At 49.7% G+C, this 56,074-nt stretch overlaps 1 protein-coding gene across 2 annotated transcripts; it reads left to right on the forward strand.

The window, feature by feature from the left end:
* Window positions 1–275: 275 nt before the first annotated feature.
* Window positions 276–51,549, forward strand: LOC147096272 (butyrophilin subfamily 3 member A3-like). 2 transcript variants are annotated; one of them, XM_085973863.1, is made up of 12 exons: window positions 276–605; window positions 28,600–28,695; window positions 29,945–30,298; window positions 31,090–31,374; window positions 34,135–34,254; window positions 34,807–34,833; window positions 35,966–35,992; window positions 38,169–38,189; window positions 38,930–38,950; window positions 41,275–41,301; window positions 41,964–41,990; window positions 49,142–51,549. In XM_085973863.1, exons 2-12 carry the CDS (start codon window positions 28,638–28,640, stop codon window positions 49,654–49,656), a joined length of 1,482 nt encoding a protein of 493 aa, XP_085829989.1. In that variant the 5' UTR covers window positions 276–605; window positions 28,600–28,637; the 3' UTR covers window positions 49,657–51,549. The 2 variants fall into 2 exon arrangements, with proteins under 2 accessions (XP_085829989.1, XP_085829988.1); XM_085973862.1 differs by having other exon boundaries at window positions 278–659.
* Window positions 51,550–56,074: the final 4,525 nt, after the last annotated feature.

The following is a 56,074-nucleotide window of genomic DNA, read 5'->3' on the forward strand; positions in this document are numbered from 1 at the left end:
CCATTGGCGGAGGGGTGGAGAACCAGAGGACACAGATTTAAGGTGATTGGTAGAAGAACCAAAGGCGACATGAGGAGAAACATTTTTACGCAGCGATTGGTTAGGATCTGGAATGCACTGCCTGAGTGGGTGGTGGAGGCAGATTCAATTGTAGCTTTCAAAAGGGAATTGGATAAGTACCTGAAGGAAAAAAAATTCAGGGCTAAGGGGGAAAGGGAGTGTGACTAGCTGAAGTGCTCTTGCAGAGGGCCGGCACGGGCTCGACGGATCGAATGGCCTCCTTCTGTGCTGTAACCATTCTATGGTACTAACATACAGCCGGGGAATCGAATGCAATAAACACAGAAAAGTCCATCAATTTCCCAATTTTATTTTTGGGCGGGGGAGGAGACAAAAAATAAGCAGAGTTGGGAGAGGTGAGGGATTGAAATGATTTACTGCCTGGGACTCTGCCCCCAATATAAAATCTCCGGGAGGCCGGGGAGTCGCCGCCCCTTTTTGATATTTCCGACGGAAATAGGTTTAAAAGTGAAACTAGAGAAAGGCTCAGCTCGAACCGCCATGTTGGCCTGTCCTGCTTCGGATCCATTGAAAAGAGAATAAAGGTGTTTAAAAAGCAGCAGCGAGAGAGGGAGCGAAGGTGTTTGATGTCCCGGCAGGTGCGTGTTGCCTGAATGTAGCGAATACAAGTCGCTACATCGGGACCATTGTGTCGGTTTCCGGGTTCGGCGTGGCCCAGGGCGAGGTCTCTCTCTCTCTCTGGTCGGGTACAAGGCGCAGGATCTGGGCAGTGGCGCCTCCACTTTAATGGGTGTGTGTGAGATGGCGAAAAAAGAGAGATCAAAACCTCTGGGGCTCAGGACCATCTCTGAACCAGCTCTCCCCGCCCCCCTGAAACTGACACACTGAGTCTATAATCAAAACACAAGGCAATTCAAGTTCCCCAATCACTGAATCAGCTCAATTCCGGTTGATTTTTGCTGAGTTCAATCAGAAGGTCACATTCACCAAATCCACTGGTCCCAGCCTCCAGGCGAACACCATGAAAGGAAGGACCTGCATTTCTATAGCGCCTTTTACATCCTCAGCACTTTACGGCCAATGAAAAACTTTTTTTTTGATGTGAAGTCACTGTTGGAAAACAGCCAAAACTGCGCACAGCAAGCTCCCACGTACAGCAGTGTGAGCATGACCAGTTAATCTGTGTTTTTTGTGATGTCGCTTGAGGGATGAATGTTGCCCCAGGAGTCCGGGTACAACTCGGGCTCTGTCACCTCCCCCACTCTGATGGGCCTCAGCACCCAGTGTTATAGAGGCAGTCTTGGTGGGTGAGTTGCAAGCAGGAGAGGTCAGTGAAGCTTCCCCAATCTGGTGGGACTCCCTAACTCCTGTTCCGTCACCCCTGTGCTCGCTGACCTACGCTGGCTCCCGGTTTGGCAATGCCTCGATCATCCTTGTTTCCCAATCCCTCCATGGCTTCTCCCCTCCCTGTCTCTGATACCTCCTCCAGCCCTACAACCCTCCCAGCTCTCTGCGCTCCTCCAATTCTGGCCTTTTATGCATCCCTGATTTTAATCGCTCCACCATTGGTGGCCGTGCCCTCAGCTGCCTGAGCCCCAAGCTCTGGAATTCCATCTATAAACTTCTCCGCCTCACTACCTCGCTCTCCTCCTTTAAGTCACTCCTTAAAACCTACTTCTTTGACCAGCTTTTGGTCACTTGTCCGAATATTGCCTTATGTCTGATAACGCTCCTGTACAGCGCCTTGGGACATTTTACTAAGTTAAAGGCGCGCTATATAAGAAAGTTGTTGTCGGGAGAATTGGCCTCCCTCGTGCAAATGAGTGTGGAGTGGGAGACGGAGCCCAAGGTGGGAGGATTTCTAGGATAGTCTCTGGGAGTGTGTCAATATTTACAGGGCGTCTCTGGGAGTGTGTCAGTATTTACAGGGCGTCTCTGGGAGTGTGTCAGTATTTACAGGGCGTCTCTGGGAGTGTGTCAGTGTTTACGGGGGTCTCAGGGAGTGTGTCAGTATTTACGGGGGTCTCAGGGAGTCTGTCAGTATTTACAGGGTGGTCTCGGGGAGTGTGTCAGTATTTACAGGGAGTCTCTGGGAGTGTGTCAGTATTTACAGGGAGTCTCTGGGAGTGTGTCAGTATTTACAGGGAGTCTCTGGGAGTGTGTCAGTATTTACAGGGAGTCTCTGGGAGTGTGTCAGTATTAACGGAGGTTTCTGGGAGTGTGTCAGTATTTACATGGGGTCTCGGGGAGTGTGTCAGTATTTACAGGGGGGTGTCTGGGAGTGTGTCAGTATTTACAGGGGGTCTCGGGGAGTGTGTCAGTATTTACAGGGGGGTCTCGGGGAGTGTGTCAGTATTTACAGGGGGGTCTCGGGGAGTGTGTCAGTATTTCCTCAGGGCAGTGTCCTAGGTCCAACCATCTTCAGCTGTTTCATCAATGACCTTCCCTCCATCATAAGGTCAGAAGTGGGGATGTTCGCTGATGATTGCACACTGTTCAGCACCATTCGAGACTCGTCAGATACTGACGCAGTCCATGTCCATATGCAGCAAGACTTGGACAACATTCAGACTTGGGCTGACAAGTGGCAAGTAACATTCGCACCACACAAGTGCCAGGCAATGACCATCTCCAACAAGCGAGACTCTAACCATCTCCCCTTGACATTCAATGGCATTACCATCACTGAGGGTTACAGAGGGGTCTCTGGGAGTGTGTCAGTATTTACAGGGGAGTCGAAGAGTGTGTCAGTATTTACAGGGGGTCTCTGGGAGTGTGTCAGTATTTACACGGGAGTCTGAGAGTGTCAGTATTTAGAAACATAGAAGATAGGAGCAGGAGTAGGCCATTCGGCCCCTCGAGCCTGCTCCGCCATTCAATGAGATCATGGCTGATCATCCAAATTCAGTACCCTGTCCCTGCTTTCTCCCCATACCCCTTGATCCCTTTAGCCTTAAGAAATATATCTAACTCCTTCTTGAATATATTTAATGAATTGGCCTCTACTGCCTTCTGTGATAGAGAATTCCACAGGTTCACCACTCTCTGGGTGAAGAAATTCCTCCTCATCTCTGTCCTAAATGGCTTACCCCTTATCTTTAGACTGTGACCCCTGGTTCTGGACTCCCCTGCCATTGGGAACATCCTTCCTGCATCTAGTCTGTCTAGTCCTGTTAGAATTTTATAAGTTTCAATGAGATCCCCTCTCATTCTTCTAAACTCCAGCGAGTATAAGCCCAATCAAGCCAATCTCTCCTCACACGTCATTCCTGCCATCCCAGGTATCAGTCTGGTGAATCTTCACTGTACTCCCTCCATGGCAAGAACATCCTTCCTCAGATAAGGCGACCAAAACTGCACACAATACTCAAGGTGTGGTCTCACCAAGGCCCTGTACAACTGCAGCAAGACATCCTTGTTCCTGTACTCGAATCCTCTCGCTACGAAGGCCAACATACCATTTGCCTTCTTAACCGCCTGCTGCACCTGCATACTTACCTTCAGCGACTGGTGCACAAGGACACCCTGGTCTCGTTGCACTTCCCCCTTCTCCCAATCTATTGCCGTTCAGATAATAATCTGCCTTCCTGTTTTTGCCACCAAAGTGGATAACCTCACATTTATCCACATTATATTGCATCTGCCCTGCTTCTGCCCAATCACCCAACCTGCCCAAATCATACTGGAGTTTCTCGGCATCCTTCTCACAGCACACATGCCTACCCAGCTTTGTGTCGTCTGCAAATTTGGAGATATTACATCTAGTTCCCTCATCTAGTCATTAATATATATTGTGAATAACTGGGGTCCAAGGACCGATCCCTGCGGTACCCCACTAGTCACTGCCTGCCACTCGGAAAAAGAGCCGTTTACTCCAACTCTTTGCTTCCTGTCTACCAACCAGTTCTCTATCCAAGTCAATACCTTGCCCCAATCCCATGTGCCTTAACTTTACACGCTAATCTCTTATGTGGGACCTTATCGAAAGCCTTCTGAAAGTCCAAATACACCACATCCGCTGGTTCTCCCTTATCTATCCTACCAGTTACATCCTCAAAAAATTCCTGTAGATTAGTCCAGCACGATTTACCTTTTGTAAATCCATGTTGACTTTGTCCGATCCTGTCGCTGTTTTCCAAGTGCTCTGCTATTACATCTTTTATAATGGACTCTAGCATTTTCCCCACTACCGATGTCAGGCTTACCGGTCTATAATTCCCCGTTTTCTCTCTACCACCTTTTCTGAATAGTGGGGTAACATTAGCTACCCTCCAATCCATGGGAACTGTTCCCGAATCTATAGAATTTTGGAAGATGACCAGCAATGCATCTACTATTTCTAGGGCCACTTCCTTAAGTACCCTAGGATGTAGATTATCAGGCCCTGAGGATTTATCGGCCTTCAATTCTGTCAATTTCCTTAACACCATTTCCCTACAAATACTGATTTCATTCAGTTCCTCCCTCTCATTAGACCCTATGTTCCCCGACTGGACTGGACAGACGAGATGCAGGGAGGATGTTCCCGATGGTCGGGGAATCCAGAACCAGGGGTCACAGTTTAAGGATAAGGGGTAAGCCATTTAGGACAGAAATTAGGAGGAATTTCTTCACCCAGAGAGTGGTGAACCTGTGGAATTCTCTACCACAGAAGGCAGTAGAGGCCAATTCATTAAATATATTCAAGAAGGAGTTGGATATATTTCTTACGGCTAAAGGGATCAAGGGATATGGGGAGAAAGCAGGGACCGGGTACTGAACTTGGATGATCAGCCATGATTGCATTGAATGGCCTACTCCTGCTCCTATCTTCTATGTTTCTATGACATCTTGGAGAGGTTATTTGTGTCCTCCTTTGTGAAGACAGAACCAAAGTATGTATTTAATTGGTCTTCCATTTCTTTGTTCCCCATTATAAATTCCCCTGATTCTGACTGCAAGGGACCTACACTTGACTGCACCAATCTTTTTCTCTTCACATATATCTAGAAGCTTTTACTGTCAGTTTTTATGTTTCCTGCAAGCTTACTCTCATACTCTATTGTCCCCTTCTTAATTAATCCCTTTGTCCTCCTTTGCTGAATCCTAACCTGCTCCCAATCCTCAGGTTTGCTGCTTTTTCTGGCCAATTTATACGTCCTCTCCTTGGATCTTATGCTATCCCTAATTTCCCTTGTTAGCCACGGTTGAGTCACCTTTTTTGTTTTATTTTTATGCCAAACAGGGATGAACAAATTCTGTAGTTCATCCATGCGATCTTTAAATGTTTGCCATTGCCTATCCACCGTCAACCCTTTAAGTAACATTCCCCAATCCATCCTACCCAACTCGTGCCTCATACCATCGTAGTTTCCTTTATTTAAATTCAGGCCCCTAGTCTCTGAGTCAAATACTTCACTTTCCATCTTAATGAAGAATTCGATCATATTATGATCGCTCCGCCCCAAGGGTCCTCACACAACAAGATTGCTAATTAATCCTTTCTCATTACATAATACCCAGTCTAAGATGGCCTGATCTCTAGTTGGTTCCTTGACATATTGGTCCAGGAAACCAGCCCGTATATACTCCAGGAACAATTCCTCCACAATATTGTTACTAATTTGGTTAGCCCAATCTATATGTAGATTAAAGTCACCCATGATAATTGCTGTGCCCTTATTGCACGCGTCTGTAATTTCCCGTTTAATGCCATCCCCAACCTCTGCATTACTGTTTGGGGGTCTGTATACAGCTCCCACTAATGTTTTCTGCCCCTTGGTATTTCTCAGCTCTATCCATACAGATTCCACATCATCAGAGCTAATATGCTTCCTTACTATTGTGTTAATCTCCTCTTTAACCAGCAATGCTACCCCACCTCCTTTTCCTTTTTGCCTGTCTTTCCTGAATATTGAATACCCCTGGATGTTGAGTTCCCAGCCTTGGTCACCCTGGAGCCATGTTTCCATAATCCCAATTGTATCATATTCGTTTACATCTGTTTGCGTAGCTAATTCATCCACCTTATTACGAATGCTCCTCGCATTAAGACACAAAGGCCTAGAAATTCAGTGGGCTGCGCCACCAGTTAGCGCCCAAAGAGGGCACTTAGTGGCTTTAGCGCCACTGGCCACACCTCCCGCGATATTTAGCGGGGCGCTAATGGCGGCATTAGCCTGTAGCGCTGCGCCGCCACTGATGACGTCATCGGTGTGCGCAGCGCCCCGCTCCCGCCCCGATCACCATATTTGGTCGCGCCCGCCTCTTTAACACCGGTCGCAAATCGCGACCGGTTCACAGGGCCTACCTGTGGCGGTAGTGGCGCAAGTTAAGGTGGAGGTGCGGGCGGACGCTTTTTCGGCGACCGCCTGCCAGCACCTCCGTCCCCGGCCTCCTAAACCCACCCCGCCCCCCCGCGGCATTGCCGGCTGTTTCCCAAGAGCCCGGCACTTCTCCTTGGTGCCGGGCTCATTTGCCGGCACTCGCGAGCGGGGCTCGCGCTGTTGCAGGCACCTCCCCCTTAACAGTGGGAGGAAGGCCTGCAGTACCGCAGCGCGCCGTGCCTCAGCGTGTGGCGCTGTGGCCCTTAGCGCGCCGATATTCAGTGAGCGCCCCAAGCGGGGCGCGGGGAGCCTCGAGTAGCGGCCCGCTTCCGTTTGGGGCGCTGAAACTGAATATCGGGATGGCGCAAGTGGCTCCGCTCGCAGCGGTAATTCCGGCGCCCAGGCAAGCTTGGCGCCCCAAACGGGGCCCAACTGAATTTCTAGGCCAAAGCCTCCAGGCTTGTTTTTTTAACACACTTAGACCTTTTAGAACTATTATTTACTGTGGCCATGTTTGATTTTAAACGCTTGATTTGTCTGCCTACCATTTTTGCTTTTCTCCTTCCTGTCTTTTGCTTCTATCCTTGTTTCCCATTACTCTGTCTCCCTGCACAGGTTCCCAACCCCCTGCCATTTTAGTTTAAAACCTCCCCAACAGCACTAGCAAACATCGGACATCAGTCCCGGTCCTGTCACGTGCAAACCATCCAGTTTGTACTGGTCCCAACTCCCCCAAAACTGGTTCCAATGTCCTGGGCATTTGAATCCCTCCCCCTTGCACCATTCCTCTAGCCACGTATTCATCTGACATATCCTTTTATTTCTACTCTGACTAGAACGTGACACTGGTAGCAATCCTGCGATTATTACCTCCGGAGGTCCTATTTTTAAATTTACCTCCTTTCAGGACCTCTGGGAGTGTGTCAGTATTTACAGGAGGGTCTCTGGGAGTGTGTTAGTATTTACAGAGGAGTCTCTGGGAGTGTGTCAGTATTTACAGGGGGTCTCTGGGAGTGTGTCAGTATTTCCAGGGGGTCTCTGGGAGTGTGTCAGTATTTACAGAGGAGTCTCTGGGAGTGTGTCAGTATTTCCAGGGAGTCTCTGGGAGTGTGTCAGTATTTACAGTGGAGTCTCTGGGAGTGTGTCAGTATTTCCAGGGAGTCTCTGGGAGTGTGTCAGTATTTCCAGGGAGTCTCTGGGAGTGTGTCAGTATTTACAGGGGGTCTCTGGGAGTGTGTCAGTATTTACAGCGGGGCTTCGGGGAGTGTGTCACTATTTACAGGGGGTCCCCGGGAGTGTGTCAGTATTTACAGTGGAGTCTCTGGGAGTGTGTCAGTATTTCCAGGGAGTCTCTGGGAGTGTGTCAGTATTTCCAGGGAGTCTCTGGGAGTGTGTCAGTATTTCCAGGGAGTCTCTGGGAGTGTGTCAGTATTTACAGGGGGTCTCTGGGAGTGTGTCAGTATTTACAGAGGAGTCTCTGGGAGTGTGTCAGTATTTACAGGGGGTCTCTGGGAGTGTGTCAGTATTTACAGAGGAGTCTCTGGGAGTGTGTCAGTATTTCCAGGGAGTCTCTGGGAGTGTGTCAGTATTTCCAGGGAGTCTCTGGGAGTGTGTCAGTATTTCCAGGGAGTCTCTGGGAGTGTGTCAGTATTTCCAGGGAGTCTCTGGGAGTGTGTCAGTATTTACAGGGAGTCTCGGGGAGTGTGTCACTATTTACAGGGGGTTCCCGGGCGTGTGTCAGTGTTTACAGGGGGGTCTCTGGGAGTGTGTCAGTATTTACAGGGGGTCTCTGGGAGTGTCAGTATTTACAGGGGATGTCTCTGGGAGTGTGTCAGTATTTACAGGGGGGTCTCCTGGGAGTGTGTCATTATTTACAGGGGCATCCCTGGGAGTGTGTCAGTATTTACAGGGAGTCTCTGGGAGTGTTTCAGTATTCACAGGGAGGTCTCTGGTAGTGTGTCACTATTTACAGGGGGTCTCTGGGCGTGTGTCAGTATTTACATAGGGTCTCTGGGAGTGTGTCAATATTTACAAGGGGTCTCTGCGAGTGTCAGTATTTACAGGGGTTCTCGGAGTGTGTCAGTATTTACAATGGTTCTACGGGAGTGTGTCAGTTTTTACAGGGGGTTTCCGGGAGTGTCTCAGTATTTACAGGGTGTCTTGGGGAGTGTGTCAGTATTTACAGGGGTTCTCTGGGAGTGTGTCAGTATTAACAGGGGGGGTCTCCTGGGAGTGTGTCAGTATTTACAGGGGTTCTCTGGGAGTGTGTCAGTATTAACAGGGGGGGTCTCCTGGGAGTGTGTCAGTATTTACAGGGACATCCCCGGGAGTGTGTCAGTATTTACAGGGGGTCTCTGGGAGTGTGTCTGTATTTACAGGGGTGTCCCCGGAAATGAGTCAGTATTTACAGGGAGTCTCTGGGAGTGTGTCAGTATTTACAGCGGGGCTTCGGGGAGTGTGTCACTATTTACAGGTAGTTCCCGGGAGTGTGTCAGTATTAACAGGAGGGTCTCTGGGAGTGTGTCAGTATTTACAGGGAGTCTATGGGCGTGTGTCAGTGTTTACAGGAGGGTCTCTGGGAGTGTCAATATTTACAGGGAGCCTAGGAGTGTGTCAGTATTTACACGGGGTCCCCGGCAATGTGTCAGTATTTACAGGGGGTCTCTGGGAGTGTGTCATTATTTACAGGGGGGTCTCCTGGGAGTGTGTCAGTATTTACACGGGTTCTCTGGGAGTGTCAGTATTAACGGGGGTCTCTGGGAGTGTGTCGGTATTTACAGGGGGTCTCTGGGAGTGTGTCAGTAGGTACAGGGGGTCTCTGGGAGTGTGTCAGTATTTACACGGGTTCTCTGGGAGTGTCAGTATTAACGGGGGTCTCTGGGAGTGTGTCGGTATTTACAGGGGGTCTCTGGGCGTGTGTCAGTAGGTACAGGGGGTCTCTGGGAGTGTGTCAGTATTTACAGGGAGTCTTGGGGAGTGTGTCAGTATTTACAGGGGGGTCTCTGGGAGTGTGTCAGTATTTACAGGGGGTTCTCCTGGTGAGTATATCTCTTTTTTTAAGCTTAAACTCTGGTTTATAGTTTCTAAGGTGCGATATTCATCATCTAGAATCGGGGCAGAGGGTATTTAAGAATAATAAATTTAATCAATTGCATAGAATGGGAGATCAGGTGATGTGTTGCTGCTGCAATATGTGGGAGCTGGTGGACACCATTGATGCTCACGGTGATCACATTTGCAGTAAGTGTTGGCTGCTTGAGGAATTCCGGCTCCGTGTTGAAGAGCTGGAGTCTGAGCTTCAAACACTTAGACACATCAGGGAGGGGGAGTTTTACCTGGACTCTGTGTATCAGGAGGTAGTCACACCAATTAGATTAATTAATTCAGATGTAGTCCGTGGCCAGGGTCAGGATGGTGTGACTAGAAGTGAGGCAGGTACGGGGATCCAGGAGGTAGTGTTGGAGGAGCCGCAGCCCTTGCTCTTGTCCAACAGGTTTGAGGCTCTTACTCCCTGTGAGGATGGGAACGGGGACTGCGGGGAGGATGAGCAACCCGGCCACAGCACCGTGGAGCGGGGGGGGCCATTCAAGTGGGGGAGATAAAAGAAATGTTGTAGTGGTAGGGGATAGTATCGTTAGGGGCATAAAGTTCTTTGCAGCCGAGAGCGAGTGTCCCGAAGGCTGTGTTGCCTGCCTGGTGCCAGGGTTAAGGACATCTCCTCTGGGCTGGAGAGAAACTTGGAGTGGGAGGGGGAGGATCCAGTTGTCGTGGTCCATGTTGGTACCAATGACATAGATAGGACAAGGAAGGAGGTTCTGCTGAGGGAGTTTGAGCAGCTAGGGGCCAAATTAAAAAGCAGAACCACAAGGGTAATAATCTCTGGATTACTACCTGAGCCACGTGCAAATTTGGCTAGGGTAAATAAAATTAGAGAGTTAAATGCGTGGCTCAAAGACTGGTGTGGGAGAAATGGGTTTTGCTTCCTGGGACACTGGCATCAGTACTGGGACAGGAGAGAGCTGTTCCATTGGGACGGACTTCACTTGGCCAGTGCTGGGACTAGAGTCCTGGCGAATCGAATAACTAGGGCTGCAGAGAGGGCTTTAAACTAATTAGTGGGAGGGAGGTTTTAAGAGAGCTAAAAATGACAGCGGAGAAGGCAATAGAGCAAGGTAGCAGTGGGGGGATTAAAAACCAGAGCGTGTCAGGAAGGGACAGAATGTATATAATAAAGGTAAAGTAGTAAAAGGGGTAAAAGCACGAATAAATTGTCAGAAAACATATTTGAAAGTTCTTTATCTGAATGCACGCAGCATTCGTAACAAAATTGACGAGTTGACGGTACAAATAACTACACATGGGTATGATCTGGTGGCCATTACGGAAACATGGCTGCAAGATAATCATGACTGGGAACTAAACATACAAGGGTATTTGACAATTAGGAAAGACAGACAGGAAGGAAAGGGAGGTGGGGTTGCTAGGTTAATCAAGGATGGAATCACTGCAATAGTCAGAAATGATATTGGGTCAAAGGATCAGGATAGTGAAATAGTTTGGGTGGAGATAAGGAATAATAAGGGGAAAAAGTCACTAGTGGGCATAGTCTATAGGCCTCCTAACAGTTGCAACTCTGTTGGTCGGAGTATAAATCAGGAAATAGTTGGGGCTTGTAATAAGGGAACAGCTATAATCATGGGAGATTTTAACTTTCATATTGACTGGACTAATCAAATTGGGCATGGCAGCCTTGAGGAAGAGTTCATAGAGTGTATTAGGGACGGGTTCCTTGAACCAACCAGGGGGCAGGCAATCTTAGATTTGGTCCTGTGTAATGAGACAGGATTAATAAAAAATGTCTAGTAAAGGATCCCCTTGGAATGAGTGACCATAATATGGTTGAATTCCAAGTTCAGTTTGAGGATGAGAGAGTTGGATCTCAAACCAGCGTACTGAGCTTAAATAAAGGAGACCATGAAGGTATGAGAGTAGAATTGACTAAAGTGGACTGGGAAAACAGATTAAAGTGTAAGACGGTACAAGAGCAGTGGTCTACATTCAAGGACATATTTCACATCTTTCAAGATAAATATATTCCACTGAGGGAAAAGGGGAATAAAAGAAAAGACAGCCATCCGTGGCTTAGTAAAGTAATAAAGGATAGTATCCGACTGAAAACAAGGGCATATAAAGTAGCCAAATCTAGTGGGAGGATAGAAGATTGGGAAGCATTTAAAAGCCAGCAAACAATAACTAAACGATTAATTAAGAAAGGGAAGATAGATTATGAAAGTAAACTAGCAAAAAATATAAAAACAGATAGCAAGAGTTTCTACAGCTATATAAAAAGAAAAAGGGTGGCTAAAGTGAATGTTGGTCCCTTAGAGGATGGGACCGGGAAACTAGTGGTGGGGAACATGGAGATGGCAAAGACGCTGAACAAATATTTTGTATCAGTCTTTACAGCAGAGGACACTAAAAATATCCCAACACTGGACAAACAGGGGGCAATGGGGGGGTCGGGGAGCTAAACACGACTAAAATCACTAAGGAGGTGGTACTCAGTAAAATAATGGGACTTAAGGTGGATAAATCCCCCGGACCTGATGGCCTACATCCTCGGGTCTTGAGAGAAGTGGCGGTAGGGATTGTGGATGCATTGGTGATTATTTTCCAGAACTCCCTGGACTCAGGAAAGGTCTCGGCAGATTGGAAAACTGCTAATGTAACACCCTTATTTAAGAAGGGAAGTAGACAAAAAGCTGGAAACTATAGACCAGTTAGCCTAACATCTGTGGTTGGCAAAATGTCGGAGTCCATTATTAAGGAAACATAACAGAGCATTTGGATAAACATAATTTAATAGGACAGAGTCAGCATGGTTTTATGAAGGGGAAGTCATGTTTGACAAATTTGCTCGAATTCTTTGAGGACGTAACATACAGGGTGGATAAAGGGGAACCAGTGGATGTGGTGTATCTGGACTTCCAAAAGGCATTTGACAAGGTTCCACACAAGATTACTGATCAAGATAAGAAATCACGGGATTGGGGGTAATATACTGGCATGGGTGGAAGATTGGCTATCTAACAGAAAACAAAGAGTTGGGATAAATGGTTCATTCTCGGGCTGGCAATCAGTAACTAGTGGTGTTCCGCAGGGGTCAGTGCTGGGACCCCAACTCTTTACAATCTATATTAACGATTTGGAGGAAGGGACCGAGTGCAACATATCCAAGTTTGCCGACGATACAAAGATGGGAGGGAAAGCAGTGAGTGAGGAGGACATAAAAAAACCTGCAAAAGGACATAGACAGGCTAAGTGAGTGGGCAGAGATTTGGCAGGTGCAATATAATGTTGGAAAGTGTGAGGTTATGCACTTTGGCAGAAAAAATCAAAGAGCAAGTTATTATCTAAATGGAGAGAAACTGCAAAGTGCTACAGTACAAAGGGATCTGGGGGTCCTGGTGCATGAAACACACAAAGTTAGTATGCAGGTGCAGCAGGTGATCAGGAAGGCCAATGGAATCTTGGCTTTTATTGCAAGGGGGATGGAGTATAAAAACAGGGAAGTCTTGCTGCAGTTATACAGGGTATTGGTGAGACCACACCTGGAATACTGCGTGCAGTTTTGGTTTCCATATTTAAGAAAAGAGATACTTGCTCTTAAGGCGGTTCAGAGATGAGGGAGTTGACGTATGAGGAAAGGTTGAGTAGGTTGGGACTCTACTCATTGGAGTTCAGAAGAATGAGAGGCGATCTTATCGAAACATATAAGATTGTGAGGGGGCTTGATCGGGTGGATGCGGTGAGGATGTTTCCACTGATGGGTGAGACTAGAACTAGGGGGCATAATCTAAGAATAAGGGGCTGCCCTTTCAAAACTGAGATGAGGAGAAACTTCTTCACTCACAGGGTAGTAAATCTATGGAATTTGCTACCCCAGAGAGCTGTGGAAGCTGCAAAATTAAATAAATTTAAAATGGAGATAGACAGTTTCCTAGCAGATAAGGGAATTAGGGGTTACGGGGAGAGGGCAGGGAAGTGGACGTGAGTCTAGATTCGGATTAGCCATGATCCTATTGAATGGCGGAGCAGGCCCGAGGGGCCGTATGGCCTACTCCTGCTCCTACTTCTTATGTTCTTATATTTACAGGGGCGTCCCCGGGAGTTTGTCAGTATCTACAGGGGTCTCGGAGTGTGTCAGTATTTACAGGGGGGTCTCGGAGTGTGTTAGTATTTACAGGGGGGTCTCTGGGCGTCTCTCAGTATTTACAGGGGGTCCCCGGGAATGTGTCAGTATTTGCAGGGAGTCTCTAGGAGTGTGTGAGTATTTACAGGGGCTCTCCGGGAGTGTTGGTATTTACAGAGGGGTGTCTGGGAGTGTGTTAGTATTTACAGTGGAGTCTCTGGGAATGTGTCCGTAATTACATAGGGTCTCTGGGAGTGTGTCAGTATTTACTGGGGAGTCCCCGAGAGTGTGTCAGTATTTACAGGGGGTCTCTCGGTGTATTTCTGTATTTACAGGGGTTTCTCGGGACTGTCGGTATTTACAGGGGAGTCCCTGGCAAATTGTCAGTCTTTACAGGGGAGTCCCGGGGAGAGTGTCAGTATTTACAGGGGTTTCTCGGGAGTGTGTCAGTATTTACAGGGGGTCTCTGGGAGCGTGTCAGTATTTACAGGGGTTCCCGGGGAGTGTGTCAGTATTTACAGGGGTTTCCCGGGAGTGTGTCAGTATTTACAGGGGTTTCCCGGGAGTGTGTCAGTATTTGCACGGGTCTCATTATTTACAGGGAGTCTCGGAGTGTGTCAGTATTTACAGTGGAGTCTCTGGGAGTGTGTCAGTATTTACAGGGGGTCTCTGGGAGTGCGGTCTCTGGGTGTGTTTCAGTATTTACAGGGGTTTCTCAGGAGTGTGTTAGTATTTACAGGGGAGTCCCCGGCAATGTATCAGTATTTACAGGGGGTCTCTGGGAGGGTGTCAGTATTTACAGGGAGTCTCGGAGTGTGGCAGTACCTGTATTTACATGTGGTCTCTGGAAGTGTGTCGGTATTTACAGGGGTTTCTCGGGAGTGTGTCAGTATTTACAGGGAGTCTCTGGGAGTGTGTCAGTGTTTACAGGGAGTCGCGGAGTGTGTCAGTACCTGTATTTACAGGGGGTCTCTGGGAGTGTGTCAGTATTTACAGGGGAGTCCCCGGCAATGTGTCAGTATTTACAGAGGGGTCTCTGGGAGTGTGTCAGTATTTACAGGGATTTACTGGATTATTACCTGAGCCGCGAGCGAATTTGGCTAGGACAAATAAAATTAGAGTGTTAAATGCGTGGCTCAAAGACTGGTGTGGGAGAAATGGGTTTTGTTTCCTGGGACACTGGCACCAGTACTGGGGCAGGAGGGAGCTGTTCCGTTGGGACGGGCTTCACTTGGCCAGTGCTGGGACTAGAGTCCTGGCGGATCATATAACTAGGGCTGTAGAGAGGTCTTTAAACTAACTAATAGGGGGGGAGGTTCCTAGAGAGCAAATAATAAAAATGACAACAGAGAAGGTCATAGACTTTGGTAGCAGTGGGGAAATTGAAAACCAGAGCGTGTCAGGAAGGGGCAGAAGGTATGGAGTAAAAGGTAAAGTAATAAAAAGGGCAAAAGCAGGAACTAAGTGTCACAAAACATCTTTGAAAGTTCTCTATCTGAATGCACGTAGCATTCGTAACAAAATAGACGAGTTAATGGCACAAATAACTACATATGGGTATGATCTTGTGGCCATTACAGAAACATGGCTGCAGGGTGACAATGCCTGGGAATTAAACATACCAGGTTATTTAACGATCAGGAAGGACAGGCAGGAAGGAAGGGGAGGTGGGGTGGCTATGTTAATAAACTGTAATCACTAATACAGAGAAATGATATTGGGTCAAAAGATCAGGATAATGAAACCGCTTGGGTGGAGGTAAGGAATAATAAGGGGAAAAAAACACTAGTGGGCGTAGTCTATAGGCCTCCGAACAGTGGCAACTCTGTTGGACGGAGTATCAATCAGGAAATAGTTGAGGCTTGTAATAAGGGAACATCTATTATTATGGGGGATTTTAACTATCATATTAATTGGACAAATCAAATTGGGCAGGGCTGCCTTGAGGATGAGTTCATTGAGTGTATTAGGGATGGGTTTCTTGAGCAGTATGTAACTGAACCGACCAGGGGGCAAGCAACCTTAAATCTGGTCCTGTGTAACGAGACAGGATTAATTAAAAATGTCCTAGTAAAGGATCCCCTTGGAATGAGTGACCATAACATGGTTGAATTCCATATTCAATTAGAGGGTGAGAAGGTTGGATCTCAAACAAGCGTGCTAAGCTTGAATAAAGGAGACTATGAAGGTATGAGAGCGGAATTGAGTAGAGTGGATTGGGAAAATAGATTAAAGGGTAAGACGATACACGATCAGTGGTGTACATTTAAGGAGTTATTTTACAACTTCCAAAAAAAATATATTCCACTGAGAAGAAAAGGGTGTAAGAAAAGACAGCCATCCGTGGCTAAGTAAAGAAATTAAGGATAGTATTCAACTAAAAACAAGGGCATATAAGGTAGCCAAATCTAGTGGGAGGATAGAGGATTGGGAAAACTTTAAAAGAAAGCAAAAAATAACAAAAAGATTGATTAAGAAAGGGAAGATAGATTATGAAAGTAAATTAGCAAAAAATATAAAAACAGATAGTAAGTAAGAGTTTTTATAGTTATATAAAAATAAAAAGGGTGGCTAAAGTAAATGTTGGTCCCTTAGAGGATGAGACCGGGAAATTAATGGTGGGAAATATGGAGATGGCAAAAACACTGAATGAATATTTTGTATCAGTCTTGACAGTAGAAGACACTAAGAATATCCCAACACTGGACAAACAGGGGGCTAAAGGGGGGGAGGAGCTAAACACGATCAAAATCACTAAGGAAGTGGTACTCGGTAAAATAATGGGACTCGAGGCGGATAAATCACCTGGACCTGATGGCCTTGGGTCCTAGGGTCTTGAGGGAAGTGGCGGTAGGGATTGTGGATGCATTGGTAATAATTTTCCCAAACTCCCTGGACTTGGCAAAGGTCCTGGCAGACTGGAAAACTGCTAATGTAACACCCTTATTTAAAAAGGGCAGTAGACAGAAGGCTGGAAACTATAGACCGGTTAGCCTAACATCTGTGGTAGGTAAAATTTTGGAGTCCATTATTAAGGAGACAGTAACAGGACATTTGGATAATCATAATTTAATAGGACAAAGTCAGCATGGTTTTATGAAGGGGAAGTCATGTTTGACAAATTTGCTGGAGTTCTTTGAGGAAGTAACAGATAGGGTGGATAAAGGGGAACCAGTGGACGTAGTGTATTTAGACTTCCAAAAGGCATTTGACAAGGTGCCACACAGAAGGTTATTGCTTAAGATAAAAAATCACGGGATTGGGGGTAATATTCTGGCATGGATAGAGGATTGGCTATCTAACAGAAGGCAGAGAGTTGGGATAAATGGTTCATTCTCAGACTGGCAATCAGTAACTAGTGGTGTTCCACAGGGGTCAGTGCTGGGTCCCCAACTCTTTACAATCTAATATTAACGATTTGGAGGAGGGGACCAAGTGTAACATATCAAAGTTTGCAGATGATACCAAGATGGGAGGGAAAGTAGTGAGTGAGGAGGACATAAAAATCCTGCAAGGGGACATAGACAGGCTAAGTAAGTGGGCAGAGATTTGGCAGATGGAATACAATACTGGAAAGTGTGAGGTTATGCACTTTGGCAGGAAAAATCGTAGAGCAAGTTATTATCTTAATGGCAAGAAACTGGAAAGTACTGAAGTACAAAGGGATCTGGGGGTCCTGGTGCACGAAACTCAAAAGGTTAGTATGCAGGTGCAGCAAGTGATTAAGAAGGCCAATGGAATGTTGGCTTTCATTGCTAGGGGGATAGAATATAAAAATAGGGAGGTATTGCTTCAGTTGTACAAGGTATTGGTGAGACCGAACCTGGAATACTGCGTACAGTTTTGGTGTCCATACTTAAGAAAGGACATACTTGCTCTCGAGTCAGTACAAAGAAGGTTCACTCGGTTAATCCCGGGGATGAGGGGATGGACATACGAGGAGAGGTTGAGTAGATTGGGACTCTACTCATTGGAGTTCAGAAGAATGAGAGGCGATCTTATTGAAACATATAAGATTGTGAAGGGGTTGGATCGGGTGGATGCGGGGAGGATGTTCCTGATGATGGGTGAAACTAGAACTAGGGGGCATAGTCTTAGAATAAGGGGCTGCTCTTTCAAAGCTGAGATGAGGAGGAACTACTTCACTCAGAGGGTGGTAGGTCCATGGAATATGCTGCCCCAAAAAGCTGTAGAAGCTACATCATTACATAAATTTAAAACAGAAATAGACAGTTTCCTAGAAGTAAAGGGAATTAAGGGTTACGGGGAGCGGGCAGGAATTTGGACATGAGTCTAGGTTCGGATCAGTCATGGCCCTGTGGGTAGCGGAGCGGGCCCAGGGGCCGTGTAGCCTGATCCTGCTCCTATTTCGTGTGTCTAATTCCGTTAGATTCAGGAGATGGTTCTGTGATAGTGGATTGGCGGTTAGGATCAGATCAGCCATGATCTTATTGAATGGCGGAGCTGGCTCGAGGGGCCGATTGGCCTACTCCTGCTCCTATTTCTTATGTTCTTATGTCTCTGGGAGTGTGTTAGTATTTACAGTGGGGTCTCTGGGAGTGCGTCAGTATTTACAGTGGAGTCTCTGGGAGTGTGTCCGTAATTACATAGGGTCTCTGGGAGTGTGTCAGTATTTACAGGGGAGTCCCTGGCTATGTCAGTATTTACAGGGGGTCTCTGGGTGTATGTCAGTATTTACAGGGGAGTCCCCGAGAGTGTCCGTATTTACAGGGAGGTCTCTGGGAGTGTGTTCGTATTTACAAGGAGTCTTGGGGAGTCTGTCAGTATTTACCGGGGTTCTCTGGGAGTGTGTCAGTATTTACAGGTGGGTCCTCGTGAGTGTGTCAGTATTTACAGGGGGTCTCTCGGTGTATTTCTGTATTTACAGGGGTTTCTCGGGAGTGTGTCAGTATTTACAGGGGAGTCCCTGGCAAATTGTCAGTATTTACAGGGGGGTCCCGGGGAGAGTGTCAGTATTTACAGGGGGTCCCCGGGAGTGTGTCGGTATTTACAGGGGGTCTCGGGGAGTGTGTCAGTATTTACAGGGGGGTGTCTGGGTGTGTGTCAGTATTTACAGGGGGTCCCCGGGAGTGTGTCAGTATTTGCACGGGTCTCTGGGAGTGTGTCAGTATTTACAGTGGAGTCTCTGGGAGTGTGTCAGTATTTACAAGGGGTCTCTGGGAGTGTCTCAGTATTTACAGGGGTTTCTCGGGAGTGTCTCAGTATTTACAGGGGTTTCTCGGGAGTGTGTCAGTGTTTACAGGGAGTCTCGGAGTGTGTCAGTACCTGTATTTACAGGGGGTCTCTGGGAGTGTGTCAGTATTTACAGGGAGTCTCTGGGTGTGTGTCAGTATTTACAGGGGGTCTCTGGGCGTGCGGTCTCTGGGAGTGTGTCAGTATTTACAGGGGGGCCTCTGGGAGTGTCAGTATTTGGCAAAATGTTGGAGTCCATTATTAAGGAAACAGTAACAGAGCATTTGGATAAACATAATTTAATAGGACAAAGTCAGCATGGTTTTATGAAGGGGAAGTCATGTTTGACAAATTTGCTCGAATTCTTTGAGGATGTAACATACAGGGCGGATAAAGGGGAACCAGTGGATGTAGTGTATTTGGACTTCCAAAAGGCATTTGACAAGGTTCCACACACAAGATTACTGATCAAGATAAGAAATCACGGGATTGGGGGTAATATACTGGCATGGGTGGGAGATTGGCTATCTAACAGAAAACAAAGAGTTGGGATAAATGGTTCATTCTTGGGCTGGCAATCAGTAACTAGTGGTGTTCCGCAGGGGTCAGTGCTGGGACCCCAACTCTTTACAATCTATATTAACGATTTGGAGGAAGGGACCGAGTGCAACATATCCAAGTTTGCCGACGATACAAAGATGGGAGGGAAAGCAATGAGTGAGGATGACATAAAAAACCTGCAAAAGGACATAGACAGGCTAAGTGAGTGGGCAGAGATTTGGCAGATGCAATATAATGTTGGAAAGTGTGAGGTTATGCACTTTGGCTGAAAAAATCAAAGAGCAAGTTATTATCTAAATGGAGAGAAACTGCAAAGTGCTACAGTACAAAGGGATCTGGGGGTCCTGGTGCATGAAACACAAAAAGTTAGTATGCAGGTGCAGCAGGTGATCAGGAAGGCCAATGGAATCTTGGCTTTTATTGCAAGGGGGATGGAGTATAAAAACAGGGAAGTCTTGCTGCAGTTATACAGGGTATTGGTGAGACCACACCTGGAATACTGCGTGCAGTTTTGGTTTCCATATTTAAGAAAAGAGATACTTGCTCTTAAGGCGGTTCAGAGATGAGGGAGTTGACGTATGAGGAAAGGTTGAGTAGGTTGGGACTCTACTCATTGGAGTTCAGAAGAATGAGAGGCGATCTTATCGAAACATATGAGATTGTGAGGGGGCTTGATCGGGTGGATGCGGTGAGGATGTTTCCACTGATGGGTGAGACTAGAACTAGGGGGCATAATCTAAGAATAAGGGGCTGCCCTTTCAAAACTGAGATGAGGAGAAACTTCTTCACTCACAGGGTAGTAAATCTATGGAATTTGCTACCCCAGAGAGCTGTGGAAGCTGCAAAATTAAATAAATTTAAAATGGAGATAGACAGTTTCCTAGCAGATAAGGGAATTAGGGGTTACGGGGAGAGGGCAGGGAAGTGGACGTGAGTCTAGATTCGGATTAGCCATGATCCTATTGAATGGCGGAGCAGGCCCGAGGGGCCGTATGGCCTACTCCTGCTCCTACTTCTTATGTTCTTATATTTACAGGGGCGTCCCCGGGAGTTTGTCAGTATCTACAGGGGTCTCGGAGTGTGTCAGTATTTACAGGGGGGTCTCGGAGTGTGTTAGTATTTACAGGGGGGTCTCTGGGCGTCTCTCAGTATTTACAGGGGGTCCCCGGGAATGTGTCAGTATTTGCAGGGAGTCTCTAGGAGTGTGTGAGTATTTACAGGGGCTCTCCGGGAGTGTTGGTATTTACAGAGGGGTGTCTGGGAGTGTGTTAGTATTTACAGTGGAGTCTCTGGGAATGTGTCCGTAATTACATAGGGTCTCTGGGAGTGTGTCAGTATTTACTGGGGAGTCCCCGAGAGTGTGTCAGTATTTACAGGGGGTCTCTCGGTGTATTTCTGTATTTACAGGGGTTTCTCGGGACTGTCGGTATTTACAGGGGAGTCCCTGGCAAATTGTCAGTCTTTACAGGGGAGTCCCGGGGAGAGTGTCAGTATTTACAGGGGTTTCTCGGGAGTGTGTCAGTATTTACAGGGGGTCTCTGGGAGCGTGTCAGTATTTACAGGGGTTCCCGGGGAGTGTGTCAGTATTTACAGGGGTTTCCCGGGAGTGTGTCAGTATTTACAGGGGTTTCCCGGGAGTGTGTCAGTATTTGCACGGGTCTCATTATTTACAGGGAGTCTCGGAGTGTGTCAGTATTTACAGTGGAGTCTCTGGGAGTGTGTCAGTATTTACAGGGGGTCTCTGGGAGTGCGGTCTCTGGGTGTGTTTCAGTATTTACAGGGGTTTCTCAGGAGTGTGTTAGTATTTACAGGGGAGTCCCCGGCAATGTATCAGTATTTACAGGGGGTCTCTGGGAGGGTGTCAGTATTTACAGGGAGTCTCGGAGTGTGGCAGTACCTGTATTTACATGTGGTCTCTGGAAGTGTGTCGGTATTTACAGGGGTTTCTCGGGAGTGTGTCAGTATTTACAGGGAGTCTCTGGGAGTGTGTCAGTGTTTACAGGGAGTCGCGGAGTGTGTCAGTACCTGTATTTACAGGGGGTCTCTGGGAGTGTGTCAGTATTTACAGGGGAGTCCCCGGCAATGTGTCAGTATTTACAGAGGGGTCTCTGGGAGTGTGTCAGTATTTACAGGGGAGTCCCCGGCAATGTGTCAGTATTTACAGAGGGGTCTCTGGGAGTGTGTCAGTATTTACAGGGATTTACTGGATTATTACCTGAGCCGCGAGCGAATTTGGCTAGGACAAATAAAATTAGAGTGTTAAATGCGTGGCTCAAAGACTGGTGTGGGAGAAATGGGTTTTGTTTCCTGGGACACTGGCACCAGTACTGGGGCAGGAGGGAGCTGTTCCGTTGGGACGGGCTTCACTTGGCCAGTGCTGGGACTAGAGTCCTGGCGGATCATATAACTAGGGCTGTAGAGAGGTCTTTAAACTAACTAATAGGGGGGGAGGTTCCTAGAGAGCAAATAATAAAAATGACAACAGAGAAGGTCATAGACTTTGGTAGCAGTGGGGAAATTGAAAACCAGAGCGTGTCAGGAAGGGGCAGAAGGTATGGAGTAAAAGGTAAAGTAATAAAAAGGGCAAAAGCAGGAACTAAGTGTCACAAAACATCTTTGAAAGTTCTCTATCTGAATGCACGTAGCATTCGTAACAAAATAGACGAGTTAATGGCACAAATAACTACATATGGGTATGATCTTGTGGCCATTACAGAAACATGGCTGCAGGGTGACAATGCCTGGGAATTAAACATACCAGGTTATTTAACGATCAGGAAGGACAGGCAGGAAGGAAGGGGAGGTGGGGTGGCTATGTTAATAAACTGTAATCACTAATACAGAGAAATGATATTGGGTCAAAAGATCAGGATAATGAAACCGCTTGGGTGGAGGTAAGGAATAATAAGGGGAAAAAAACACTAGTGGGCGTAGTCTATAGGCCTCCGAACAGTGGCAACTCTGTTGGACGGAGTATCAATCAGGAAATAGTTGAGGCTTGTAATAAGGGAACATCTATTATTATGGGGGATTTTAACTATCATATTAATTGGACAAATCAAATTGGGCAGGGCTGCCTTGAGGATGAGTTCATTGAGTGTATTAGGGATGGGTTTCTTGAGCAGTATGTAACTGAACCGACCAGGGGGCAAGCAACCTTAAATCTGGTCCTGTGTAACGAGACAGGATTAATTAAAAATGTCCTAGTAAAGGATCCCCTTGGAATGAGTGACCATAACATGGTTGAATTCCATATTCAATTAGAGGGTGAGAAGGTTGGATCTCAAACAAGCGTGCTAAGCTTGAATAAAGGAGACTATGAAGGTATGAGAGCGGAATTGAGTAGAGTGGATTGGGAAAATAGATTAAAGGGTAAGACGATACACGATCAGTGGTGTACATTTAAGGAGTTATTTTACAACTTCCAAAAAAAATATATTCCACTGAGAAGAAAAGGGTGTAAGAAAAGACAGCCATCCGTGGCTAAGTAAAGAAATTAAGGATAGTATTCGACTAAAAACAAGGGCATATAAGGTAGCCAAATCTAGTGGGAGGATAGAGGATTGGGAAAACTTTAAAAGAAAGCAAAAAATAACAAAAAGATTGATTAAGAAAGGGAAGATAGATTATGAAAGTAAATTAGCAAAAAATATAAAAACAGATAGTAAGTAAGAGTTTTTATAGTTATATAAAAATAAAAAGGGTGGCTAAAGTAAATGTTGGTCCCTTAGAGGATGAGACCGGGAAATTAATGGTGGGAAATATGGAGATGGCAAAAACACTGAATGAATATTTTGTATCAGTCTTGACAGTAGAAGACACTAAGAATATCCCAACACTGGACAAACAGGGGGCTAAAGGGGGGGAGGAGCTAAACACGATCAAAATCACTAAGGAAGTGGTACTCGGTAAAATAATGGGACTCGAGGCGGATAAATCACCTGGACCTGATGGCCTTGGGTCCTAGGGTCTTGAGGGAAGTGGCGGTAGGGATTGTGGATGCATTGGTAATAATTTTCCCAAACTCCCTGGACTTGGCAAAGGTCCTGGCAGACTGGAAAACTGCTAATGTAACACCCTTATTTAAAAAGGGCAGTAGACAGAAGGCTGGAAACTATAGACCGGTTAGCCTAACATCTGTGGTAGGTAAAATTTTGGAGTCCATTATTAAGGAGACAGTAACAGGACATTTGGATAATCATAATTTAATAGGACAAAGTCAGCATGGTTTTATGAAGGGGAAGTCATGTTTGACAAATTTGCTGGAGTTCTTTGAGGAAGTAACAGATAGGGTGGATAAAGGGGAACCAGTGGACGTAGTGTATTTAGACTTCCAAAAGGCATTTGACAAGGTGCCACACAGAAGGTTATTGCTTAAGATAAAAAATCACGGGATTGGGGGTAATATTCTGGCATGGATAGAGGATTGGCTATCTAACAGAAGGCAGAGAGTTGGGATAAATGGTTCATTCTCAGACTGGCAATCAGTAACTAGTGGTGTTCCACAGGGGTCAGTGCTGGGTCCCCAACTCTTTACAATCTAATATTAACGATTTGGAGGAGGGGACCAAGTGTAACATATCAAAGTTTGCAGATGATACCAAGATGGGAGGGAAAGTAGTGAGTGAGGAGGACATAAAAATCCTGCAAGGGGACATAGACAGGCTAAGTAAGTGGGCAGAGATTTGGCAGATGGAATACAATACTGGAAAGTGTGAGGTTATGCACTTTGGCAGGAAAAATCGTAGAGCAAGTTATTATCTTAATGGCAAGAAACTGGAAAGTACTGAAGTACAAAGGGATCTGGGGGTCCTGGTGCACGAAACTCAAAAGGTTAGTATGCAGGTGCAGCAAGTGATTAAGAAGGCCAATGGAATGTTGGCTTTCATTGCTAGGGGGATAGAATATAAAAATAGGGAGGTATTGCTTCAGTTGTACAAGGTATTGGTGAGACCGAACCTGGAATACTGCGTACAGTTTTGGTGTCCATACTTAAGAAAGGACATACTTGCTCTCGAGTCAGTACAAAGAAGGTTCACTCGGTTAATCCCGGGGATGAGGGGATGGACATACGAGGAGAGGTTGAGTAGATTGGGACTCTACTCATTGGAGTTCAGAAGAATGAGAGGCGATCTTATTGAAACATATAAGATTGTGAAGGGGTTGGATCGGGTGGATGCGGGGAGGATGTTCCTGATGATGGGTGAAACTAGAACTAGGGGGCATAGTCTTAGAATAAGGGGCTGCTCTTTCAAAGCTGAGATGAGGAGGAACTACTTCACTCAGAGGGTGGTAGGTCCATGGAATATGCTGCCCCAAAAAGCTGTAGAAGCTACATCATTACATAAATTTAAAACAGAAATAGACAGTTTCCTAGAAGTAAAGGGAATTAAGGGTTACGGGGAGCGGGCAGGAATTTGGACATGAGTCTAGGTTCGGATCAGTCATGGCCCTGTGGGTAGCGGAGCGGGCCCAGGGGCCGTGTAGCCTGATCCTGCTCCTATTTCGTGTGTCTAATTCCGTTAGATTCAGGAGATGGTTCTGTGATAGTGGATTGGCGGTTAGGATCAGATCAGCCATGATCTTATTGAATGGCGGAGCTGGCTCGAGGGGCCGATTGGCCTACTCCTGCTCCTATTTCTTATGTTCTTATGTCTCTGGGAGTGTGTTAGTATTTACAGTGGGGTCTCTGGGAGTGCGTCAGTATTTACAGTGGAGTCTCTGGGAGTGTGTCCGTAATTACATAGGGTCTCTGGGAGTGTGTCAGTATTTACAGGGGAGTCCCTGGCTATGTCAGTATTTACAGGGGGTCTCTGGGTGTATGTCAGTATTTACAGGGGAGTCCCCGAGAGTGTCCGTATTTACAGGGAGGTCTCTGGGAGTGTGTTCGTATTTACAAGGAGTCTTGGGGAGTCTGTCAGTATTTACCGGGGTTCTCTGGGAGTGTGTCAGTATTTACAGGTGGGTCCTCGTGAGTGTGTCAGTATTTACAGGGGGTCTCTCGGTGTATTTCTGTATTTACAGGGGTTTCTCGGGAGTGTGTCAGTATTTACAGGGGAGTCCCTGGCAAATTGTCAGTATTTACAGGGGGGTCCCGGGGAGAGTGTCAGTATTTACAGGGGGTCCCCGGGAGTGTGTCGGTATTTACAGGGGGTCTCGGGGAGTGTGTCAGTATTTACAGGGGGGTGTCTGGGTGTGTGTCAGTATTTACAGGGGGTCCCCGGGAGTGTGTCAGTATTTGCACGGGTCTCTGGGAGTGTGTCAGTATTTACAGTGGAGTCTCTGGGAGTGTGTCAGTATTTACAAGGGGTCTCTGGGAGTGTCTCAGTATTTACAGGGGTTTCTCGGGAGTGTGTCAGTGTTTACAGGGAGTCTCGGAGTGTGTCAGTACCTGTATTTACAGGGGGTCTCTGGGAGTGTGTCAGTATTTACAGGGAGTCTCTGGGTGTGTGTCAGTATTTACAGGGGGTCTCTGGGTGTGCGGTCTCTGGGAGTGTGTCAGTATTTACAGGGGGGCCTCTGGGAGTGTCAGTATTTGGCAAAATGTTGGAGTCCATTATTAAGGAAACAGTAACAGAGCATTTGGATAAACATAATTTAATAGGACAAAGTCAGCATGGTTTTATGAAGGGGAAGTCATGTTTGACAAATTTGCTCGAATTCTTTGAGGATGTAACATACAGGGCGGATAAAGGGGAACCAGTGGATGTAGTGTATTTGGACTTCCAAAAGGCATTTGACAAGGTTCCACACACAAGATTACTGATCAAGATAAGAAATCACGGGATTGGGGGTAATATACTGGCATGGGTGGGAGATTGGCTATCTAACAGAAAACAAAGAGTTGGGATAAATGGTTCATTCTTGGGCTGGCAATCAGTAACTAGTGGTGTTCCGCAGGGGTCAGTGCTGGGACCCCAACTCTTTACAATCTATATTAACGATTTGGAGGAAGGGACCGAGTGCAACATATCCAAGTTTGCCGACGATACAAAGATGGGAGGGAAAGCAATGAGTGAGGATGACATAAAAAACCTGCAAAAGGACATAGACAGGCTAAGTGAGTGGGCAGAGATTTGGCAGATGCAATATAATGTTGGAAAGTGTGAGGTTATGCACTTTGGCTGAAAAAATCAAAGAGCAAGTTATTATCTAAATGGAGAGAAACTGCAAAGTGCTACAGTACAAAGGGATCTGGGGGTCCTGGTGCATGAAACACAAAAAGTTAGTATGCAGGTGCAGCAGGTGATCAGGAAGGCCAATGGAATCTTGGCTTTTATTGCAAGGGGGATGGAGTATAAAAACAGGGAAGTCTTGCTGCAGTTATACAGGGTATTGGTGAGACCACACCTGGAATACTGCGTGCAGCTTTGGTTTCCATATTTAAGAAAAGATATACTTGCTCTTAAGGCGGTTCAGAGAAGGTTCACTCGGTTGATTCCGGAGATGAGGGGGCTGACGTTTGAGGAAAGGCTGAGTGGATTGGGACTCTTCACATTGAAGTTCAGAAGAATGAGAGGCGATCTTATCGAAACATATAAGATTGTGAGGGGGCTTGATCGGGTGGAAGTGGTGAGGATGTTTCCACTGATGGGTGAGACTAGAATTAGGGGGCATAATCTAAGAATAAGGGGCTGCCCTTTCAAAACTGAGATGAGGAGAAACTTCTTCACTGAGGGTAGTAAATCTATGGAATTTGCTACCCCAGAGAGCTGCGGAAGCTGCAACATTAAATAAATTTAAAATGGAGATAGACAGTTTCCTAGCAGATAAGGGAATTAGGGGTTACGGGGAGAGGGCAGGGAAGTGGACGTGAGTCCAGATTCGGATCAGCCATGATCCTATTGAATGGCGGAGCAGGCCCGAGGGGCCGTATGGCCTACTCATGCTCCTCCTACTTATGTTTACAGGGGGGTCTCTGGGAGTGTGTCAGTATTTACAGGGGGGTCTCTGGCAGTGTCAGTATTTACAGGGGGTCTCTGGCAGTGTGTCAGTATTTACAGGGGGGTCTCTGGGAGTGTCAGTATTTACAGGGGGGTCTCTGGCAGTGTCAGTATTTACAGGGGGTCTCTGGCAGTGTGTCAGTATTTACAGGGGGGTCTCTGGGAGTGTGTCAGTATTTACAGGGGGGTCTCTGGCAGTGTCAGTATTTACAGGGGGGTCTCTGGCAGTGTCAGTATTTACAGGGGGTCTCTGGCAGTGTGTCAGTATTTGCAGGGGTCCCCGGGAGTGGGTCAGTATTTACATGGGGCCTCTGGGAGTGTGTCAGTATTTACAGGGGGGGTCGCTGGGTGTGTGCCAGTATTTGCACAGTCCGTATATAAGGGGGTGAGCGAGGAGGGGTCAGTATATAAACCTGGAGCGGATTATTCCATTTCATCAATTGTTGGCTGTGAAACCTGGAGTGGATCTGTACGTCACGTACAAAATCCAGTCTGCTGTTCGTGTTTGTCTGATTGCCGAGACAGATTCTCCGATGATTCCAGGGACCCAGAGACCCGCTCTCTCCTGCAAGAACCACTGAGCACAGGTTTGACCAGCTGTTCGAGGGACGACCTTCCAGTCCAGTCGACGTGTCACCAGTGAGGCCCCAGCAGCCTCGAGAGGGAGCAGTGTCCCACCCTCACCCCGGGCGATGCCCCACAGCGAGGGCCGTGTGACTGCCGACTCTCTGCCCGCGTTCAGTTTGGTGTGAGATTGTTAATCTGCCGCTGAGTGTATGAAGGATTCATGAAGAGGGCCGAGGTTGCCTGTTAGCAAGCAGGGGATCAGAGGGCAGAGGCTGCCGGTCGGAGGGCAGTGGGTTCCGGTCAGAGGGTGCCAGTGAGAGGGCAGAGGTTGCCAGTCAGTGGGCAGACGTCAGAGGTTGCCGGTCGGGAGGGCGGGGGTTGCCGGTCGGGAGGGCGGGGGTTGCCGGTCGGGAGGGCGGGGGTTGCCGGTCGGGAGGGCGGGGGTTGCCGGTCGGGAGGGCGGGGGTTGCCGGTCGGGAGGGCGGGGGTTGCCGGTCGGGAGGGCGGGGGTTGCCGGTCGGGAGGGCGGAGTCTCCAAGTCCAGTGTCGGACTTCGCCCTCCTGTTACAGCACAGCAATAAAGGGGTTTGGGGCAGGACCTGGCGCAAGCTCGCTGCGGCTCCAGCGAGTCAGGGCGAAGTGTGGCCTGAGGCGGGTTCCCAGATGGAAGCTAAGGGGACCCCTCCACCGCTGGCCAAGAACCGTGTCTCCCCCACCCTGTGCACCAAGGCCCCTCACGGTTCATCGCAACCTCTGGTGTGGCTCAAGAGTGAAGGCAGCGCATGTCGATTCCTAACGAAACCTCTTGTTTTTTCAGGGCCTTCATGGACAGGCTTCAGGTTCTTCGGTGAGAGGATGGAGCCCTGGGTCCTGCTTCTGATTCTCCTCCTTGGGATCCATTCTACACTGGCTGGTGAGAGACACCAATGCCCAAACTTCTCAACCCCTTGTTTAATATTGATGTGTGCAAGGGACTCGTATTTTGAACAAGTTCACTGTGTTATTGCATGTTCATTGCCTGCTCGCAGAGTATGAGGTCCCTGATTGTGAAGAGGCAGCATTGTAATTGACTGAGTCTCCCCCTCCCCCTTTATTGCTAACCTCCACTTACTGAAATGTGCAGAAAGAAACATCTATAGCGCCTTTCACGACCTCAGCACGTCCCAAAGCGCTTTACAGCTAATGAAGTACTTTTTGAAGTGCAGTCACTGTTGTAATGTGGGAAACGCAGCAGCCAAATTGCGCACAGCAAGCTCCCACAGACAGCAATGTGATGATGACCAGATAATCTGTTTTTAGGAGCTGGATGAGGGATAAATATTGTCCCCAGGACACCGGGGAGAAATCTTCTTCGAAATAGTGGCCATGGGATCTTTTACACCCACCCGAGAGGGCAGACGGGGCCTCGGTTTAACGTCATATCCGAAAGACAGCACCGCTGCACTGGGAGTGTCGGCCTGGATTATGGGCTCTCTGGAATCGTACTCGTACTCATGACCTTCTGATTGAAAGGCGAGAGCGCTACCCAATGATCTATTCCACCTTTTAACGTAGTAAAACGTCCCAAGGTGCTTCACAGGAGCGGTTATCAAACAAAACTTGACACCGAGCCACTTAAGATTATATTAGGACTGGTGACCAAAAGTATGGTCAAAGAGGTAGGTTTTACAGAGAGTCTGAAAGGCAGAGAGAGAGGCGGAGAGGATTAGGGAGGGAATTCCAGAGCTTAGGGCCCAGGCAGCTGAAGGCACGGCCACCAATGGTGGAGGGATTAAAATCGGGGGATGCGCAAGAGGCCGGAATTGGAGGAGCGCCGAGATCATAGAAACCTACAGCACTGAAGGAGGCCATTCGGCCCGTCGTGCCTGTGACGGCTCTTTGAAAGAGCTCACGTGCTCAGTCCCAGACTCCTTATTGTCCGTAACTCTGAGCTCCTTGTCCTCGAGGACCTGAGATTGCGGAGGGCTGCCGTGTTTCCAATGTTACAACAGTGACCGCACTTCATTGGCTGTAAAGCGTGTTGGGATGTCCGGAGATGGTGAAAGGCTGGATAGCAATGCAAATTCTTTCTTTAGATAAATGAAAGCCATTGTACTCCTGGTTTTTAATGAATGGATTAACGCTCGTGTCGTCTTCTCTCGCCCCTCCCCCCACTCCACCAGATGAGTTCGTGGTGACTGGGCCCGAAGCGCCAATCGTAGCCATGGTTGGCGGGGTCGCTGTGTTGGAATGCCAACTGATCCCGGAGAAGCCCTTGGCTGGCATGGAGGTGCGGTGGGTGCGGAGCGACTCAAAGCTGGACACCCCCATCCACCTGTACCGCTTCGGGCAGGACGTGGAGGAGGACCAGGGCGAGGCCTACAGGGGGCGGACCGCGCTCTTCAAGGACGAGTTCAAGCAGGGGAACATCTCTCTCCAGCTGAAGGACGTCCGGCTGCAGGACGAAGGCAACTACCTTTGCATGGTCGAGCACCACAGGTTCATTGAACAAGCGCCTGTTCAACTGAAGGTCGCCAGTAAGTCACGCCTGTCGCTAAAGGACCTTCTCTCCGCTTGATTGTCATCTCTCTCTCTCTCTCTCTCTCTCTCTCTCTCACCTCCCCACTCGCCTTCCCCGTTTCCCCCATCTCTCCCTGTCCGCTCTTCTCTCTCGCCTCCCCCCCCTCTCCCTGTCCGCACTTCTTTCTTGCCCGCTCGCTTGCTCCGCTTCTCCCTGTCCGCTCTTCTCTCTCACCGCTCCCCTCGCTTGCCCCCTCCATTCCCCCCTCTTTTAGCCCCTGCTCCCTTCTCTCCCCTCTCTTGCCTTCCCCCCTCTCTCCCTGTCCGCTCTTCTCGCTCCCTCCGTTTTTCCTTCTCTCTCTCCGGTCCCCCCACTCGCTCCCTCAGTGTCCCCCCTCTCTCCCTGTCCACTCTTCTCTCTTGCCCTCCCCCTCTCTCCCTGTCCTCTCTTTTCTCTCGCCCTCCCACCTCTCTCCCTGTCCGCTCTTCTCTCTCACCGGTCCCCTCGCTCCTCCCCTCTCATGCACCCGCACCCCCCCCCCCCCCCCGTCCGCTCCTCTTCTCTATCACCGATCCCCTCGCTCGCCCCCTCCGTTCCCCTCTCTCTTAGCCCCTGCACCCCTCTCTCCCCTCTCTCTCCCTGTCTGCTCTCCTCTCTCTCGCCGCTGCCCTCGCTCACTCCCTCCGTTACCCTCTCTCTTTCCCCCACCCCCCCGCTCCCCTCTCTTTTCCCCCCCCTGCTTATACCTAATATAACCGTAGCTCGATTGCACTCCCTCCCGGTGACTGACCACCCTTCTAACCGTAGGTTTGGGTCTCCGGCCCGCGATACGATTAGATGGATACCACAAGGCCGGAATCGGGATCCAGTGCGACACGTCCGGCTGGTACCCGGCTCCCATGATGCACTGGGCAGGCGAGAACGGCAAGAACATGACGGCCAAGGCCCAGACCACGACGACCAGGAGCGCAGACGGCTTCTACAGCATGTCCAGCGCTATCGAGGTGACGAGTATCTCCTCCAACACCTTCAAGTGTCTGGTTCACAGCCCCATCTTGAAACGTTCGGAGGAGTTTAGCATCCACATCCCAGGTCAGTAAAGCGACGGCACGCTAATCAACAGAAAGACAGAACGCCCATTTTACACAGCGCCTCCCGCGACCTCGGGACGTCCCAAAGCGCTTGACGGCCAATGAAATACTTTTTGACGTTTGTGTCCCTACTCCAGAGACTTGAGTCCGTAATCAAGGCTGACACTCCCAGTGCGGTACTGAGGGAGTGCTGCACTGTCGGAGGTGCCGTCTATCGGATGAGACATTAAACCAAGGCCCCGTCTGCCCTCTCACGTGGATGTGAAAGATCCCACGGCCACTATTGGAAGAAGAGCAGGGGGAAGTTCTCCCCCGGTGCCCTGGGGCCAATATTTATCCCTCAATCAACACCAAAAACACAGATGACCTGATCATTATCACATTGCTGTTTGTGGGAGCTTGCTGTGCGCAAATTGGCTGTTGCGTTTCCTACATTACAACAGCGACTCCACTTCAAAAAGTACTTCATTGGCTGTAAAGCGCTTTGAGACGTCCTGAGGTGGGGAAAGGTGCTGTAGAGATAGTCTTTCTTTCTATTCCCTTGTCAAGAAACACATGAGAAATGGTCTTTAAGGAGGGGGGACAAAGCAGGGGAGGGGGTGGGAAACACAGGAACAGGAGGAGGCCATTCAGCCCCTCGAGCCTGTTCCGCCATTCACTGAGATCATGGCTGATCTGTATCCTAACTCCATCCGCCTGCCTTGGCTCCGTATCCCTTAATCCCCTTGGCTCGCAAAAATAAATCTATCCAATCCAGATTTAAAATGATTAATTTGAGTTAGCATCCACTGCTTTCTGTGGGAGAATAACTATTGCAAAACTTTACCCCCCTCAATATTCTCGCCCTCTCATTATAACGGATAACATTCCATTCGCCTTTCTGATTAATCTTTGTACCTGACCACTGTATTTTAGTGATCTGTGTTCATGGACTCCTCAATCTCTATGGACCTTCACTGTTCCTAACTTCTCACCATTTTACAAATCTTTTTGTTTTGGTCTAATGGATGACCTAACACTTAACTGCATTGAAGTCCATCTGGCCCACAGTTCTGGCCCACTCGCTTAATCGATCAATGCCTCCCTGTGGTTCTGTGCTCCCGTCTACACTTCCTCTGGGTGGGGCTGGGAATGTCATTTCTCTTGGGTGCCCCTGGGTCACACGTTGGTGCAGAGAGGGTGTAAGAGGAGATCTGGTCGAGGTGGTCAAAGTTAGGAAGGGAGCAGCAGAAAAAAGAACTCTTTCTGCAGGGTCGGTGAGTCAGTTACTCCGATCGTTGGCAAAGGGACAGAGGGAGAGGTTCGGAGCAATATTTTACAGAGTGTTGTTGGGACATGGAAAGTCCAGCCAAAAACAGCAGGGGAAGCAGAACGCACAATCCCTTTCAAAAGGGAACTGGATAACTATTTAAAGAAATGCTTTTTAGAAGCTTTTTAAGTCAGGACGCTCACTCCTGCAACAGGACATAGAAAGGCTAGCAGAATGGGCAGACAAGTGGCAGATGGAATTTAATACAGAGAAGTGTGAGGTGATGCATTTTGGCAGAAGGAACAGGGAGAGGCAATATACACTTAACGGCACAGTTTTAAAGAGAGTGCAGGGACAGAGGGACCTGGGGGTTAATGTGCATAGATCCCTGGAGGTGGTGGGACATATTGAGAGACTGGTTAACAATATGGGATCTTGGGCTTCATAAATAGAGGTATTGAGTATAAAAGTAGAGAAGTTATGCTGAACCTTTATAAAGTGCTGGTTAGGCCACAACTGGAGTATTGCGTCCACTTCTGGTCACCACTCTTTAGGAAGGGTGCAGAGGAGATTTACCAGAATTATTCCTGGGATGGGGGATCTTAGCTACAAGGACAGGTTGGAGAAGCTGGATTTGTTTTCATTAGAGCAAAGGAGGTTGCGGGGTGATTTGATAGAGGTGTACAAGATTATGACGGGTTTGGATAGGCTAGACGGGGAAAGGCTGTTCCCACTAGTTGATGGTACAAGGACTAGGGGACACAGATTTAAGGTTTTGGGCAAGAGATACAGGGGGGATGTGAGGGAAAAACTTTTTTACGCAGCGAGTGGTGAGGACCTGGAACTCGCTGCCGACGGAAGTGGTGGAAGCAGAGACATGTTTTCAAGGGGAGACTGGATAGGCACTTGAGTGACATAAACTTGCAGGGCTACAGGGATAGAGCGAGGGAATGGGACTGACTGGATTGCTCCACAGAGAGCCGGCACAGACTCGATGGGCCGAATGGCCTCCTGTGCCGTTATGACTCCTGATCGCCATCTAATGACACCCCCCCCCCCCCCTCCAGATAGAAAGAGTATATTGAATGAGGACAGCATCAAGCTCGATTGTAAAAGTGCCCCCTCCCATAGTCAAATAGCCTGCTGGCACTCATTGTCTACGCTCATAAGTGGGCGGGGGACAAGGGTGCCAGTTACTTGGTCGATCAGTGCCCAGTTACAAATCAATGCCTCGGGAGAGGGAGGTTAAAAAATTGTGGGGGGGAGGTGAGAGCAGATGGGCTAATCTAAAAATGGATTCCCACCGTGATGACAATTGGTGGAAAATAAGCCGCTGAGCTCTCCGTGAATGCGAAAGCACAGCTGTGCGCTTCCATTTATCTCCCCGCTTTCTCGTGCGGGATGGGTTTTGTTGGCGGCACAACGAGCCTGTGTGGGAGCGACTCGCGGGCCTAGGTTCGGAGCCGGGGTCAGTTTAATAAATGGAGGCCTTCCTTCTGCTTCTACTTCCAGATGAATTCTTCCCCCGGACGTCAGGATTCCTCACCGCTTTCATCCTGTTTTTACTCTTGTTCCTCGGATTACTTGCGGCAGCAGGGTACTTTTATCGAAAAAAGTGGAAAGATACTAAAGGTACAACGCACTGGCCACTGATCATTCTCTTGTCACCATTTTGAGGGAAGGGGCGCCATTTTGAAGGAAAGGGGCGCCATTTTGAGGGAAGGAGCGCCATTTTGAGACTTGAAATGGAAAAGAATTGCCCCGGTTGAATTAAACAGAGTTAAATCGTGACAACTAAACTGTTTTCTGTAATGGGATCTTCAGTACTTGAGTTCTGAGGAGAACACCACACTTGGGGACAATTCTCGAGGGGGAGGGGTGGGCGATGGGGAAGAGTATGATCCAAGAACTGCTGACGGAGGAGCTGTGAATCCAGTCAGTGACGGGAGATTTTCACACTCAGTATTTTGGAATACACTCCTTGATTCCCTGATGCAGCTTTGCAACAGAATAGCACGTTGTGCGTTTATAGTGGCATAACGCTGCTGTCCTGATTAAACAGTGCGTCACCCACCTTTCCCAAGGGCAACTAACCAATGTACGTTCTATTATTTTGTGTGTGTGTGTGTGTGTGTATATATCGAACAGTCCACCATATGTACAAACCTTTCTGTTCTCTTCCAGTGCTCCGTAGCCGCCCCACAATCAGCGGTAAGTAATACTCGGCACAAACATTGCTCCTGCCACCTTTTACCTTTGACCTTTTGAGTTCTTCATCACACGTTTAACCAGTGGGGAAAAATAGTCAGTAAAATCATCTGTCGCTTTTCCTAAACGTTTGGACCGCGTGATTGAGCCAAACGCTGTTTTTATTCCACGGGATTCCAGGATCTTTGGCAATGTTTATCCACCACCCCGTTTTTCCGTGAAATATGCCAAACCAACGCCCTCGGTTCTCATTTGCGCAATCTTAATCGGAATTACCATTGAGGTTATCGGTCAGAGTTCTGCTGGTTATAATTCCGGGACTAGCAGCACACTAGGAGGCTGAGAGTTCGAATCCCAGCCAAAGGCAATTTTCGAAACTGAATTCGATAAATTTGTGGAACAGGAAAAAAATTGATTGTGAAAAGTTGTCGGGTCGTTGTAAAAAAAAAAAACACCCAGCCAACCGGACCGGTAATGCCGTTCCGGGGAAAGGGAGTCTAGACCCACCTAGCCAGTCTGGCCTACACATGGCTCTGGTACCACACTAGGGTAACTAGGGATGGGCAATAAATGCCGGCCTTGCCAGCGATGCCCACATCCCGCGAATGAATAAGATAAAAAAGTTATGAGCTGCCAAACTCCCGTTTACCCATCACCGTCTGTGCTCGCTTGACCAACATTGGCTCCCGGTCCGGCAACGCCTCGATTTCTCATCCTTGTTTTCAGATCCCTCCATTGCCTCACCCCCTCCCTATCTCTGTAATCTCCTCAAGCCCCACAACCCTCCGAGATCTCCGCGCTCCTCTAATTCTGGCCTCTTGCGCATCCCCGATTTTAATCACTCCACCATTGGCGGCCGTGCCTTCAGCTGCCTCGGCCCTAAGCTCTGGAATTTCCTCCCTAAACCTCTCTACCTCTCTCTCTCTCCTCCTTTAAGACACTCCTTAAAACCGACCTCTTTGACCAAGCTTTAGGTCTCCTGTCCTAATATCTCCTTAAGTGGCTCGCTGTCAAATTTTGTTTGATAACGCTCCTGTGAAGCGCCTTGGGATGTTTTACTACATTAAAGGCACGGTATACATGCACGATGTTGAGGACAGCCAACCATTGAACCTTGCCTTTCTTTTTATTGTAGAATTCGAAGATTTAATGGAAAGTGAAGGTAAGAGGAGTAACCCTGTCCCAGCTCGTGTCGAGAGTGGCCCTCGAGTCTGCCAGATGCTCGTGTCCGAGTATCCAGGAACCTAGAGCTTTCCAGAGTAGTGGTGTAATAAATCGGGCACTGTGTAGAAAGCTGCAGTTGTACAGGGCCTTGGTGAGACCACACCTTGAGTATTGTGTGCAGTTTTGGTCTCCTTATCTGAGGAAGGATGTTCTTGCCATGGAGGGAGTGCAGCGAAGATTCACCAGACTGATACCTGGGATGGCAGGAATGACGTATGAGGAGAGATTGGGTTGATTGGGCTTGTACTCGCTGGAGTTTGGAAGAATGAGAGGGGATCTCATTGAAACTTATAAAATTCTAACGGGACTAGACAGACTAGATGCAGGAAGGATGTTCCCGATGGTCGGGGAGTCCAGAACCAGGGGTCACAGTTTAAGGATAAGGGGTAAGCCTTTTAGGACAGAGATGAGGAGGAATTTCTTCACCCAGAGAGTGGTGAACCTGTGGAATTCTCTACCACAGAAGGCAGTTGAGGCCAATTCATTAAATATATTCAAGAAGGAGTTAGATATATTTCTTAAGGCTAAAGGGATCAAGGGATATGGGGAGAAAGCAGGGACAGGGTACTGAATTTGGATGATCAGCCATGATCTCATTGAATGGCGGAGCAGGCTCGAGGGGCCGAATGGCCTACTCCTGCTCCTATCTTCTATGTTTCTATGTTCCAGAGCGTGGAAAATAAAGGGGACACCAAAGCATTGCGTTCTAGGGTGTCCAGTAGTATGTAATAATCCGGAGACGTGAGTTCAAATCCCACCACGGCAGCTGGAGAATTTAAATTCAGTTAATTAAATAAATGTGGAATAAAAAGCTGGTATCAGTAATGGCGACCATGAAACTACTGAATTGTCGTAAAAACCCATCTGGTTCACTGACGTCCTTTAGGGAAGGAAATCTGCCGTCCTCCCCTGGTCTGGCCTATATGTGACTCCAGACCCACAGCAATGTGGTTGATTCTTAACTGCCCTCTGAAATGGCCTAGCAAGCCTCTCCGACAAAGTCAGCACTGTGGGAGTACCCTCACCACACGGACTGCAGTGGTTCAAGAAGGCAGCTCACCACCACCTGCTCAAAGGGCAATTAGGGGTGGCCCATAAATGTTGGCCTTGCCAGCGACGCCCACATCCCATAATCAAATAAATAAAAATTAAAAATATTCCCGCGACACTGGGTTCCAGGCTACCCCATGAAGTCAATGGGGTACTGGTTTCGAGTGTGCCCCCTGTGGAGGGTACTCACTGTGAATCTAACCCTGAAAGGGCCGTGCTTGCTGATGTGACTCAGTCCATTAAGTGGTGGTTGTTTCATTGCCCACCATTGCTATCCCTCATATGGAGGAGTCCAGAGGAGGGCATTTACAACTTCTAATTCTAATGTATCGGCAAGGCACAAGTCAGGAGTGTGATGGAATACTCTCCATTTGCCTGGATGAGTGCAGCTCCAACAACACTCAAGAAGCTCAACACCATCCAGGACAAAGCAGCCCGCTTGATTGGCACCCCATCTACCACCTTAAACATTCACTCCCTCCACCACCGGTGTACCGTGGCTGCAGTGTGTACCATCTAAAGATGCACTGCAGCAACTCGCCAAAGCTTCTTCAGCAGCACCTCCCGAACCCGCGACCTCTTCCACCTAGAAGGACAAGGGCAGCAGATGCATGGGAACACCACCACCTCCAAGTTCCCCTCCCAAGTCACACACCATCCTGACTTGGAAATATATCAGCTGATCCTTCATCGTCGCTGGGTCAAAATCCTGGAACTCCCTCCCTAACAGCACTGTGGGAGTACCTTCACCGCACGGACTGCAGCGGTTCAAGAAGGCGGCTCACCACCACCTTCTCGAGGGCAACTAGGGATGGGCAATAAATGCTGGCCTTGCCAGCGACGCAAATATCCCGAGAGTGAATTTTGAGGAAGTGTAGGTGGCAAACAAGGAAACAGTAACTGTGCTTGGCGCAAAGGCCTCTTCTGGGAATTCGAGGGGTTGGAGGAGTGGCTAATTATTTAATTAACTAACAGAAGGCTCAGTGCCAGCTCACGGGCACTAGGCCGAGACCTCGGCTCATTACTCTGCTCGTTCTTGACGCCTCTTTTCTTTAATTTTTCAGCTGAGATGGCGGCCGATGTTGGTGAGTTTCCAGATAGAAACACTTGACTGGACACTTGAGCTAACTTGTATCAATGTCACCAGGAGCAGATCTCTTCTGTTGCTTTCTCCTCTTTCCGCTCTGCTCCCCAAACCATGGAACAGCCCGTGGGTCAGCTGACTGTAACCGTGTGGGTCAGCGCCGTTGAACAGAGTATGGGCTAACGTACCACACTGGATGGGCGACGGAACGGCTGTGTGCTTCCTGTTCTCCACCTGCCGATCTCCCGAGCTCTTTGGGGGAGTGGGGAGAGGTTAAGCGGGAGATACGGGGCTGTCCTGTTAATCACACAGTTCAAATGGAACCCACGCACCCCGCCCCCCCCCCCCCGCCCCCGGACGTCTCCTAACATCCTCACCTCCCAGGCAGAGAACGGTTCACAGCAGCCTCTCTACAGGCCCTTGTGATGGCTGTAACCATGGTAGTGATCTAAGGGCTTATCCAGAGGATCGGGTACCATTGTTGGGTGCTGCTCGTCGCTGTGGGTCAGGCCCCAGCTCACATCTAGGCCGGAGGTCAGGCCAGAGGTCAGGTCCAGGCCCAGGTCCAAGGTCCGGCCTGAGGCCATGCAGGCCGGAGGTCAGTCAGGGTGAAAGATCATCCTGCCTCTCTGTGGGTAATGAAAACCCCAATCGATCCAGTTTCTGTAGATTTGTAAGCTCAAACATGAACATTGTTTCTCCACTATCACAAACTAATTTGCCTCTTTTGTTTTCCTTCAGGTAATGCCAAAGCTAATTTAAGTAAGTTGCTCTCGGTTTGGTGTGTGAGGGGAGCTGATTTGTTTTCTCACTCTGTCTCTCTCTCGGTTTCTCTCAGCCTCTCGCTCCCTCGCTATCTGTCTCACTCTGTCTCTGTTCCCATGGATTGGAGGGTAGCTAATGTAACCCCACTATTTAAAAAAGGTGGTAGAGAGAAAATGGGGAATTATAGGGCAGCACGGTGGCATAGTGATTAGCACTGTTGCCTCACAGCGCCAGAGACCCAGGTTCGAATCCGGCCTCGGGCGACTGTCTGTGTGGAGTTTGCACATTCTCCCCGTGTTTGCGTGGGTTTTCTCCGGGTGCTCCGGTTTCCTCCCACAGTCCAAAGATGTGCGGGTTAGGTTGATTGGCTATGATAAATTGACCCTTAGTGTTAGGGGGATTAAATACGTGGGGTTACAGGGATAGGGTGGGATATGTGTTGGTGTAGGGGTTACGGGGATCGGGTGGGATATGTGCCGGTGCAGGCTCGATGGGCCGAAATGGCCTCTATCTGCACTGTGGGGTTTCTGTGATTCTGTGATAGACCGGTAAGCCTGACATCGGTAGTGGGGAAAATGCTAGAGTCCATTTTAAAAGATGTAATAGCAGAGCACTTGGAAAACAGTGACAGGATCGGACAAAGTCAACATGGATTTACAAAAGGTAAATCGTGCTTGACTAATCTGGAATTTTTTGAGGATGTAGCTGATAGAATAGATAAGGGAGAACCAGTGGATGTGGTGTATTTGGACTTTCAGAAGGCTTTCGATAAGGTCCCGCATAAGAGATTAGCGTGTAAGTTAAGGCACATGGGATTGGGGGCAAGGTACTGACTTGGATAGAGAACTGGTTGGCAGACAGGAAGCAAAGAGTTGGAATAAACGGGTCTTTTTCCGAGTGGCAGGCAGTGACTAGCGGGGTACCGCAGGGATCGGTCCTAGGACCCCAGCTATTCATCACAATATATATAAATGATCTAGACGAGGAAATTAGATGTAATATCTCAAGTTTGCAGACGACACAAAGCTGGGTGGGCGTGTGTGCTGTAAGGAGGATGCCGAGAAACTCCAGGATGATTTGGACAGGTTGGGTGATTGGGCAGAAACATGGCAGATGCAGTATAATGTGGATAAATGCGAGGTTATCCACTTTGGTGGCAAAAACAGGAAGGCAGATTATTATCTGAACGGCAATAGATTGGGAGAAGGGGAAGTGCAACGAGACCTGGGTGTCCTTCTGCACCAGTCGCTGAAGGTAAGCATGCAGGTGCAGCAGGCAGTTAAGAAGGCAAATGGCATGTTGGCCTTCGTAGCGAGAGGGTTCGAGTACAGGAACAAGGATGTCTTGCTGCAGTTGTACAGGGCCTTGGTGAGACCACATCTTGAGTATTGTGTGCAGTTTTGGTCGCCTTATCTGAGGAAGGATGTTCTTGCCATGGAGGGAGTGCAGCGAAGATTCACCAGGCTGATACCTGGGGTGGCAGGAATGACGTATGAGGAGAGATTGGGTCGATTGGGCTTATACTCGCTGGAGTTTGGAAGAATGAGAGGGGATGTCATTGAAACTTATAAAATTCTAACGGGACTAGACAGACTAGATGTTGGAAGGATGTTCCCGATGGCTGGGGAGTCCAGAACCAGGGGTCACAGTCTAAGGATAAGGGGTAAGCCATTTAGGACAGAGATGAGGAGGAATTTCTTCACCCAGAGAGTGGTGAACCTGTGGAATTCTCTACCACAGAAGGCAGTGGAGGCCAATTAATTAAATATATTCAAGAAGGAGTTAGATATAAGGCTAAAGGGATCAAGGGATATGGGGAGAAGGCAGGGACAGGGTACTGAATTTGGATGATCAGCCATGATCGCATTGAATGGCGGAGCAGACTCGAGGGGCCGAATGGCCTACTCCTGCTCCTATCTTCTATGTTTCTCTCTGTCTCGCTGCCCACCTCTGTCTTGCTGCCCCCCCCCCCCCCCCGGCCTGGCGTCCCCGCCCCCCTCCCTCTCTCTCCCTTGCGTGCGCTCTCGCGCCCTTTCAATCTTGCGCGCTCAAGTTTGCAGAAGGAGCAAGGTGGAAGAGCGTTGGAATAGTCGAGTCTGGAGGTAACAAAGGGCATGGATGAGGGTTTCAGCAGCAGATGGGTGGAGTTGGGCGACGTAATGGAGGTGAAAGTAGGCGGTTTTGGTAGGTTCTTTCTGATTGGATGAGCTGTGATGGGAATGATAGGTTTGTTCTGATTGAACAGAATGTTGAACATGTCACAACAACCCCCCCCCCGCCCGCCCTGTTTTATTGACAAAAGTGTATTTTCTTCATTACAGCTCTGGAGAAGTTCCTCTCTAAAACAGGTAAGTCTCAGATCTTTCTGGGCTGGTGCCGCGGCGGTCTGAGAGTGCGTCGCCTCCTCAGGGCTCCTCTGTTTCTCTCTCCCCCCAGTACTGCAGTGTGTTACAACATGCGCCTCTCGGACCCAGGCTTGACGGGCTCCTTCTCCTCTCTGAGTGGGGCTAGATGGAGTTGCGGGTCATCACGTCTCCTGTTGGCGTATTGGAGCTGTCTTTGAATCTAGCCTGGATTGATGGGGTACATCTCTCTCAGTGAAGCAGTGGGTTATCACCCTGCCCTATCACCCATTGCAGTGTTACTCAACGTTCAGCCTGTACCTGAACGGGGTCTTCTTGGTTCTCAAGCTTGATTTAAAAAACCATTGACCCGTCAAAGCCCATTCCTGTAGAAGGGTGCAACTACCCCAACCCCGACATCCCCACTTTGGGAAGTTTAAAATCCTCCTTTGACATCAATGGAAGGAGAATGGCGGGCAGTGAGCTGTGAATTTCCCATCGGCCGCCCGTTGTGTACGATGCTTCTGGAATATTCTACCCCGTGTAATACTGACATTGAATGCATCAATATTTAAAAGCGTATTTGTAGGGCTATTAATAGAGCTCTGTTGCAGTGGATTGAATTACTAGTTTGAAGATCCTTTAATATTGCTTGTTTGTCTTTTCAGCTGCGGAGAGAGTCATCACTGCTGCAGGTGAGAAACACATTCCAGTCCTTGTGTCAGATTCTTCCCTCGTTTCCCAGGCCTCAAACTGTGGGACTCCTCACCTCAGTCACTCCCTTAGGCCTTTTCGTAACCTGATCTCTCCATTTGGACGAGGCCAAACTGGGAGGTCCATCATTGGATGAGATGTCAAACTGGGAGGTCCATCCTTTGGATGAGATGTCAAACTGGGAGGTCCATCATTGGATGAGATGTCAAACTGGGAGGTCCATCCTTTGGATGAGATGTCAAACTGGGAGGTCCATCCTTTGGATGAGATGTGAAACTGGGAGGTCCATCATTGGATGAGATGTCAAACTGGGAGGTTCATCATTGGAAGAGATGTCAAACTGGGAGGTCCATCATTGGATGAGATGTCAAACTGGGAGGTTCATCATTGGAAGAGATGTCAAACTGGGAGGTCCATCATTGGATGAGATGTCAACCCGAGGCCCCATCTGCCTGTCGTGGCGGTACAGGTGGATATTCAAGATCCCACGACACTATTGGAAGAGCAGGGCATACTCCTGGTATCCTGGGCCAACACCACCAAAAACCCGTACATTCATCTCGTCTGGCGGTCCAGTTGGTAGATCGTTTTGTCTCCACGACCTGCAGTCACGACAAACTAATTGCCCGAGGCACATCTCGACGTGAAAACGCGAAACGCAAATGCGGCGATAAAAGAGATGTTGCACCTCAGATGGTGAAGTGTCGGCAGAGAAAACCAGCACCGAAGCTTCGCAAGCCGCGGCCCTGGCTCGTGGTCAGCGGCCAGAGCTCTGCTCCTTAGTTCCACACGTAGGAAATATAGGAAACTCGGCAGCCAATTTGCGCACAGCAAGATCTCAAAAAAACAGCAATGACCAGTTCATCTGTGTTGGTGCTTTTGGCTGAGGGATAAATATTGGCCAGGATTCTGAGGCGAATTCCCCTGCTTTTCTTCGAAATAGTGGCCGTGGGATCTTTTACGTCCACCCGAGAGGGCAGACGGGGGCCTCGGTTTAACGCCTCACCTGAAAGACAGCACCTCCGACAGTGCTGCGCTCCCTCGGTACTGCACCGGTGTGTCGGCCTGGATTATCAGCTCAAGTCTGTGTAGTGGGGACTACGAACCCATGGACCTTCTGACTCCGAGGCGAGAGTGCTGCCCAGAGACACACAGGTGAACTTGTACCTATACGGCGGCCTTAACGAGAAACGGCTTGTGGCGCGCTTGCCTTTGTTGCGTAGGCAAACGCAGCGGCCAACTCAGGCATGGCCCGGTGACGACTGACGGCAAATGAGATGGCCCGCCGCATCCGCCCTGACTTGGAGTTTCCCGACCCGCGGCGTTGCAGCAGGAAACTAACCGACTGTGCATCGGGTTCTTGAAGGAGATTGAATTGGGGTCTCGGGTGTCTCTCAAAATGGCGTGGGCGGATGGGACAGGACGGGCAGTTCTGGAGCGTTGCCGGCGAGGAAATTGGCGAGGTTCTCGCCATTTACCTCCAGTGAACGTGGGTGGAGGCGAAATGCTGAGCGATATTATAACAGACCGCCTGGTCTGTGTGAGGCCCCCACACCAATCCACCATCTCTTTTTTCCCCCTCCCCCGCCCCCACCCCCCAATCCCCTGGAGGTGGAGAGTGGCTTCGGGACGACCCACTCCCGCGAACTTTGCACCGACGCTCGCGCCGCACTTTTATTAACCTTGCTGAGAGGCGCGAGCCGGTGTTCTGTCTTCGAAGCGCCCGTCATGTTGGGCGAGGAGGTGATGGAGCCCTTTGATATACCTATCAATTCGTCCAATGAAAAGCGACGAGTTAAGAAAGTAACTATAGGTTTTTATTGACTAAATAACAGAGCCCACCCTCGTGGGTGATCGGATCCAAGAAGGAGGAATACCAGCCAGTCGACCACCTTTATACCCGGGCAGGTAGGCGGAGCCATGGGCGGAGTCGGCAGTGGTCAGCCCAGGTATAGCAGCGTGACAAGAGGCGACCTCGTACAGTGATACAACAATGTGAACAGTGATAACTATAGGGAAAACGATCTAACAGTGATAACTATAGTGTAACGATAGTGAACGGTAAAAGTGGTTTACCACATTCACCCCTTGTTTAGATTTGAGTCCGGCGGGGTGAAGTGTACTACCAGTTCTGGTATGTCAGTCTGTCCGGAGGCCTCGTAAGCCTGTCTGATCGTCGCAGTGGCGGTGTTGCGTTCTCCGGTGTTAATGCTGGCGTCTGCGAGGTAGGCGAAGGCTCTTGGGGTTCCGGCGTACCGTCTACCTGGGCTGGAATTGGGGGGGTGGTGGGGGGGGGTAGCGGTGGTGTCTCCGGAGTGCCCGAGGGTGCGAGGTCTCGTAAGGAGACTGTGTCCTCCCGCCCGTCTGGGTATGCCACGTAGGCGTACTGGCGGTTGGCGTGCAGGAGGTTCACCCTCTCGACCAGGGGGTCCGTTTTATGGGCCCTCACGTGCTTTCGCAGCAAGACAGGCCCCGGAGAGGTCAGCCAGGTTGGTAGCGTGGTTCCCGTAGTCGACTTCCTGGGGAAAACAAACATTCGTTCATGGGGGGTGGCGTTGATGGCAGTGCAAAGTAGTGACCGGATGGAGTGCAGCGCTGCCGGGAGGACCTCCTGCCAGCGAGAGGTTCGGAGGCCCTTAGACTTTAAGGCTAAGAGGACGGCCTTCCATACCGTCGCGTTCTCTCTTTCCACCTGGCCGTTCCCTCGGGGGTTGTAGCTGGTGGTCCTGCTAGTGGCGATGCCTCTCGCTAGTAGGAACTGACGGAGTTCCTCGCTCATGAAGGAGGCGCCCCGGTCACTATGTATATAGTTTGGGAACCCGAACAAGGCAAAGAGGTCGTTCAGGCATTTAACGACCGTGGTGCTGGTCATGTCTGGGTAGGGGAAGGCAAAGGGGAAACGGGAGTACTCATCAACAATGTTGAGGAAGTACACATTACGGTCAGAGGACGGGAGGGGCCCCTTAAAGTCGATGCTCAGGCGCTCGAAGGGGCGGGTGGCCTTGATCAGGCTTGCTCTGTCCGGCCTAAAGAAGTGCGGTTTGCACTCGGCACAGGTCTGGCAGTTCCTGGTCATGGTCCTGACCTCCTCGATGGAGTAGGTCAGGTTGCGGGCCTTAATGAAGTGGTAAAGCCTGGTGACCCCGGGGTGGCAGAGGTCGTTGTGGAGGGTCTGAAGTCTATCACTTTGCGCGTTGGCGCATGTAATTCGCGATAGAGCGTCAGGGGGTTCGTTCAGCTTACCAGGCCGGTACAAGATATCATAATCGTAGGTGGATAGCTCGATTCTCCACCTCAAGATCTTGTCGTTCTTGATTTTACCCCTCAGCTTGTTATTAAACATAAAAGCGACCGAACGCTGGTCGGTGAGGAGGGTAAACCGCTTGCCTGCGAGGTAATGCCTCCAGCGGCGTACCGCCTCCACAATCGCCTGGGCCTCCTTCTCGACCGAAGAGTGTCGGATCTCAGGGCCCTGTAGGGTCCTTGAGAAGAAGGCCACCGGTCTCCCCTCCTGGTTGAGGGTAGCGGCTAGGGCGAAGTCGGATGCATCGCTCTCCACTTGGAAGGGGATGGACTCATCCACTGCGTGCATAGTGGCCTTAGCAATGTCTCCCCTGATGAGGGAGAAGGCCGCGCGCGCTTCTTCCGTAAGGGGGAAGGAGGTGGACTTCATGAGGGGTCTGGCTTTGTCCGCATAATTCGGCACCCATTGGGCATAGTAGGCGAAGAGCCCCAGGGTTCTCTTCAGCGCCTTTGGACAGTGGGGAAGGGGTAGCTCCATGAGGGGACGCATTCTTTCGGGATCGGGGCCGATGATTCTGTTCTCTACTACGCAGCCGAGGATGGCAAGGCGCGAGGTGGTAAACACACATTTCTCCTTATTGTAGGTGAGGTTCAGCCGTTGGGCCGTACGGAGGAATCTTTCCAGATTAGCGTCATGGTCTTGCCGGTCGCGGCCGCAGATGGTGACGTTATCTAGATAGGGGAACGTGGCTTGCAGCCCGTTCTGGTCAACCATCCGGTCCATCTCCCTTTGGAAGACCGAAACCCCGTTGGTGACGCCGAAGGGGACCCTAAGGAAGTGGTAGAGGCGGCCATTCGCCTCGAAGGCGGTATACTGGCGGTCCTCGGGGCGGACAGGGAGTTGGTGGTGGGCCGACTTAAGGTCGATGGTAGAGAATACCCGGTATTGAGCAATCTGATTGACCATATCAGATATGCGGGGAAGGGGGTATGCGTCCAGCTGCGTGTACCGGTTTATGGTTTGGCTGTAGTCGATGACCAGGCGGTTTTTATTGCCGGTCTTAACGACTACAACCTGGGCACGCCAGGGGCTGCTGCTCCCCTCGATGATGCCCTCCTTCAGGAGACGCTGCACCTCAGAGCTAATGAAAGCTCTGTCCCCGGCGCTGTACCGCCTGCTCTTGGTAGCGACGGGTTTGCAGTCGGGAGTGAGGTTAGCGAACAGGGAAGGTGGCAGGACCTTGAGGGTGGATAGGCCGCAGGTGTTACGCGGTGGGCGATTTAAAGGCTGCTGGTTGTCGACTGTGAGCGGGGGGAGGGGTCCACCGTATGCTAGAGTGACGCTTTGGAGGTGGGATTGAAAATCCAGCCCTAGTAGGACAGCAGCGCATAGCTGGGGCAGGACGAGGAGTTTAAAGTTTTTATACTCCGTGCCCTTAACCGACAGGGTCACAACACAGTAGCCGCTGATGTCTGTGGCGTGGGACCTCGATGCCATCGAGATCCGGTTGCGCGTTGGCTGGACAGTGAGGGAGTAGTGGCTCACCATGTCTGGATGTATGAAGCTCTCCGTGCTTCCGCTGTCGAACAGGCAGGTCGTGGCGTGGCCGTCTACTTTGATGTCCATCATTGACTTGGACAGCTGATGCGGGCGAGCTTGGTCTAGTGTGACGGAGGCTAGTGTGTGGCTGAGCGGGTCGCTGTAGTCTGTAGGTGAAGCGGTCGTCAGGTCTGGAGGTAAGGTGGCGGTCGAGCGTGGTGGGTAAAATGGAGGCGCCCACGAGGTGGGGCAAAATGGCGGAGAAGATGGCTGCCCCCACAACCCACATGAGGCACTGCTGGCGTCGGTTGCCTGGATCAAAGATGGCCACCCCCATTGCTCATCTGTGGCCTTGATAAAAGATGGCCGCCCCCACAGTTCGCATGAGGCACTGCTGGCCTCTGCTGCTCTCCCTCTGCAGGCCTTCGCGAAGTGGCCTTTCTTCAGGCAGCTGGAGCACGTCGCGTTTTTGGCTGGGCAGCGCGACCTCGGGTGTTTCGCCTGCCCACAGAAGAAGCAGCCGGCGGCCCGGTCGCGGGGGTCCGAAGTCGCAGCCGGTACCGGGGGTGGCGGTCCCGATCGGGTCCGGGACGCCGGCGCTGAGGTAGGTCCCGGGGGCGGCGCTACGAGGGGTATTGCGGTCGGGGTCGGGCCCGAGTCCCAGAGTTGCGAACTGTACCTGGAATACACCTCGAGGTCCCGCTGGGTCACTTCTAGGGAGTAGGCCAAGGCTGCAGCTGTGTTCAGGTCGAGGTCCTTTGATTCCAGCAGTCTCTGCCGTGAGTAGTCGGACCGAAGGCCTTTCACGAAGGCATCGCGGATGTTATCTTCAGTGTTTTCTGCAGCCGATACTGCTTTAAAGTCACAGTCCCTGCCGAGTGTTCATAGCGCCCGTAAAAATTCAGCTACAGACTCTCCTGGCTGTTGCGGGCGGGATCTTAGGAGGTGTCTGGCATACATGGAATTTACCGGGCTCCGGTACTGCTGTTTCAGTAGGTTGATAGCGGCCTCGTAAGTAGTAATGTCCTGGATGAGTGCGTATACTTTAGGGCTCGCTTGGGCGGTCAGAACTCTTAGTTTGGATCTCTGAGGGACGCCGGATTCTTCCAGGTAGGATTCGAAGCAGCACAGCCAGTGTTTGAAGTCGAGGGCTGCGTTTGTTGCTTGTGGGTTTAGATCCAGGTACGGTGGTTTGAGGGCTCGCAGCCAAGCCGGCTGCTGTGGCTGTTGTAGCTGGGCGTCTGGCTGGTCGTTTGGCTGCTCCGTTGACTGGTTGTTTGGCTGCTCAAGTGATGACATTTTAAAATTTAGTCAATAAAATTGATATACCTATCAATTCGTCCAATGAAAAACGACGAGTTAAGAAAGTAACTATAGGTTTTTATTGACTAAATAACAGAGCCCACCCTCGTGGGTGATCGGATCCAAGAAGGAGGAATACCAGCCAGTCGACCACCTTTATACCCGGGCAGGTAGGCGGAGCCATGGGTGGAGTCGGCAGTGGTCAGCCCAGGTATAGCAGCGTGACAAGAGGTGACCTCGTACAGTGATACAACAATGTGAACAGTGATAACTATAGGGAAAACGATCTAACAGTGATAACTATAGTGTAACGATAGTGAACGGTAAAAGTGGTTTACCACACCCTTTAACATAGGAACAGGAGGAGGCCACTCAGCCCCTCCAGCCTGTTCAGCCATTCAATTAGATCATTGCTGATCTGTATCTTAACTCCATTTACCCGCCTTGGTTCCATATCCCTTAATACCCTCACCCAACAAAAATTGCATGGGAACACCACCACCTCCAAGTTCCCCTCCAAGTTACACACCATCCTGACTTAGAAATATATCGCCGATCCTTCATCGTCGCTGGGTCAAAATCCTGGAACTCCCTCCCTAACAGCACTGTGGGAGTACCTTTACCTCACGGACTGCACTGGTTCAAGAAGGTGGTTCACCACCACCTTCTCGAAGGCAATTAGGGATGGCCAATAAATGCTGGCCTTGTCAGCGACGCCCACATCCCATAAACGAATATTTTTAAAAAGCTGGGGTCTGACCAGAGCTTTATACAACTGTAGCAAACTTCTGCCCTTGTGTATTCCAACTTCCTTAAGAGAAAGGCCAGCATATGGGGAAAGAGCAGGGGAGTGGGATTAATTGGATAGCTCTACCAAAGAGCCGGCACAGGCACGATGGGCCAAATGGCCTCCTTCTGCACGTCTCATTCTATGATTCCGTTAGCCTATTTAATTATGTTGTGTGCCTGTTCGCTCGTGTTTGGTGATTTCTGTACAATGCTTGAAGTTCACGTCCAAGGTCTGACCTCTGATCTCTGTGTTGGCAGTTCCCGTGACCTTCGACTCAGAGACCGCCAACCCCTATCTGGCGGTCTCGGCGGACCGGCTGGTCGTGTCGTTCAACGAGGATTGGCAGGACGTGCCTGTCAACTCGAAGCGGTTCGACTTCAGGCTCTTTGTGATAGCGACGGAAGGGTATCTGAGCGGGTGCCAGTACTGGGAGGTGTTTGTGGGCAGCAAGCCGGACTGGGATCTGGGAGTGATCAGGGAGTCCATCCCCAGGAATGATTGGACCACACTGAGCCCGGGGAATGGTTACTGGACTATCGGCAAGCGCGGCGATTCCTACGAGGCCAATGACGTGACTCCCCAGCCAATCAAGGGGAGGGCGACCGCCCAGATCATCGGCATTCACCTGAACTGGGAGGAGGGGAATGTTCATTTCTACAACGCTGACGACATGGCCCATATCTACACCTTCACCGCGACATTCACCGAGAAAATCTACCCATTCTTCAGCCCTTGGGGATCCCGGGAGATAATGAAAATCTCTCCCCTTTAACTCCGCACGTCTAGCCATTGTTCACAAACTGGGGCTGACCCGAGTGACCGTGGACAATAAGGATGGGCAACAGGACAAGCTGCTAAACCGATTCTCGTTCGCAAAAACAGTGGTCAAGTATTAGCCTGGCAAGTGGCGAGGACAATGTTGTTCATCTTTTAAATGGAATTCAAGGTTCGAAGCCTTGGTGACATTTTTTTTTAATGTATTCACGGGATGTGGGCGTCGCTGGCAAGGCCGGCATTTATTGCCCATCCCTAATTACCCTTTGTGGTGGTGCGCTGCCGCCTTGAACCGCTGCAATTCCTCACGGTTTGATACAACTGAGTGGCTTGTTGGGCCATTTCAGAGGGCAGCTAAGAGTCAACCACATTGCTGTGGGTCTGGAGTCACATATAGGCCAGACCGGGTAAGGACGGCAGATTTCCTTCCCTAAAGGACATTCGTGAACCAGATGGGTTTTTACGACAATCCGATAGTTTCATGGTTACCATCACTAATGCTAGCTTTTTATTCCTGATTTATTTAATTAACTGAATTTAAATTCCCCAGCTGCCGTGGTGGGATTTGAACTCGCGTCTCCGAATCATTAGTCCAGGCCTCTGGATTACTAGCCCAGTCACAAAACCACTATGCTACCGTTCAGGACTTGCGCGGTGAAGCAAGTTAATTATGCAAAGTGAAAAAAATGTACATGAACAGTGTAGAAGGCCGAGGCCAGAGTGGGATGTGGAATTAAAATGGCAAGCGAACGGAAGCTCAGGGTCACGCTTGCAGCCTGTACGAAGGTGTTCCGCAAAGCGATCACCTAATCTGCGTTTGGTCTCCTCAATGTGAGGGTGGGACCCCCGGCTGATACCCGCATCTCTTCCCCCCCCCCCCGCCCAACCCCTCCCTCTGCCTCCTTGGTGAGTGATCCTTATCCCAACACTAATGAAAGTGGTACAAAAAGCGAAATACTGGGAATGCTGGAAATCTGAAATAAAAACAGAAAATGCTGGAAATACTCGGGCAGCATCTGTGGAGAGAGAAAGGGAGTTGACGTTTCAGGTCGATGACCCTTCGTCAGAACGTCTGACAGAAGGGTCATCAATCTGAAACATTAACTCTGTTTCTCTCTCTACAGATGCTGCCTGACCTGCTGAGTGTTTCCAGCATTTTCTGTTTGTATTACTAATGTAACTGGTCCTTCTGTGACAGAGAGAAAAAATTAAAGCTTCATGCCCATTTAAACCTATCTAATGGGATTATTTCTTGTGACCTTAATAACCGAATAGTTATCATCCAAAAAGAAAGTCTCTTTCCTCCTAACTTTCCCAGCCCTGCTCCACCACAACATGGACAACAAACATTCCAAGTCCAAACGCGAGCAGAAGGAGCTAACATCAAGACCTGTGAAACCCTGTTTGGATGATCATCGCATGAATTTGTCTTTTCGCATGTTTCATTGTAGTTCTGAATCCTAATTTCATTCCTATTCAGTCCGACACAATTTTCCAAAAGGGCCCTTTTTAAAGGAACATGGATATAGAATATATGTAGTTAAAATATTTTTGTAAGCATCTTTAGTGCACCAAGTATCACACGACGTAATTTATGAAATGTATATGCAGCAACCACAAAATTGATTTTCCCAGCTTTAAGATATTAATGTTGCACCGAAGAATATATGCAAGATGGAAACCGAGCCAAGCTTGGCTCGTAATATTTTATAGGTTTGATTTTCTTCTAAATGAAGGATGTTCTTGAACCTTAAAGTCAGCTCTTAGGGAAAGCTAAAATGTGCAATTTTGTCCAAATTGTTTAGTCCTGTGTTCTAACTTGAGCAAAAAAAAAATTCTAGCTTTATATTCTGAAATGGGATCTTAAAAAATAAAAGTAGAAAAACCTTAAGTTCCTTCAGCTCCAGTTTGTTAGATGCTCAGTTTCTTGCACGGGTATAATTCAAGTTAAACCATAATAAACAATGGAGTTACACACTGATATACCTATCAATTCATCCAATGAAAAGCGACGAGTTAAGAAAGTAATTATAGGTTTTTATTGGCTAAATAACCGAGCCCACCCTCGTGGGTGATCGGATACAACAAGGAGGAATGCCAGCCAGTCGACTACCTTTATACCTGGGCAGGTAGGTGGAGTCATGGGCGGAGTCAGCAGTGGTCAGCCCAGGTATAGCAGCGTGACAAGAGGCGACCTCGTATAGTGATACAACAGTGTGAACAGTGATAACCATAGAGTAACGATATAACAGTGATAACTATAGTGTAACGATAGTGAACGATAAAAGTGGTTTACCACATTCACCCCTTGTTTAGATTTGAGTCCGGCGGGGTGAAGTGTACTACCAGTTCTGGTATGTCAGTCTGTCCGGAGGCCTCGTAAGCCTTTCTGATCGTCGCAGCGGCGGTGTTGCATTATCCGGTGTTAATGCTGGTGTCTGCGTGGTCGGCGAAGACTCGTGGGGTTCCGGCATGCCGTCTACCTGGTCTGGAATTGGGGGGGTGGTGGGAGGGTGTGAAGGTGGTGTCTCCGGAGTGCCCGAGGGTGCGAGGTCTCGTAAGGAGACTGTCCTCCCGCCCGTCTGGGTATGCCACATAGGCGTACTGGGGGTTGGCGTGCAGGAGGTCCACCCTCTCGACCAGGGGGTCCGTTTTATGGGCCCTCACGTGCTTTCGCAGCAAGACGGGCCCCGGAGAGGTCAGCCAGGTTGGTAGCGTGGTTCCCGTAGTCGACTTCCTGGGGAAAGCAAACATTCGTTCATGGGGGGTGGCGTTAATGGCAGTGCAAAGTAGTGACCGGGTGGAATGCAGCGCTGCCGGGAGGACTTCCTGCCAGCGGGAGGTTGGGAGGCCCTTAGACTTTAAGGCTAAGAGGACGGCCTTCCATACCGTCGCGTTCTCTCTTTCTACCTGGCCGTTCCCTCGGGGGTTGTAGCTGGTGGTCCTGCTCGCAGCAATACCTCTCGCTAGTAGGAACTGGCGAAGTTCCTCGCTCATGAAGGAGGAGCCCCGGTCACTATGTATATAGTTTGGGAACCCGAACAAGGCGAAGAGGTCGTTCAGGCATTTGATGACCGTGGTACTGGTCATGTCTGGGCAGGGGAAGGCAAAGGGGAAACGGGAGTACTCATCAACAATGTTGAGGAAGTACACATTACGGTCAGAGGACGGGAGTGGCCCCTTAAAGTCGATGCTCAGGCGCTCGAAGGGGCGGGTGGCCTTGATCAGGCTTGCTCTGTCCGGCCTAAAGAAGTGCGGTTTGCACTCGGCACAGGTCTGGCATTTCCTGGTCATGGTCCTGACCTCCTCGATGGAGTAGGGCAGGTTGCGGGCCTTAATGAAGTGGTAAAGTCTGGTGACCCCGGGGTGGCAGAGGTCGTTGTGGAGGGTCTGAAGTCTATCACTTTGCGCGCTGGCGCATGTAATTCGTGACAGAGCATCGGGGGGTTCGTTCAGCTTACCTGGCCAGTACAAGATATCATAATCGTAGGTGGAGAGCTCGATTCTCCACCTCAAGATCTTGTCATTCTTGATTTTGCCCCTCAGCTTGTTATTAAACATAAAAGCGACCGAACGTTGGTCGGTAAGGAGGGTAAATCGTTTGCCTGCCAGGTAGTGCCTCCAGCGTCGTACCGCCTCCACAATCGCCTGGGCCTCCTTCTCGACCGACGAGTGTCGGATCTCAGGGCCCTGTAGGGTCCTTGAGAAGAAGGCCACCGGTCTCCCCTCCTGGTTAAGGGTGGCGGCTAGGGCGAAGTCGGATGCATCGCTCTCGACTTGGAAGGGGATGGACTCATCCACTGCGTGCATAGTGGCCTTGGCAATGTCTCCCTTAATGAGGGAGAAGGCTGCGCACGCTTCCTCCGTAAGGGGGAAGGATGTGGACTTCATGAGGGGTCTGGCTTTGTCCGCATAATTGGGCACCCATTGGGCATAGTAGGCGAAGAGCCCCAGGGTTCTCTTCAGTGCCTTTGGACAGTGGGGGAGGGGTAGCTCCATGAGGGGTCGCATTCTTTCGGGGTCGGGGCCGATGACTCCGTTCTCTACTACACAGCCGAGGATGGCAAGGCGCGAGGTGTTAAACATACATTTATCCTTATTGTAGGTGAGGTTCAGCCGTTGGGCCGTACGGAGGAATCTCTCCAGATTAACATCGTGGTCCTGCCGGTCGCGGTCGCAGATGGTGACGTTATCTAGATAGGGGAACGTGGCGTGCAGCCCGTTCTGGTCAACCATCTCCCTTTGGAAGACCGAAACCCCGTTGGTGATGCCGAAGGGAACCCTAAGGACGTGGTAGAGGCGGCCGTTCGCCTCGAAGGCTGTATACTGGCGGTCCTCAGGGCGGATAGGGAGTTGGTGATAGGCCGACTTAAGGTCGATGGTGGAGAATACCCGGTACTGCGCAATCTGATTGACCATATCAGATATGCGGGGAAGGGGGTATGCGTCCAGCTGGGTGTACCTGTTTATGGTCTGGCTGTAGTCGATGACCAGGCGGTTTTTATTGCCGGTCTTAACGACCACGACCTGGGCACGCCAGGGGCTGGTGCTCCCCTCGATGATGCCCTCCTTCAGGAGACGCTGCACCTCAGAGCTAATGAAAGCTCTGTCCCCGGCGCTGTACCGCCCGCTCTTGGTAGCGACGGGTTTGCAGTCGGGGGTGAGGTTAGCGAACAGGGAAGGTGGCGGGACCTTGAGGGTGGATAGGCCGCAGGTGTTACGCGGTGGGCGGTTTAAAATCTGCTGGTTGTCGACTGTGAGTGGGGGGAGGGGTCCGCCGTATGCTAGCGTGACGCTTTGGAGGTGGGATTGGCAGTCTAGGCCTAGTAGGACGGCAGCGCATAGCTGGGGCAGGACGAGGAGTTTAAAATTTTTATACTCCGTACCCTTAACCGACAGGGCCACAACACAGTAGCCGCTGATGTCTGTGGCGTGTGACCTCGATGCCATCGAGATCCGGTTGCGCGTTGGCAGGACAGGGAGGGAGTAGTGGCTCACCGTGTCTGCGTGGATGAAGCTCTCCGTGCTTCCGCTGTCGAACAGGCAGGTCGTGGCGTGGCCGTTTACTTTGATGTCCATCATCGACTTGGACAGGTGATGCGGGCGGGCCTGGTCCAGTGTGACGGAGGCTAGTGTATAGCTGAGCGAGTTGTTGTAGTCTGCGGTTGAGGCGGTAGTCGGGTCTAGAGGCACAGTGGCAGTCGGGCGTGGTGGGTAAAATGGCGTCTCCCATGAGGTAGGACAAAATGGCGGAGAAGATGGCTGCCCCCATAACTCATGAGGCACTGCTGGTGTCGGTTGCCTGTATCAAAGATGGCCACCCCATGACTCACATGTGGGGATGCTGGCCTCTGTTGCCTTGAAGGAAGATGGCCGCCCCCACAGCTCGCATGAGGCACTGCTGGCCTCTGATGATCCACCTCTGCAGGCCTTAGCGAAGTGGCCTTTCTTCATGCAGTTAGAGCAGGTAGAGTTCCTGGCTGGGCAGCGCGACCTCGGGTGTTTCGCCTGGCCGCAGAAGAAGCAGCCGGCGGCCCGATCGCGGGGGTCCAATGTCGGAGCCGGTACCGGGGGTGGCGGTCTCGATCGGGTCCGGGACGCCGACGCTGAGGTAGGTCCCAGGGGGGTTGCTGCGGGGGGTATCGCGGTCGGGGTCGGTCCCAAGTCCCAGGGTCGCGAGTTACAGTACCTTGAGTATGCCTCGAGGTCCCGATGGGCCACCTCTAGAGAGAGAGCGAGGGCTGCAGCTTTGTCCAGGTCGAGGTCCCTTGCTTCCAGTAGTCTTTGCCGTGAGTAGTCAGACCACAGGCCTTTCACGAAGGCATCGCGGACATTGTCTTCAGTATTTTCTGCCGCCGTTACCGCTTTAAAGTTACAGTCTCTGCCGAGTGCTTGTAGCACCCGTAAAAATTCCTCCACGGGCTCTCCTGGCTGTTGCGGGCGGGATCTTAGGAGGTGTCTGGCATACATGGAATTTACCGGGGTTTGGTACTGTCTTTTCAGCCGGTTGATGGCGTCCTCGTATGTTTTAAGGTCCCGGATGAGTGCGAATACTTTAGGGCTCACTTGGGCGTTCAGAACTCTTAGCATGGATTTCTGAGGCACACCGGATTCTCCCAGGTAGGCTTCGAAGCAGCTCAGCCAGTGTTCGAAGTCGAGGGCTGAGTTTGCTGCCTGTGGGTTTAGATCCAGGTACGGTGGTCTGAGGGCTCGCAGCTAGGCCAGCTGCTGTGGCTGTTGTAGCTGGGCGTCTGGCTGGTCGCTTGGCTGGTCGTTTGACTGCTCAGGTGTCGACATTTTAAAATTTAGCCAATAAAATTGATATACCTATCAATTCATCCAATGAAAAGCGACGAGTTAAGAAAGTAACTATAGGTTTTTATTGGCTAAATAACAGAGCCCACCCTCGTGGGTGA

This window comes from Somniosus microcephalus, unplaced genomic scaffold (genome assembly GCF_052327205.1).
Source record: "Somniosus microcephalus isolate GS21.2 unplaced genomic scaffold, FLI_Smic_1.0 unresolved_chr1, whole genome shotgun sequence".
Lineage (NCBI taxonomy): Eukaryota > Metazoa > Chordata > Chondrichthyes > Squaliformes > Somniosidae > Somniosus > Somniosus microcephalus.

Bases quoted from the DNA above. Each gene is read 5' to 3' on its own strand.
- LOC147096272 (XM_085973863.1), top strand. From the start codon at position 28,638: ATGGAGCCCTGGGTCCTGCTTCTGATTCTCCTCCTTGGGATCCATTCT. The intron at 38,190-38,929 runs GTGAGTTTCCAG...GTTTTCCTTCAG, and splicing joins TGAGATGGCGGCCGATGTTG to GTAATGCCAAAGCTAATTTA. The intron at 41,302-41,963 runs GTAAGTCTCAGA...TTGTCTTTTCAG, and splicing joins GAAGTTCCTCTCTAAAACAG to CTGCGGAGAGAGTCATCACT.